Source organism: Cervus elaphus, chromosome X (genome assembly GCF_910594005.1).
Source record: "Cervus elaphus chromosome X, mCerEla1.1, whole genome shotgun sequence".
NCBI lineage: Eukaryota > Metazoa > Chordata > Mammalia > Artiodactyla > Cervidae > Cervus > Cervus elaphus.
The window spans coordinates 179,112,264-179,173,211 of NC_057848.1; the positions used below are offsets into that span (position 1 = coordinate 179,112,264).

The window sequence follows — 60,948 nt, forward strand, 5'->3', positions numbered from 1 at the left end:
GATGAGTGTCCTCCAAGGCGCCCGGACTCTGCCTGTGGTCTGGGGTGGGCTGCAGGTGACCGAGTCACTCGGCATCTCCCCCCGCACCCTGCAGCGACTTCCTCCCCCGGGGAAGGAAACCTCTCTAATTCCCGCTGTTCCAGGAACCACGACGGTGCTCAGCCGTGTCTGCGGGAAGCCAAGCTCAGGCGGCAGCCAGAAAACACCACCCGATCCCTTTCAGGCTGAGCAAACTCCGGGCGACACCAGCGTGCGTACAGAAGGACCAGGCAGATGGGCCACGTGTCCCAAGACACCCTCACGACTGTCTTACGGTCGGAGATGCAGAGAACCTCTCAAGGAACCGAATGAAAAAGATCACTAGGGACCTCCCTAGCTATGGGTCCTGCAGTTAGGACTCTGAGCTTCCAACGCAGGGGGTGTGTGTTCGATTCCTGGTTGGGGAGGTAAGATTCTACAAGCCTTGAAGCTTGGCCGGGGGCGCGGGGGACAAATCCAACACTACACAGGGGACCGTGAAGGGCAATGCAAGTGCAAGAAGGGGAATGTTCTTAGTCACTCAGCCGTGTCCGACTCTTTATAACCCCGTGGACTGTAGTCCGCCAGGCTCCTCTGTCCATGGGATTCTCCAGGCAAGAATACCAGAGTGGGTCACCATGCCCTCCTCCAGGGGATCTTCCCCACCCAGGGATCGATTGAACCCAGGTCTCCCCCATTGCAGGTGGATTCTTTACCATCGGAGCCACACGGGACACCCATCTGGTCTGAAATCTTTCCTGATCGTCCCAGGATCAGCATCCCAGTACCCCCTCCAACCTTTTCCTCAACTCCTCAAACGCACAAACGTTGGCACGTCCAGACCTTGGTGCTAACTACATGCCTCTTTTTTCTCCCCTAGGATCCAAGTGCCCCGAGCTCTGAAATGGCAACTGTTTGTATGTTTCAATGGACATGAGTTTGAGTAGGCTCCGGGAGTTGGTGATGGACAGGGAGGCCTGGCGTGCTGCAGCTCATGAGGTCGCACAGTCAGAGACGACTGAGCGACTGAATTGAACTGAACTTGTATGCATCAACCCAGGTCACGAGCCCACGGTGGTTAAGGTGACCCACATCCGGAGGCTGTTTCTCAAAGGCAGAGCCCCCCAGAGCCGGGGAGCTTGGTCAGTCCACCCCGGATGGGCTTCACCCAAAACAACTCTGATGTCCGCATTTTACGGGAAGTTCTGGCCGCTGACAAAGCGAGAGGGTCTCGCCCGTGCTAGATAAAAGGTGTCAACACTCTCTCCTGCTTCACGAGGAGAACTTTCGGGAGGGGACTTTCCACGTGTATTAAGGCCCTCATCGCAGGTGAAGTGTGCACGTTCACCCAAATAAAATATGTATCACGTGCTGCTTGGAGGAGAGTGTGGTCGATGGAATCGTCTCTCCCCACCCCCAAAGCGTTAGGCTGAAGTGCTAGCCTGAAACTTCAGAACGGGACCTTCTCTGGAAATGAGGTCTCTGCAGGTGTGATGGAGTGCAGGGTCTGAGATGAGGGTCCTTCTGGATGGGGCTGGCCCTAAACCCAGGGACAGGGTCCTTATAAGACACAGAAGAGGAGAGACACGGACACAGAGGAGAAGCCACGTGGAGACGGAGGCAGAGACGGGAGGGAGGCGGCCACCAGCCCAGGGACGGACACCCGGAGCCCCCAGAAGCTGGAAGAGGTGGGAAGGAGCCTCCCCTGGAGACTCTGGACGGAGCTCGGCCCTGGGACCCCTTGACCTCAGACGTTTGGTCTCCTGGGGGAGGGTGGATGTCTGTGGTTTTAAAACCACCAGATCTGTGGCCACTTATAACAACTTACTGTAACTTTCTATAATATAGTTCTTCCCGAGGACTCAACAGGTAAAGAATCTGCCTGCAATGGAGGAGACATGGGAGACCCAGGTTCAATCCCTGGGTCGGGAAGATCCCCTGGAGGGGGAAACGGCAACCCACTCCAGTGTTCTTGCCTGGAGGATCTAACGAACCGAGGAGCCTGGTGGGCCACAGTCCGTGGGGTCGCAAAGAGTCAGACACGACTGAGCACACAGCACATTATAACAAGGCCAGGAAGCCAATTCACGGGGCAAAGAAAACTAATCACGCGTGTTACTCCCCTTACGCACGAAGCAACAAATGCAACATTAAATTTCAGGGACACACCTGTCCTGACAAACAGGACACTTATTTATACACGCTTTGACCGTCTGCCATGCAAAAGCAAACAGGTCCGCTCCTACAGGGTCACAGAATATTTTAACCTCTATTCAACGCCAAATATAAGTAGTAAAAAAATAATTTTAGCAGGTCTTGAAGAAGCAGAACACAGACTATAAAGCCCCAGATGAACTCTGAGCACCGTGTTCACCAGCCTCAAAGCATTGTTAGGGCTTCCCTCGTGGGTAGGTACTTGATTGTTGCTGCTGGTCAGGTGCTGACTTGCGTCCGACTCTTTGTGACCCCATGGACTGCAGCACGCCAGGCCTCCCTGTCCATCACCATCTCCCCGGAGCTTGCTCGAACTCACATCCATCGAGTTGGTGATGCCATCCAACCATCTCATCCTCTGCCGTCCCCTTCTCCTCCCGCCTTCAATCTTTCCCAGCATCAGGGTCTTTTCCAAGGAGGCAGCTCTCCGCATCAGGTGGCCAGAGTATTGGAGTTTCAGCTTCAGCATCAGTCCTTCCAATGAATATTCAGGACTGATTTCCTTTAGGATGGACTGGTTGGATCTCCTTGCAGTCCAAGGGACTCTCAAGGACACGGTATGGAGATTAAAACTATGGAGATTTTAAAACTAGGAAGAAAACTGCCATATGACCCAGCAATCCCACTACTGGGCATATACCTTGAGGAAACCAGACGTGAAAGAGACACGTGCACCCCAGTGTTCATCGCAGCACTGTTTATAATAGCCAGGACATGGAAGCAACCTAGATGCCCATCAGCAGACGAATGGATAAGGAAGCTGTGGTACATATACACCATGGAATATTACTCAGCCGTTAAAAAGAATGCATTTGAGTCCGTCATAGTGAGGTGGATGAAACTGGAGCCTGTTATACAGAGTGAAGTAAGTCAGAAAGAGAAAGACAAATACTATACATTAACACATATAAATGGAATTTAGAAAGACGGTAACAACGACCCTATGTGCAGGGCAGCAAGGCAGACACAGATGTAAAGAACAGACTTTTGGACTCAGCGGGAGAAGGCGAGGGCGGGATGGTTTGAGAGAGTAGCGTTGAGACATGGACGTTACCACAGGCAAAAGACATGACCCGTGCAAGCTTGAAGCCTGAGGCGGGGCACTCGAGGCTGGAGCTCTGGGACCACGCGCCGAGATGGGGTGGGGAGGGAGCTGGGAAGGGGGTTAAAGAACGAAGCCGACATGTGTACCTACGAGCGGTTCATGCTGATCTACCGCAGAAATCATCACGATATTGTAAAGTATCTACTAAGAGAAACGTCTTCTCCAGCAGCACAATTCAAAAGCATCCCAGCATTGCCATATCTTAACCACCTAATCCATCAATAAATTTCAGCTGTTCGTGGCAAGCCAGCACGCAGGGCGGACCACCCTCTCTCCAAAGACCCAGAACGGAAATTAGTCTCAGAAGCGCACCCGCCCCTGACCTCATACACACATTCCCGGAAGCCACGAGCTCAGGTCTGCACAGAACCTCCGTCGAAGCAGGTATGGCCCCTCACTCATTTTCCTTCTGATTTTTACAAACTCCCAAAACCTGGGTCGGAGGTAACAGCTTCTCCTTTTTTCAAATAATGTGCCTCCGCTTCTCCGTATATAAATAACCCTGCTTATTCAGGAGGTAAAAATAGCAGCCAAGAGTGGATGGTTCAAACAGACGTGGAGAAAGGGGAAGGAAATGCAATGGTGCAGGCTACGAAGGTTACAAATGGGGGAGGAAAAAAATCTGAAAAGGCACATGTGGGTGCTCGGTCAGTTCAGTCGTGTCTGACTCTCTGCAACCCCATAGACTGTGGCCACACCAGGCTCCTCTGTCCGTGGGATTCTCCAGGCAAGAATACTGCAGTGGGTTGCCATTTCCTGCTCCCCCAGGGGGATCTTCCCGACCCAGGGATCGAACCCAGGTCTCCTGCATTGCAGGCAAATTCTTCACCATCTAACTCCAAGCACAGCATAGCATATACTCCTGAAAAAAATTTTAAATTCAGACTTTATCTAATTCAGTCATGTGGAATACCTCTTTGTATGACCACCTGGAATAAATGAGGTGTCTCAGTAGTTGTAAATATATATATATATATATATATATATATATATATATATAGATTCCATTTATTGAAATAAATGGTAAAGTTGTTTTGGCGGGGAAAATGTGTTTAGCACACACAGGTTCCCTATACTTATAGACAGACCGCAGAGTTAGGTTCCAGACAATACAAAGACAGCAGTGTAGTCAGGAATAAAGACACGGATAGAGGGCTATCGTCACGGACACTCACGGACGCACACGCAATCCCTCAGACTGCAGCATGCCAAGCTGCACTCTAAATAGCCGCTATACAACCGCAGAAGTAAGTACATCTATTCACACACCGCTCCAGTCTTCAGGCAGAACAGCGGGGAAATTATTAGAAGCCATAAGTCAGACATGAGCAGACAGGAAGCCAATTCCAACCCCGCATCTCCGGCAAAACGAGTGGCCCCAGGCACCAGCTCCAGGCATCTGTCTTCCGTAACTGCATCAGCTTGGCATTCAATTCCAGCCACGCACAGGCGGCACTCGGGGGTTCCAGGACGCAACACCCGGGACGAACGCTCCTGTCCCCGGCCAGACTCAGCAGTCAGCCCTGCTCCCTCCAAGAGCAGCCACGCCTGGCCGGTCCGCCACACACGGCTCAGCGTTTCCAAGTGTGCGCTCTGTCGGACGAGGCCAAGACGCTTCAACTAGCACCATCCAAACCCAGGCAGCGTACTAAAAAGCAGAGACATCACTTGTCTGACAAAGGTCCGTCCAGTCACACCTATAATTTTTCCAGTGGTCATGTGTGCATGTGAGAGTCAGACCATAAAGAAAGCTGAGCGCTGAAGAATTGGTGCTTTTGAACTGTGGTGTTGGAGGAGACTCTTGATGGTTTCGGGCGGAGAGTGAAGGGACCGAAGCGTGGGGAAATGACAGCCCTGGGATGGAGCCCCTCGGGGGTGTGATCACAGAGGCTACAATTCGGGAGGAGGCATATACGTCAACACAAACACCACGATTATTAATAGCTGGCTGGACTTGTCTGGCCGTGCAGTGGTGGAGAAGCCACCTGCCAACGCAGGACACCCAGGCTCGATCTCTGCAGGGAGATTCCCCAGATCGTTGGAGCCACAAAGCCCGTGGACCACAGCTACTGACCCCGGGCTCCAGAGCCCGGGGGTCACAACGACTGACCCCACATGCCACAGTTACTGAAGCCCGTGTGCCGTGGGGCGGCTCTGCAGCCAGAGATCAGAGGCTCACCAGTGGAGAGCAGAACGTGGATAAAACCGAAAGAACGGAATAGCCCCTGCTCGTTGCAACTACAGAAAAGCCACATGGCAACAAAGATCTAGCACAACCCGAAATAAATAATAGATTAAATTTTGCTTCAAAAATAACAATTGAAGTTTTGCCTGGCTTCTGCTAATAAAACGCATCTAACAGGACTTCCCCAGCAGTCTAGCGGTTAAGAATCCAACTGCCGATAAGGGGGACGCGGGTCTGATCTCTGGTCCGGAAAGATCCCACATACCACACACGCTATGTCACCATGAAAAACATGAACATAAAATGTCTGCTTTCGTGCAAAGTGAAGTGAGTCAGACAGAGAAGGACAAAGATCGTATTATAGTCTATTGCTCACATGTAGAACCTAAACGATAACACAAATGAATTTGCAAAACAGGCAAGACGTGGAAAGAATGTAAGTGTCCATCCACAGAGGAAAGGATACAGAAGATGTCGTAAATATACACAATAGAATATGACTTGCCCTAAAAGGAGTGAGATACAGCCATTGGCAGCCACCTGGATGGACCTACAGATTGTCATGGGTTTCCCTGGTGGCTCAGATGCTAAAGAATGTGCCTGCAATGCAGCAGACCTAGGTTCGATCCCTGGGTCAGGAAGATCCCCTGGAGGAGGGCATGGCCACTTGTTGCCACAGGTGAGGGGTGGGAGTGGAACAAAACGGGTAAAGAGGGTCAGAGGCACAGACTTCCAGATGACAGAGAGCATGGTGATGGCAGTTAATGTCACTATGTTTATTGTATACCAGAAAGTTGCTAAAAGAGTAGATATTAAACGTCCTCGTGACAGACTTCTTGGACTCTATGCTGCAAAATAGACCAGCAATTCTTTTCTGTCTTTTCAAAATTAAAATTTGAGATGGGTGCCTATCCATCTACTTCCGTGTGTACGAGTGTCCTGGGTCGGCCAAAACAAACAATGCCAAATGGGATCATGACTTAAAACCACACACATCCACCCTCCCTGAGTCCTGGGGACCAGATGTCTGAGGTCAAGGGGTCCCAGGGCTGAGCTCCGTCCAGAGGCTCCAGGGGAGGGTCCTTCCTGCCTCTTCCAGCTTCTGCGGGCTCCAGGCGTCCGTCTCTGGGCTGGTGGCCGCCTCCCTCCCATCTTTGCCTCCATCTCCACGTGGCTTCTCCTCTGTGTCCCTGTCTCTCCTCTTCTGTGTCTTATAAGGACCCTCTCCCTGGATTTAGGGCCACCTCCCATCCAGGAGGAACCTCATCTCAGACTCTTCACTCCATCACAGGAAGGAAGCAAAATAGAATGGATTGGCATCAAATGAAAATAAGGATAATGAAAGAAAGTAAGATGAAACGCAAAGTGACCATCCGTGGGCATAAACCTGGCATCCCTCAACGGGGCAGGAAAACAAGAAAAGCGTAGAATAGATAGACAACAAGGGGGGAAAAGAAGAAGAAAAGGCAAGAAAGAAGCATGAGCGATGCCATCTCTTTATTGCAGGATTTGCGTCGTGAAGGGGGTCACACACACTGCCGGGATCACTTCCTGGCCAAGATGGTGTCGTAGGTGCCCCCGGTCCTCCGGCACCGCACGTCTCGGAAGCCGGCGGGGCCCAGGAGCGCGCGGTACTGGGCGGGGGTCCGCTCGCGGCCCTCCGTCTGCACCAGCATATTCAGCGAGTACAGCACCGTGGTCAGGGGGCCCCGCCCGTCCGCGTCCAGGAGGCTCTCGATGACCAGGATGCCGCCACCTGCCGCGGGGAGGGTGAGGGGTTGAGCGAGGGTCAGCCCAGATCCAGGACCCACTGTCCACTCTCTCCTCACCCAGCTTCCTGCCCAGCACCCCCGCCTCTCAGGTTAGCACACAGCTCCGGGCATGTCCCACCTTCCCCCGCGGGACAGACCCTGACCTGGGACCCCCTGCAGGGCAGACCCTGACCTGGGACCCCCCTGCAGGACAGACCCTGACCTGGGACCTCCCGCAGGACAGACCCTGACCTGGGACCTCCCGCAGGACAGACCCTGACCTGGGACCTCCCGCAGGACAGACCCTGACCTAGGACCTCCTACAGGACAGTCCCTAATCTAGGACCCCCCTGCAGACAGACCCTAATCCAGAACTTCCTATAGGACAGACCCTGACCTAGGACCTCCCACAGGACAGACCCTAACCTAGGACCTCCTTCAGGACAGACCCTGACCTAGGACCTCCTACAGGACAGACCCTAATCTAGGACCCCCCTGCAGACAGACCCTAATCCAGAACTTCCCATAGGACAGACCCTGACCTAGGACCTCCCAGGGAACAGACCCTGACCTAGAACCTCCCGCAAGGTAGACCCTGACCTAGGACTCCCCTGCAGGACAGACCCTGACCTAGGACCCCCCTGCAGGACAGATCCTAATCCAGAACTTCCCATGGGACAGACCCTGACCTCGGACCTCCTGCAGGACAGACCCTAACCTAGGACCTCCTTCAGGACAGACCCTGACCTAGAATCCCCCGCAGGGCAGACCCTGACCTGAGACCTCCCTCAGGACAGACCCTAACCTAGGACCTCCCGCAGGACAGACCCTGACCTAGGACCCCCCTGCAGACAGACCCTAATCCAGAACTTCCCATAGGACAGACCCTGACCTAGGACCTCCCGCAGGACAGACCCTAACCTAGGACCTCCCGCAGGACAGACCCTGACCTAGAATCCCCCGCAGGGCAGACCCTGACCTGAGACCTCCCGCAGGACAGACCCTGACCTAGGACCTCCTTCAGGACAGACCCTGACCTAGAATCCCCCACAGGGCAGACCCTGACCTAGGACCCCCCTGCAGGACAGACCCTGACCTAGGACCTCCTACAAGACAGACCCTAATCCAGAGCTTCCCATAGGACAGACCCTGACCTAGGACCTCCCGCAGGACAGACCCTAACCTAGGACCTCCTTCAGGATAGACCCTGACCTAGAATCCCCCACAGGGCAGACCCTGACCTGGGACCTCCCGCAGGACAGACCCTGACCTAGAATCCCCCACAGGGCAGACCCTGACCTAGGACCCCCCTGCAGGACAGACCCTGACCTAGGACCTCCTACAGGACAGACCCTAATCCAGAGCTTCCCATAGGACAGACCCTGACCTAGGACCTCCCGCAGGACAGACCCTAACCTAGGACCTCCTTCAGGATAGACCCTGACCTAGAATCCCCCACAGGGCAGACCCTGACCTGGGACCTCCCACAGGACAGACCCTGACCTAGGACTCCCCCGCGGGACAGACCCTGACCTAGGACCTCCCACGGGACAGCCCCTGACCTAGGACCTCCCACGGGACAGACCCTGACCTCAGACCCCACCTGCAGGACAGACCCTGACCTAGGACCCCCTGCGGGACAGACCCTGACCTCAGACCCCCCCTGTAGGCAGACCCTGACCTAGGACCCCCCGTGGGACAGACCCTGATCTCAGACCCCACCTGCAGGACAGACCCTGACCTAGGACCCCCTGTGGGACAGACCCTGACCTCAGACCCCACCTGCAGGACAGACCCTGACCTAGGACCCCCTGTGGGACAGACCCTGACCTAGGATCTCCCATGGGGCAGCCCCTGACCTCAGACCCCCCCACCCCCGCAGGACAGACCCTGACCTAGGACCCCCCGTGGGACAAACCCTGACCTAGGACCTCCCACGGGACAGCCCCTGACCTCAGACCCCCCTGCAGGACAGACCCTGACCTAGGACCCCCTGCGGGACAGACCCTGACCTAGGATCTCCCATGGGGCAGCCCCTGACCTCAGACCGCCCCCCCCCCCCCGCAGGACAGACCCTGACCTAGGACCCCCCGTGGGACAAACCCTGACCTAGGACCTCCCACGGGACAGCCCCTGACCTCAGACCCCCCCTGTAGGCAGACCCTGACCTAGGACACACAGCCATCATCCCATTTCCTTCCAGTGCCAGAGGCCACCGTGGCCGGTAGGTGCTGGACAGTACACACGAGTAAGCAGGGCTGTGTATACACACACTGTCCGCCCCTCCTGGCTACATGGGGTGTAACCAGGTGAGCGCTCAGTCACTTCAGTCGTGTCTGACTCTTTCCAACCCCGTGGACTGTAGCCCCGCCAGGCTCCTTACGTCCAGAGGCCTCTCCAGCCAAGAACACTGGAGAGGCTTGCCCTGAAAGGACAGGGTCCTTATGAGAAACAGGAGAGGAGACAAACGAGACAGAGGAGAAATCACGTGAAGATGGAGGCAGTGAGGGGAGGGAGGCGGGGAAAAGAACCAGCCAACCTCAAAAGGCATCATTCGGAACGCAGACCCGGGAAACGACACGTGACTGTTCTTTCTCACTTTCTAACTTCATCGCTCAGAAACAAATCCACAGAACGATGTGTCACGTCATTTTCTCTGAAAGCTCAAAGGTGAGTGTGCCAATCAAGGGATGGAAGTAAACTTTATACACGTTCTGACCTGTTTTATTCCGTACCCGATTCTCAGACCAAATGCCACGTCCTAAGCCATTTTTTCCTGGCTTCCTTGAAGAGTCACCGAGTCTTAGGTCCTTTCTGAACAATGGATCTCGTGGCTAGGAATGCCCACATTCCCTCCCCCAGACATCAGAGTAAGATCCGGGCATTATTGGTAGTAATTTGCAACGATGCAGACACAGTAGGGCTGATCATCAGTGGGAGGCTCATGGGGAGAGGCTGAGATGGGACCTCCGAGCACCGAGAACATGAGGAAAAGAGCTTTGCCTCCAGTTCTGGGGCGTTCTCCTAGCTGTGCTGGCTAGGGACGAGAGCCATCTGTAAGGTCGTGTTTGTACCACGCACGTGACATCTGAGTGTGTTAATACATATTCATGCACATATATAAACAGATGCAAACACACGTAATACACACATACATACACACACGTACCCATACATACGTGGGCGTCCCTAACAGCTCAGTTAGTAAAGAATCCGCCTGCAATGCAGGAGACCCGAGTTCGATTTCCTGGGTTGGGAAGATCCCCTGGAGAAGGGATAGGCTACCCACTCCAGTATTCTTGGGCTTTCCTGGTGGCTCAGCTGGTAAAGAATCTGCCTGCAATGCGGGAGACCTGGGTTCGATCCCTGGGTCGGGAAGATCCCCTGGAGAAGGGAAAGGCTACCCACTCCAGTGTTCTGACCTGGAGAATTCCATGGACTGTATAGTTCATGGGGTTGCAAAGAGTCAGACACGACTGAGCAATTTTCACGTCCCATAATGTAACTATATACACAAATGTAATATAGTGTTACTGTAAATATATAGTATTTTAATATTTAAAATTTTTGCATTTTAACATTTTTCATAATATTTATTTTTAAGAATATCCAAAAATAACACAAATTACATAAATACTATTTTATATTCTTGACATACATTTATTCATTTATTGTTTAAAAATAAATGAGTCATACATAAAGTTTAAATGCAAATGTAACATGCTTTATGTGTTATAATGTGCATGTTCAGTCACTCAGTCATGTCTGACTCTCTGCAACCCCATGGACTGTAGCCCGCCAGGCTGCTCTGTCCATGGGACTCTCCAGGCAAGAATACTGGAGTGGGTTGCCATTTCCTTCTCCAGGGCACCTTCCCAACCCAGGGATCAAATCTGCATCTCCTAGGGATTTGTGTATATATATGTCCACAGGCTCCAATCCTTTGGCCACCTGATGCAAAGAGCTGACTCACTGGAAAAGACCCTGATGCTGGGAAAGATTGAAAGCAGGATGAGAAGGGGACGACAGAGGATGGTATGCTTGGATGGCATCACCGACTCGATGGACATGCGTTCGAGCAAGCTCCGGGAGTTGGTGATGAACAGTGGAGGCCTGGCGTTCTGCAGTCCACGGGGTCGCAAAGAGTCAGACACGACTGAGCGACTGAGCTGAAAACAGAGAAAGTGAACCAGAGCCCACACAGCATCACCTCCAGGGAAAACTCATAGTTTCTGTGACCTTGGAGATGCTGAGCCATGCACATTCTAAACAGAAAAACTGCAGGCCAGCCACTACCCTGCTCGGCAACTTTTCAATATTTTTTTTCTTCTTTTAATTAATTTTGTATGGACGTACAGCTGCTTTACAATGTTGCATTAGTTTCTGCCATACAGCAAAGGGAATCAGCTGTCTGTGGCTGTGTGCTGAGTCACTTGAGGGCTGTGTGCTGAGTCACTTGAGTGCTGTGTGCAGAGTCGGTTGAGTGATGTGTACTGAGTTGCTCGAGTGCTGTGTGCTGAGTCACTTGAGTGCTGTGTGTTGAGTCGCTTAGGTGATGTGTGCTGAGTCACTTGAGTCATGTCTGACTCTGTGCAACCCCATGGACTGTAGCCTGCCAGGCTTTCCTGTCCATGGGATTCTCCAGGCTATGGATACATATATATCCATTCCTTGGCAAATTTCCTGTTTGTACTAGCCTTGCTTTTTTTTCCTTTCAAATGATATCTCGTATGGACTGGAACAAGGCAAACAAATAATAATAATGATGATATTAGGGTCCAATGAGGGACTTCCCTAGTGGCCCACTGGCTAAGACTCTGTGCTCTCAAAGCAGGGGGCCCGGGTTCCATGCCTGGTCAGGGAACTAGATCCTGCTTGCCACACCTAACAGTCTGCAAGCCACAAAAAAAGATCCCATATCCCACAACGAAGATGGAAGATCTCCAGTGCTGTGGCTAAGGCCCAGCACAGCTAAAGAAATGAATCAGTAAAAGTAAATTTAAAGGACCAAGGTTTCAAACGTCCCTCTACACAAAGTCAAAAAAAAAAAAAAAAAACTCAGGTTACTGTCAAGTAACATCACTATGCATTAAAACATAAATAAAGTTTTGCTCAATATACTTTCAAGAGATCCCCCACAGAAGGGGTCTAGACACAAATATCCATGAACAACTTCACATTTGAAAATGACACTATAATACAAGAACTGCAATTTTGGGGGGGGGGGGGAAATGGAAGAGAGTGGTGAAAAAGAGACGATATTAGTGAGCCCGTGATGTGGTGATGTCTGGAAAAGGCAGGCAGCCTCCAGAGGTCGGCCGGAACTCCGACCTCCTCACACACGGAGGCGTGTCTATGTCCATGTGATGGGGTTTCCGAACCCTCGTCGCATCGAGACGCCTGTGACTCCGCCCTAAGCTGACCCCCAGGCCCAGCACCCAGCATCCCCACCACCTACCTGTCCTGCAGGCCTGATAGAGTCTCTCCAGCAGGTGGGAACACTTGGCATCGGTCCAGTCATGCAAGACCCTGGCCAGGATATACAGGTCCGCCTCCGGGAGGGGGTCTTTGAAGAAATCCCCTGCAACACGGGGGCGGGGGGGGGGGGCCTCCTGTCAGCCTGCCTGTCAATTCGTGAAGACACCTACACCCAGCGTGGCCAGGTCACTTGTCCACACAGACCTGTCCCCAGGTAATCCCAGCCACTGACCTCCCGACCTCGCTCAGAACAGAAGACATCTCCGTGATGATGAGACGATTATGAATGATGGGACATTTCTTTTGGGGCCCCTTTCTGCATCAGCTCTGGACAACGGTTTCATTTTCACTTGATTTCAGAAAGTCTCGTGTAAATAGCATCCTTACAGCAGTGGTCCCCAACCTTCCTGGGCTTCCTGGGTGGCTCAGATGGTCAAGAATCCGCCTGCCAATGCCGGAGACCAGGGTTCAATCCCTGGTTTGGGAAGATCCCCTGGAGGAGGGCATGGCAACCCACTCCAGTCTTCTTGCCTGGAGAATCCCACGGACAGAGGAGCCTGGTGGGCTATAGTCCATGGGGTCCCAAAGACTTGTACGGCTGAGTGACTAACACTTTTTCATGACCATGTAGTTTTCCCAACTTCCAAAGCCTGCTTCTTTTTCTTCTCTTTTTCTTAAACCAGTGGGACCTGTACTGTCTTTCCTGCTTTCTTTTTTCTTTTTCTCTTTTTCTTTCTTCTTTTTTCCCTTTCTCAGCCTTCCCTCCCCCACCCCTTTCTTTCTTTCTAGCACTGGGTCTTGCTGCATGCTGGATCTTAGCTCCTGGACCAGGGGTGGAACCAGGGCTCCCTGGGGGTGGAACCAGGGCTCCCTGCTTTGGACGCTCACAGCCTTAGCCACTGGGCCACCAGGGCAGTTGTGTCTACACAACGGAGGTACCGGGTGTCTGCAGGTCGGACCTTGGTGCCTAAGTGACGGCCCGCAGCTGGGAGGCGTGCCCCACATTTCCAAGGCAGCCACTAGTCCCTGGCAGCGGTCCGCAAAGTTGCCGTGGTTTCTGAGCCTTGGGACGTCTGAGAAGCCTCTGTCTTCTCCGTCGGTAACTGTCCCCTCACCTTGCCTCCAACCCACGTCCCTGATTGCCACTCGTACCTGAGCTGGTTGCAAATACCTACGTGAGTTTCCTGGGATGGCCGTAAGAAAGGCCCACAGACCGGGACATCCACCTTCCTCACAGCCCTGGGGACCAGACGTCTGAGGTCAAGGGGCCCCAGGGCTGAGTCCCTGCAGAGGCTCCAGGGGAGGGTCCTTCCCGCCCCCTCCAGCTTCTGGGGGCTCCAGGCGTCCATCCCTGGGCTAGTGGCCGCCTCCCTCCCGTCTCCGCCTCCGTCTCCACGCGGCTTCTCCTCTGGGTCCGTGTCTCTCCTCTTCTGTGTCTTATAAGGACCCTGTCACTGGGTTGAGGGCCACCCCCATCCAGGAGGACCTCATCTCAGACCCTTCACTCCATCACATCTGCAGAGACCTTATTTCCTAAAGTCCTGTTTACAAACTCTGGGTGAGGAGACACATTGAACCCAGTGCAACAGTCGGGAAAGACTTAACCGCAAGAAAACAATACCCTCCCACATTTTCCCATCCATCCTGCGTCACAGCTCTAGGTTTAAATGCCTGTGTGCTCATTCCTGTCGGACTCTTTTGCGACCCCGTGGACTGTAGCCCACCAGGCTCCTCTGTCCACGCGGATTCTCCAGGCAAGAATACTGGAGTGGGTTGCCATTTCTTTCTCCAGGGGATCTTCCTGACCCGGGGATTGAACCTGCGTCTCTTGCATCTTCTGCACTGGCAGGCGGATTCTTTACCACTAAGCCCCCTGGAAGCTCCATTTTAAGGGGGTGCATTTGGACGATCCAGGAAGCCACGCTGAGCGCCCACTGTTGCCATCTCCCCAGCCCGCCAGGACCCATCTGTTTCCCCGTGGACACAGACGGTGTTCCAGACACCCACCTTCATGGAAGCTGATCCGCTCGTCCTCCGAGGCTGAGAAATGTGTCCTCGCCATCTGCACCACTCCTGGGATGTCGAACACGATGACCCGACATCCCGGGTACAGAGACACGCACGCCTGGGCCAGAGCCCCAGAACCGCCTGCAGGAGGACACGGACTGTGACCCGAGCGGTACCCGCAGCCTGGTCTCCATGGTTACAGGCTCACCCACAAAGCCCTGCATCTAAGGCATCTTCCCGGCTGGACCAACCCACACGCCAACCTTCCACGTAGACTCTGACCTGACGGCTTCCCCTCGTGCCAGGCTGTCTGTCCTCCCAAGGACAGACAACAGCCAGGCAGACAAAGCCCCTGGGCAGATGCTACAGAAGACATGCCCATGTCTCCCTACGGGAAACATTTCGGGGGACACCTGGGTGAGAAATGGGGATCTCCCTCCAGATGCCAGCAGCATGAACATCCCACAGTCAGGGAATCTGCTTTTATCAAATCACCTCAACCTAAAGGCCCGTCGACAGAGGGATGGATAGAGAAGATGTGGTACACATATACAGCGGAATATTACGAAGCCATGAAAAAGAACAAAACGCCATTTGCAGCAGTGTGGATGGAGCTAGAGATGATCGTACCAAGTGAAGTTCATCAGACAGAGAAAGACAAATACCACGTGATGTCCCTCATACGTGGAACCCAAAATGTGATACAAATGAACTCGTGCAGAAAGCAGAAATAGCCCCTCAGATGCGGGACACAAACAGACAGCTACCTAAAGGGGAAAGAGGGGAGGGAGAAATGAGGAGGCTGGGACGGACATGGACACGCTCCTAGAAACCACACTGATGCTTGAGAAGTTTCCACTCTACAGCACAAGGAATTCTACTCAATATAGTGTGCGTGCATGCTAAGTCACGTCAGTCGTGTCTGACTCTCTGGGATCCCATGGACTGTAGCCCGCCAGGCTCCTCTGTCCGTGGGATCCTCCAGGCAAGAACACTGGAGTGGGTTGCCATGTCCTCCTCCAGGGGATCTTCCCCACCCAGGGATTGAACCCAGGTATCCTGCATCGCAGGCAGATTCCTTACCATCTCAGCCACTGGGGAAGCGTTACGGTCTACAAACACAGTTCCAAACACAGCCCCAAGGTCCGGGGCGGATACTCACCCCCGAGATCGCAGATGACCCGGAAGGGGGACAGGTCGAAGGCGGCCAGCACCCTCGCCCCCTCCAGCCTCCACACGTCCTGCAGGCCCTGCATGAACTGCAGCCTTTCGCCCTCGGACCTGGAACACGACGAGATGGGCCCGTGAGAACCGTGCGGAGTCTGGTGGGGGTCACCCTGAGCAACGCCCCGGGGGGGGGGGGGGCCTGAGCTGAGCAAAGACCCGGGTCCTCCACCCACCGGGGGGGAGTCCCAGGCCACCGGGTCAGCTGTGCAACGCGGGAGGCGGGGGGCGGGAGGCGGGAGGCGGGAGGCGGGGGGGTGTCCACACAGGCTGGGGAGGGGCTGGCATGACGGGGATTCAGGGAGGTGGAGATGGGTGTGGGGGGGCTGGGTCCCGGGAGGAGCGGGGAGGAGGCTCTCGGGAGGCGACAGAGCTAAAGAGGAGCCCAGGACGCTGCAGGGTGGGCGGGGAGCGGGCCGGTGAGGGTCTCCTGGGGGCCGCCTCTCTGCTCTCACCCTCCGCGGAGGCTGCTCTGTGGTTTTGCAGTCAGAGGGGAGGTAGGGAGGCACGGAAGGGTGTATGGGGCGCAAAGCAGGCCCCAGGTCTCGGGACCCTCAGCAGCGACTACCGTTCCCCCTTAATCCTTTGTGCATCTGCCGCCCCACCCTGGGAGCAGCCCCCACACACTGCAGACAGTCATGAAGCCATCAGCGTCGTCTGGCACGCCGTCACCAAGTCACCAGCACGGGCTGACCCCTCTGACGTCACACATCATCTGACGAATCACCCACCGCTCCCGCTAGAGCTGCCTGCCAAGCCCCAAGCTGGTCTCTTTCCACAGCCCCGCTCCACCTCCAAAAGTGGAAAGGATTTCCTCGCTCATTCCCGACAGATCAAACGAGTGCCTAACTTTTCCACTGGAACACTACTCAGCCAAGAAAAAGAACGGATCAATGCCATTGATAACAGCATGGATGGACTGAGTGATGATCATACTAAGGAAAGGAAGCCAGAGAGGGAAAGACAGATATTATACCACCAAGTATGTTCTAGAAACATATGCAAAGCAACAATTTTACCAATACAAACACACTCACAAACTTCAAAACCGTTAGTGGCTCAGTCCTGTCTGCATCTTTGCGACCCCCATGGACTGTAGCCCACCAGGCTCCTCTGTCCACGGGATTCTGCAGGCAAGAATGCTGGGGTGGGTTTCCATTCCCACCTCCAGGGGATCTTCCCCACCCAGGGACTGAACACAGATCTCTAGCATTGCAGATGGATTCTTTATGGTCTGACCCACCAGGGAAGACCTAAACTTTGAAAATCAACTTATGATTATAAAAAAAAAAATTTTTTTTTTTCATGTTAGGAACAAGGGGAAAATTGAGTTGGCTAATAACAAATTACAGCCTGGGCAAGCGTGCTCAAGCGATTCAGTCGTGTCCGAGTCTTTGTGACCCTATGGACCGTTGCCCACCAGGCTGCTCTATCCATGGGATTTTCCCCGGCATGAATCTGTATTAAACAGATGATGGACACGGACCTATTGAACAGCGGGGGGCAGTCTAGTGAACACACAGTAAATCACCTTATATGGGAAGAGGAACCAAGAAAAGAATATACACACGTCTGTGTCTCACTGAACCAAATTCCTGTAGCCCTGAAACAAATACAACACCGATCGTGAACTCTATTCCAATATAAAGAAACTTAAAGAACAAACGGGGGAAAAAAGGAAAAAGCATCGCATGGAGTAATGCCGCCACCCTGTGGCCATCTTTGGTAATTGCCACTATCAAAGCTGAGTTAACGGGCACGTAATATTCCCAAGGTCTGCGGGGCTGGAAGGAAAGAACCACTGCCCTCCTAGAGGTCTCCTAGGGGTGGCCCGCCAACAAGAAGTCAAAATCGGACAGGTGATCACGAAGCCGATGTCAACAGGTACCTTTCACTTGCACTCAGTAAAAAAAAAAAAAAAAAAAAAAGTCACATGAAATGATCTCAACACAGTCAAATATTAGGGAAGGGAACAACATACTGGTTCCAAATAGGAAAAGGAGGACGTCAAGGCTGTATATGGTCACCCTGCTTATTTAACTTATATGCAGAGTACATCATGAGAAACGCTGGGCTGGAGGAAGCACAAACTGGAATCAAGATTGCCGGGAGAAATATCAATAATCTCAGAAATGCAGACGACACCACCCTTATGGCAGAAAGTGAAGAGGAACTAAAGAGCCTCTTGATGAAAGTGAAAGAGGAGAGTGAAAAAGTTGGTTTAAAGCTCAACATTCAGAAAACTAAGATCATGGCAACCGGTCCCATCACTTCATGGCAAATAGATGGGGAAAGAGTGGCTGACTTTATTTTTGTAGGCTCCAAAATCAGTGCAGATGGTGATTACAGCATTGAAATTAAAAGACGCTTACTCCTTGGAAGGAAAGTTACGACCAACCTAGACAGCATGTTAAAAAGCAGAGACATTACTTTGCCAACAAAGATTCATTTAGGCAAGGCTGTGGTGTTTCCAGTGGTCATGTATGGATGTGAGAGTTGGACCATACAGAAAGCTGAGTGCCGAAGAATTGATGCTTTTGAACTGTGGTGTTGGAAAAGACTCTTGACAGTCCCTTGAACTGCAAGGAGATCCAACCAGTCCATCCTAGAGGAGATCAATCCTGGGTGTTCATTGGAAGGACTGATGTTGAACCTGAAACTCAAATATTTTGGCCACCTCATGCAAAGAGCTGACTAATTTGAAAAGACCCTGATGCTGGGAAAGATTGGAGGCAGGAGGAGAAGGGGACGACAGAGGATGAGATGGTTGGATGGCATCACTGGCTCAATGGACATGAGTTTGGGTAGACTCTGGGAGTTGGTGATGGACAGTGAGGCCTGGTGTGCTGCGGTCCATGGGGTCGCAAAGAGTCAGACACAACTGAGCAACTGACCTGAACTGATGGCCCAGCAATGTCCCTTCGAGGCATATACCTGGAGAAAATGATAATTTGAAAAGATACATGCACTTTGATGATCATAGCAACACCACTCACAATATTCAAGACGTGGGAGCAACCTAGCTCTCTATCGAGAGAGGAACAGATAAAGAAGACGTGGTACATATACACCGTGGAACATGACTCAGCCATAAAAGGAGAAAGAAATCAGGCGTACCTAGTAGCCCTGAACCACTTTCCTGGGATGAAGAACGCGCAGCCCCAGGAATTATCAGCGAGAGGCAAACCAGACTTCAGCGGGGAATCGCTCGGCACCGGTCAGAACGGCCCGGGTCAACAACTCCACAAACATTCAGTGCTGAAGAGTCTGTGGAGGGAACGGACTTCTCCTCCTAACCCCCTGGGCATGTGAATGGTGACAGCCAGTAAGGACGCAGTGTGGGTGTTCCTCAAACAATTTAAAAAAGAGACAGAAGGAAATTGGAACATTCCGCAGCACCACACACAAAAGGAATCTGCAAATAGTGTAAGACCTAGATGTAAGGCCAGGTGCTGTGAAATTCTTGGGGGAAAGACAGGCGGGACACATTCTGACATCCACCCCTTAGAACAACGGGGCTTCCCTGGTAACTCAGTTCGTAAAGAATCTGCCTGCAATGCAGGAGACCCCGGTTTGATCCCTGGGTTTCGGAAGATCCCCTGGAGAAGGGACAGGCTACCCACTCCAGGATTCTCAGGCTTCCCTTGTGGCTCAGCTGGTAAAGAATCCACCTGCCATGCAGGAGACCCTGGTTCGATCCCTGGGTCAGGAAGATCCCCTGGAGAAGGGACAGGCAACCAACTCCAGTATTCTGGCCTGGAGAATTCCATGGACTGTATAGTTGCAAACAGTCAGACACGACTGAGCGACTCTCACTTAGAATAATGAAAAATAAACTGGAAATGAAAAGAGGACCTAATTAACCTTAAAAGCATTTCCACAGACAGGACATCCTCAAGGAAAGAGAAAGCCCTAAAATTGGGGGTGGGGGGGAATCATTTTCAAACGAAGATACCTGCCAGAAATTCATCCCCAAAATGTACAAACAGCTCCTGCACCTCAATGTCAAAAACACAAACAACCCGTGAAAGAAAAAAGAAAAAGGGCCAAAGATGGAAATGCATATTTCTTCCAAGAAAGTATAGAGGTTGCGATAGATTCATGAAAAGTGCTCAGCAGCAGGAATTATAAGAGAGAGGCAAATCAAATTCCAGTGAGGTATCACCTCCCGCGTCTGAGAATGGCCATGGTCAAACCCGCCGCACACAGCCAACGCCGCAGACGCGGTGGAAGAGCAGGGGACCCTCCTCCTGGGATGCAGGCAATCCACAGAGGCGCCGGGCGCCGCGGAGGACAGCTTCGGGGCGCCTGAGACAATGACAGCCAGAGCGAAATGAGAACACTCCCCAAGACCGTAGGCAAGGATGCACTTCAGAAAAGACCGAGATCGGAATCAGAGGACGAAGACTGGGAACTTCTGGAGGAAAATACAGGCAGGACCAGCCTTGCCATCCACTCAGAGTAACGACATTTACACCAAAAGTAAGAAAACAGGATCTAGTTCACCGCCGAAGAATTTGCACAGCACGGGAAATCCGACATGCAAAGACGATGCTCAGAATCGCAAAGAATCTTTGCAAACCAAGATACCCACGGAGAACTCATGTCCGAAACACAGAAGCAGCTTGGGGGGCTCCGTGTCAAACACACACACACACACAAAAAAAAAAACAAGAAATAAAGGGGAAATAGACTGGAACGGGTATGTCTTCAGAGAAGGCAGAGAGATTGCATTAGGGACATGAAAACGTGCTAAGCATCACTGCTTATTAGAGGGAGGCCACTTAAAAGTCCGGTGAGGTATCTTAGCACCGTATACCATGCCCATCTTGTGAGAATGGGCATCTCACAAAAACTCCAAAAGTAAATGCTAGACAGGATGTGGAGGGGAGAGCACCTTCCCGCACTGCTGCTGGGAATGGGAAACGGTCCGTGCAGGAGGGGGAAGAGCATGAGGGTCCTTTAGAAAACTAGACATAGAAGCGTCTTAGGACACGTCACCCCGATCACAGGCACAGAGCCAGAGAAACCCCAGGGTTTTCAAAACACACGTACACTCAGGAGATTACAGCCGCGCCAGGAAAATAACCAGGACACGGAAACGGCCCGACTGTTCGGGACAGGTGAGCGGGTCAAGAAGGTGGGCCACACAGACACCATGAACCATTAACTCAGCCGTGAACGAGCAGGAGAGAATGCCATGTCCAGTCTGAGAGAAGGAAGCAGAGATGATCAGACCTAGAGAAGCAAGGGAGACAGGGCGAAGTGAGTATCATAGGAGACCACTTGTGGCTGGAATCTAAAAATGGATACAAATGAAATGCTTCACCCAATAGAGACAGAGGTTGGAACAGAGAAAAGAAACTTATGTTTATAAAGGCAAAAAAAAAGTTCGTGATGAGGGATCCATCAAGAGTTGGCTATTAACACACAGATTTGTGCATGCTGAGTGGCTCAGCCACGTCTGACTCTTTGCGGTCCCATGGACTGTAGCCCACCAGGCTCCTCTGTCCGTGGGATTCTCAAGGCAAGGATACTGGAGTGGGTTGCCATGCCTTCCTCCAGGGCATCTTCCCACCCCGGGGATCGAACCCTCGTCTCCTGCTTTGCAGGCAGATTCTTTATCCACCGAGCCACCAGATTAATATAATTAAACACATGATCAAACATGACCTCCTGAATAGCAAGACAGCATCTACTGAACATAGTCTAATCACCTACACGGGGTGGGGGTGGAGGGTGGGAAAGAAGAGATAAACACCTATGTATAATGAAACAACATCAGCAAATGAAGTGTTGTCCGATGTAAACTAGCATTTCTACTACAAACAAAACAGGAAAAAAGTTTATGGAGAAATGCTGAGACCTCGTGGCTGGGTTTTGTAATGACAAATATAAAAGCTGTGTTTACTGTCTTTAAATTGAAGGCAGGAGAAGAAGGGGACGACAGAGGATGAGATGGTTGGATGGCATCACCAACTCCATGGACATGAGTTTGAATAAGCTCCGGGAGATGGTGAAGGGCAGGAAAGCCTGGTGTGCTGCAGTCCATGGGGTCGCAAAGAGTCGGACACGACTGGGCAAGTTTCACCTCACAACCCTCTTGAACAATCGTAAGATGCTCATTTGGATCCACCACACAGACAATGAAAAATGAACCAAAAATAAGAAAAAAGCATGCGGGCACAGACCTTAAAAGCATTTTCACAACTAACAATATCCAAAAGATAGAGAAAGAGACTCTCAGAATGGGGAAAAAAAATTGCTTTTCTAACCAAGATACCCACAAGAAATTCACCTCCAATTGCTACAGATAACTCACACATCTCTATATCAAAACCACACACACACACAAAAAAAAATCAGATAAAAAAGGTCCAAAGATAAAAATACATATTCCTTTCAAGAAGGCATACACAGTGCCATTCCGCTCACGAGAAGTCGCTCAGCATCACTAATTATTAGGGCGAAGCTACGCAAAGACAATGAGGTATTTCCTCACACCGATCAGCATGACCATCATCGAGAGGTCCTACCAAGAATAAGTGCTAACAAAGGGTGGAGGGAAAAAAGGGAATCCTCCTGCACTTTTGCTAGGGGACTAAATCAGGGCAGAAACCATGGAAAACAGCATGAAGCCTCCTTAGAGCACTAGCCATGCAGAAGACATATGATCCAGTAGCCCCACTTCTGGGCTTCGATCCAGAGAAAAATCACAATTCGAAATGACACGTGCATCCCTGTCTTTAGGACAGCGTGATTTACAACGGCCGCAAAACTGAATCGACCAAACCATCCGCCGATGGGAAGATGAAGACAGAGTGGGGTCCACCTCTCCCCTGGAACACGACTCAGCCACGCAGCAGGACGGAATAAGGCCGATGAGAGCGGCATCCATCGGCCGAGTGATCGTCACACGCGGGGACTGCAGGAACTCAGAGACAGGAAAACAAACGTCCGGAGGTGTAAGCGGCACCTGGATTCTAGATATTCATGAGGATGGACTAATTACACACCGGAGACAGACTCTGAAATGGAGGAAAGTTATCTATAAGTGTCACACACACACACACACACACACACAAGCTGTAATGGGGATGGGGTGATTCAAGAGTTTGGAATGTACATATTCCAGTTCCTATATATGATGTGATGATCAAAAACACATACTGAATACCACAGGGAACTCTGCTGAACAGACGCTAATTACCTAGATGGGAAAATGAGCCTGAGACAGAAGAGACAAATGTCTGTGTATAAACCAATCAAGTTCCCGTACCCCCGAAACTAATGCAACACGGGGAGTCAGCTCTGCTCCACTGTAAGATACGGGCTTCCCTGGCGGTTCAGATGGTAGAGAATCTGCCTGCAATGCGGGAGACCCACAAGGTTCCATCCCGGAGTCAGGAAGACCCCAGAAGACCCGGGTTCCATCCCTGGGTCGGGAAGATCCCCTAGAGAAGTGAATGGCAACTCACTCCGGTATCCTTGCCTGGAGAACCCCATGGACGGAGGAGCCTGACGGGCTGCAGTCCACGGGGTCGCAGAGAGTCGGACACCACTTAGCGACTAACACTTTCACTTTCCAGTGTAAAGTAGCAATGAATACAAGAAAAGAAAAACCAAGGAGTGAGGCATGAGGAAGCGCCTTGTGGCCGTTTTCGCCAACAGTGACCTTAAAAGCTGTGTTGGGCACTTAATCAAGATCTTCAGGGCTGTCAGTAAACAACCACTGCTTTCCAGAATTCCCCTCGGGGTGGTCAGCAAACAAGAGTTCAAAACCAGGGTGGAGATGCACGAAGCCAAGTTTAAGAGGGACCTGTACCTCACACGCTTTCAGAAAAAATCACATGAAATGATGTCAAAAAGGCTAAATGTTAGGAAAATGGGTGTAGCAAGTCCTACCAGGAAGCACCTCACACCGACGAGAAGGACCGCTGTCAGAAACCCTCAGACATTAACCGCTGGAGAGGCTGTGGAGGAAAGGGAACCCTTCTCTTCCGAAGCTGGAAGTGTAAATCGGTGACAGCTACTCTGGATGGATGTGAGTTTGACCATAAAGAGAGCTGAGCACCAAAGAACTGATGCTTTTGAACTGTGGTGTTGGAGAAGACTCCAGAGAGTTCCTCGGACAGCACGGAGATCCAACCAGTCCATCCTAAAGGAAATCAGTCCTGAATATTCATTGGAAGGACTGATGCTGAAGCTGAAGTTCTGAAACTTTGGTCACCTGATGTGAAGAAATGACTCATTGGAAAAGACCCTGATGCTGGGAAAGATTGAAGGCAGGAGGAGAAGGGGGCGACAGAGGATGAGACGGTTGGATGGCATCACCGACTCGATGGACATGAGTTTGAGCAAATTCCGGGAGTTGGTGATGGACAGGGAGGCCTGGCGTGCTGCGGTTCATGGGGTCACAAAGAGTCGGACACGACCGAGCGATTGAGCTGAACTGTGTATATTAGTATAATGAACAGTCAACAAAAAGAAGAAAACAAGACCTCATCTACCTGAAGAGCATTTGCACAGCAGAGAAAACCCTAAATGAAACAAACAGACAGTGTTCAGACAGGGGAAAAGTATTTGCAAAGAAAGACAGTTACAAGAAATTCAACTCCAAAACTTATAAAGGGCTCATGCATCTCAATATGACCAACACAGACAACCCAAGAAGAAGAAGAAAAAAAAAGATGCCAAAGATCAAAATGGATATTTCATCCAAGAGGGCATACAGGTTGGCATCAGACACGTGAAAAGATGGTCAGCATCAGTAATTACTAGAGAGAGGCAACTCAAAAGTGCAATGAGGCATCCCCTCGAACAGGTCAGGATGGCCTTCTGCAGTAAGATCTACGAAGACTAAAGTGCCGCAAAGGGCGGAGGAAAAGCGAAATCCTCCTGCGCTCTTGGTGGGGAGCTAAACCGGTGCAGGAAATGTGGAAAACAGCGTGGAGCTTCCTCACAAAACGTAAGCATCCAGAAACCGTACGATCCAGCAACCTCACTTCTGGGCTCAGATCCGGAAAGAAGTCATATTTCAAAATAACACGTGCCGTCCTGTTTTTGGGGGGGCAGCACAATCCACAATGGCCAAGACACGGAATCCGCTGAAACGTCCAGCGATGGGAAAATGAAGGCAGATTGGTGGGGAGACCTCCAGACAGGAATACGGCTCACCCACGGAGCAGAGCGGAATAACGCCGCTACCAACAGCATGGATGGGCCGGCCGAATACTGTACGAAGTGACGGGAGTCAGAGAAACACAGATGCTATAGAACCATGATGGGGGGAGCCTAGGTATTCACGTGAATGAGCTGATTTACACAACACGGCCAGACTCTGAAAGTGAGTAAAGCAACTTATAGTGTGAAAGGTGCTCAGCTGTGTCCGACTCTTTGTGACCCCGTGGGCTCTGCAGTCCGTGGGATTCTCCAGGCCAGAACACTGGAGTGGGTAGCCTGTCCCTTCTCCGGGGGATCTTCCCCACCCAGGGATCAAACTCAGGTCTCCCGCATGGCAGGCAGATTCTTTACCAGCTGAGCCTCCAGGGAAGCCCAAGAATCCTGGAGTGGGTAGCCTATCCCTTCTCCAGCGGATCTTCCCAATCCAGGAATAGAACTGGGGTCTCCTGGATGGCAGGCAGCTTCTTTACCAGCTAAGCTACCAGTGAAGCCCAAAGGAACTTAAGACTATCAAAAAAATAAATGTATGGGAAAGTGAGAAATGAAGGGTTAGGAATTAACATATACACGCTCATATACATGAAATAGATGATCAAAAAGTCCATGCTGAATTGCACAGGGAAGTCGGCTGAGCATGATGTAATTACCTCTCTGAGAAAAAGAGCCCAAAGAAGAATAAACCTCTATGTGTAACTGAATCAAACTCCCGAATACCTGAAAAAAAAAAAAAAAAAAAAACCACCACGTGGAAAATCAATTCTACTCTAATACAAAGTAACAATGAAAAGACCAAAAAAAAAAAAAAAAAACAGGCGGACATGGAGAAATGCTGCCACCTCGTGCCCGAGCTTGGAACAACAACCTAAAGACTGAGCCGAAGGGCCCGTGACCGTCCCCAGGTCCGCTCCGCTCTAAGTATGAAAGAGCTGCCCTCCGAGAAGTCTTCTGGGGGTGGTCAGCGGAAAGAATTCAACACTGGGCAGAGATGCACGAATCCAAGGCCAAGAGGTACCTTTAGCTCACACCCTGTTAAGAAAGTCAGAGGAAAAGATGTCAGCATCACTAACTATTTTCAATGTTAGTAGCTCACGCATGTCCGACTCTCTGCAACCCCGTGGGCTGTAGCCCACCAGGCTCCTCTGTCCATGGGATTCTCCAGGCAAGAATCCTGGAGTGGGTGACCATGCCCTCCACCAGGGGATCTTCCCCACCCAGGGATCGAACCCAGGTCTCCTGCATTGCAAGCTGGTTCCTTACCATCTGAACCACCAGAAAATTTGCTGAATATTAGGGAAATGCAAGTCAAACCTACAGCAGGTATCATCTCGCACCAGTCAGAACTGCCACTATCGAAAACTCTACAAACATTAAATGTTGGCGAGCTCGTGGAGAGAAAGGAGCCCGCTGCAGTTTTGGTGGGAATGTATACTTGTCCAGGCATTATGGAAAACGGTATGGAATGTTCTTAAAAAAAACTACAAATAGAGCTATCTTACGGTCCTGTGATCCCACTGCTGGGGCATACACCCGGATAAAACCATAATTAGAAAAGACACGTGCACCCCAGGGTTCATCTCAATACTATTCACAATAGCAAAGACATGGACACCATCTCAATGCCCATCAACAGAGATTCGAATGGAGAAAGAAGATACGGTACATACATAGGGTGGAATATTAGTCAGCTGGAACAAAATGAAATAATGTGTATATTTGCACAACTGAATCCCTTTACTGTAGAGCGGAACATAATGTAACATTGTAAATCAACACTACTGCCGTAACATTTCAAGCAACCTAGATGCCCATCGACAGACAAATGGATAAAGAATTTGTGGTACATATATATAGAATGGAATATTACTCAGCCATGAAAAGGAGTGCCTTTGAGTCCGTTCTAATGAGGTGGATGGACCTGGAGCCTGCTACACAGAGGAAAGCAAGTCAGAAAAACAAATATGTATACTGACACATACACATGGAATCTAGAAAGACGGTACTCATGAACGGAATCTAGAAAGACGGTACTCATGAACGTGTTTGCAGGGCGTCAGTGGAGATACAGACTTACGGACCCCGGGAGGCAGTGAGAAGGAGGAGGTGGGAGGTGTGGAGAGAGTAATATGGAAACATACGTCACCATACGTGACGCAGACAGCCGATGGGAATTTGCGGGATGACTCAGAAAGCTCAGACCGGGGCTCTGGGACAACCTTGAGGGGTGGGATGGGGAGGGAGGTGGGAGGGAGTTTCAGGAGGGAGGGGATGTGGGTAAACCGATGGCTGATTCATGCCGATGTCTGGCAGAAACCCACACAATACTGCAAAGTGGTTATCGTTCAATGAAAAACACACAAATTTAATCATAAAACATGACGCCAAGCAGGACGCTATCCGGGTGGGTGGGCGGCGTGACCTGTAGATGGCAGAGAAGAGCTCCTCGGACGGGATCCCAAAGGCTTTCAGATACTGGTTCCTCCCTTCCCTGAAAACAAGGAGGAGACCGTCACTCGGGCCCTGAGACTCCACTGCACACCGTTAACTCACCCTTGTGCTCACAGACCTTGCCCTGGCACCACCGGTGGCATCAGCCGGAAATGAGTAACCCAAGACTACTCAGGAATCGTTTTCTAGTTTGCGGTTCCATTCAGTTCAGTCGCTCTCTCATATCCGACACTGTGCGACCCCATGGACCGCAGCATGCCAGGCCTCCCTGTCCATCACCAACTCCCGGAGCTTGCTTAAACTCATGTCCACAGAGTCGGTGATGCCATCCAACCATCTCATCCTCTGTCGCCCCCTTCTCCTCCCGCCTTCAATCTTTCCCAGCATCAGGGGCTTTTCCAAGGAGTCAGGTGTTTGCATCAGGTGGCCAAAGGATTGGAGTTTCAGCTTCGGCATCAGTCCTTCCAGTGAATATTCCCTTTATTTCTATTATTATTCCATCAGCTCCACCTCACATCATCAGGCATTAGAGCTGGGAGTTTGGAGACCCGCGCTATAAGAAGCCTAACATGGTGACTCCTGGGACGCCCTGAAACCAGCCCGCAGGCAGCCCTGGGGACCCAGGGATGTGACCGACACCCACCTGACCGCCTCGGCCAGGTGGCCCCAGCAGACGTACGTGGTCCTGCCCGTGTACATTAGCATGTCCCGCTGGGACCTGGGGCTGCCTCTGACCAGGTAGGTGCTGGCGAGCTCCGTGTTTGCATACACAGCTGAAAACAAATAGATCGGAGGGGAAAAATAAAAAAAAACGTTAGACACCCAGGCGTCGTCAAGATGCCAACAGCGATTCTGGCAACATCCTGATGGAAACATGATTCTCGCCTGGGACTGTCGGAACCGCGACAGCTGAAGCCTCATCCCGAAGGACCGGCCGACCTGTGGTGCAGTGGCTTCCCACCCTGCCTGCTGCCTTCCGCTTTTGTAAATCCCACGGAAAGATCTGATGTGGCAAATGGAAAGGCTCAGTGAGCCCCAGTGTCGTTCGACCCCTCAGTCGCCTCTGACTCTTTGCGACCCCGTGGACTACATGTAATACAGGTCCATGGGACTCCAATCCTTCGGCCACCTGATGTGAAGAACTGACACTTTGAAAAAGACCTGATGCTGGGAAAGATTGAAGGCGGGAGGAGAAGGGGACGACAGAGGAGGAGATAGTTGGAAGGCATCACCGACTCGATGGACTTGAATTTGAGTAAACTCTGGGAGTTGGTGATGGACAGGGAGGCCTGGCCTGCTGCAGTCCTGTGGGATCGCAAAGAGTCGGACACGACTGAGCGACTGCACCGAACTGAATCCACTCACTGTTTCTGCACAATCTGTACCTGCCGAATGCTTGCGGGGGCTCCAAGGGGTTCCCAGGGAGACAGAGCTGCAGCAGGCGGTCCTGTAACCTGGTCTCTGAGCCGAGCATCCCAGTGTCTCCGGGCCGGCAGGGTAGCCCGCATGCTGACGTGCCTACCCGAGGGTCTGCAGGGGCAGCCGGCGCCTCCCGCCCCCAGGACCTTCCCCTTGAACGTCCGCCATCCTCCACACGTGTGTCCTGGCCTGACCGCAGCCCACGCGGGGGGTTCAAGGTCAGCATTGCCAGTGCAGGGGCGGGGACGGGGCTGCAAAGCTTACTCATGGGGGTGTGACTGCTTGATTCCCAAGCCCCCAGCCATCTGAGCACCGTCAACCCCCAAACAATGTCCCCCTGTTCAAGTTTACACACCCTCGCTGTTTGCACCCGGTAAATCCAGCGGGGACGCAAGTCCTTGCTTCAAGAAGAAAGCCCATCACCCGACCCTACCATTGCCCGCCCACCCACTCCTGTTCTGTCAGGCAGTGGTCCCTACACTTTGCAATTTCACGGACTCTCAAGATTCTAAAAAAATCTGAGTGACTGAGATAGGACTTACAATTTTAAATTTTGCAAAGAAAGGGCATTAAAAGTAAAAACTGGCAAGGAACATCTTCCATAAGAGAAAAGCAGCTTCAACACCAAAACAAGAATGTGATCCTAACACAAAGGGCGACCCTTGAAATGAAGCACCTGAGCATGATGGGAAAATTACTCCCATGTAACTTTTTGCTCACATTTCTGTCTTGTTCCTTGGATATTTCATCAGGGTTTCAGTGCAAACACCAGCCAGTGGAAGCCTCCTGATCCACAGTCAGCAAATGACAACCCAACTTTGGTAACAGGTTTCGGCCATCTGTTTTTGTCAATAAAGCTTTATTGGAACCTTGTTCCATCACTTGCTCTGCTAAAAAGCTTTATTGTAACTCTGTTTCACCACCTGTCTGGTCTATAAAGCTTTATTGAAACCCTGTTCCAACCACCTGTCTATCAATAAATCTTTATTGGAACCCTGTCTACCACCTCTCTGGTGAACAAGGCTTTATTGGAACAGTGTTCCACCACCTGTTTTGTTAATAAACCTTTATCAGAACCCTGTTCCACCACCTGTCTGGCCAATAAAGCTTTACTGGAACCCTGTTTCTCCGCCTGTTTTGCCAATTAAGCTTTATTCAAACTCTGTTCCACCACCTGTCTGATCAATAAAGCTTTATTGGAACGCTGTTGCATCCTTTGCCTGATCAATAAAGTTTTATTGGAACCCCATTCCAAACCTGTCTGGTCAAGAAAGCTTTATTGGAACCATGTTCCAACACCTGTTTGGTCAATAAAGCTTTATTGGAACCCTGTCCCACCACCTGTTTGGCCAATGAAGCTTTACTGGAACCCTGTTCCACATGTTTGGTCAATAAAGTTTTTTTGGAACCCTGTTCCACCACCTGTGTTGACAATAAAGCTTTACTGGAAGCGTGTTCCAGCATCTGTATGGTCAATAAAGCTTTCCTTGAACCTTATTCCACCACCTGTCTGGCTAATAAAGCTTTATTGGAACCATGTTCTACCACCTGCCTGGCCAATAAAGCTTTACTAGAACCCTGTTCCACCACCTGTTTGATCAATAAAGCTTTCTTGGAACCCTGTTCCACCACCTGTTTGGTCAATAAAGCTTTATTAGGATTCATCCCTGCCCACCTGTCTGCCTCCAGCAGCTCTGATGCTCCCAAGGCGGAGATGGTGTCATCTGCAGAGACCCCGTGGCCGGGCCACCAGGCTGAGAAGACTTACTCTGTGGCTCTTTCCAGGACAAAAAAAAAAAAAAGGCAGAAAACTGTGCTGAGGGTGCACCCTGAAAATGCCTTCTTCCAAAGAGCCAGGGCGCTTACCTTTCCCTCCGCTCACGTCCGCTTGCAGCAGCTTCAGGGACACACAGGCGTCCAGCAGCAGCTCTGTCCCCCGGGGGCTGGCGCCCAGCCGTGCAGACACTGCCGCTGAGTCCAGGGGCTCCGGGGCCGCGGCCAGGAGCTCAAACACCCCCAGCTCACAGGCAGCAAAGAGGACCTCGGGGCAATGACAGAAGCCAGGGTCAGCTTTAGTTCTCAGAAGACTCACACTCTCAGGAGGGCGAGTCAGACAGAGGAGGAGAGATATCACACGACATCCCTCATATGTGGGGTCTGTAAAGAAATGACACAGAAGAACTTACAGAACACAGAGAGACTCACAAACTTAGAAGATGAACTTATGGTTGGCGGGGGAAAGGATGGTCAGGGAGTCTGGGATGGACATGCTGCTGTGTTTAACACGGAGAACCAGCAAGGACCTGCTGGACAGCACAGGGAATTCTGCTCAATACTCTGTGATAACCTGATGGTCACCAGGGGGAAGGATGGGGGAAGGGACAGTCAGGGAGTCTGGGATGGACATGGACACACGGCTGTGTTTAACATGGAGAACCAGCAAGGACCTGCTGGACAGCACAGGGAACTCTGCTCAATACTCTGTGATAACCTGATGGTCACCAGGGGGAAGGATGGGGGAAGGGACAGTCAGGGAGTCTGGGATGGACATGGACACACGGCTGTGTTTAACATGGAGAACCAGCAAGGACCTGCTGGACAGCACGGGGAACTCTGCTCAATGTCACGTGGCAGCCTGGATGGGAGGGGAGTTTGGGGGAGAAAGGATGCATGTGTGTGTATAGTTGAGTCCCTTTTGCTGCCCATCTGAACACTGTTAATCGGCTATACCCCAATATAAAATTAACTGTTTACATTAAAAAGACTGTATCCATTCCTATTAAGACTGTACTAACTCTTATTCTGTTAAGATTGTATCTACTCTTCTTAAGGTTCTATTAGTTGTTATCCTTAATAGGTCGCTCAAAGTCTTACTATGTTAAGATTGTATTAAGCTTTATCCTCTTAAGATGGTATCAGCTCTTGCAGTGAGCTTCATACTAACTCTAATTATATTAAGTTATAATCTCTCTTGTTCTATTGAGACGTCATGAACAGTCCATTAGGAGTGCATTCAGATACTTTTTCTATTAGGATTTTATTAACTCTCCTTGCACGAAGGTTGTATTCAGTCGTATTCTATTAACATGGAATCAGTTCTCACCCTGTTAAAGTTGCGCTGATTCTTGTTCTGTGGAGTTGGCATGATCTCTTACTCTGCTGTAATTGCGCAAGCTCCTGTATTCAGGTTTTATTTACTCTTTGTTCAAGGCTTTCCACGGACAAGCACACCTGGGGCTTCCCTGGTGTCTCAGACAGTGAAGGATCTGCCTGACAAAGCAGGAGACCTGGGTTTGATCCCTGGGTTGGGAAGATCCCCTGGAGGAGGAAATGGCAACCCACTCCAGCATTCTTGCCTGGAGAATCCCATGGACAGAGGGGCCTGGCGGGCTGCAGTCCATGGGGTCACAGAGTCAGACGCGACTGAGTGACTAACACTTACCTGCTATGATTGTGTAAGCCCCGGTATTCGGGTTTCATTCACTCTCTACGTATGAAGATTTTATGAACTCTTATTCTGTGTGATTGTAGTACATTTTCCTGCCTTAACATTGGGTGCACTCTTATTCTATTGAGCTATTATAAACTCTCACCCCATTTAGATTGCATTCAGGTTTTCTTCTATTCATATTTTATTAGCTCTCCTCGTACGAAGGTTGTATTCAGCCATATTCTATTAAGATGGTATCTGCTCTGAGTCTGCCAATGTCGTATCAACTCTTCTTCTGTAAGGCTGTAGTATGTTTTATTCTCTGAAAGCTGGGTGCGCTCTCTTTCTATCGAGATTTTTATCAATGGTCCCATTGAGCTTGTGTTACGTTTTATCCGACTAACATGGCATTGGCATTTCCACTGAGGTTGTATTAACTCTTATTATAGGAAAGTTGCAATCCCTCTTGTCCGAGTGAGATGTTTTGAACTCAGTCTACTAAGGTTGTATTCAGATTTTATTCTATTGAGTTTTTTAATTATTTTTATTTATTTATTCATTAGTCTCCACCAGCTCTTAGTCGTGGTATGTGGGGTTGAACCCCGACTAGGGGTTGAACCCGGGGCCCCTGGGTTGGGAACGCAGAGTCTCAGGCACTGGGCCCCCAGGGACGTCCTTCTATTGAGTTTTATTCAGTCTCTCATTTTACTCATGTTGTATTTACTTTTATTCTCTTCACACTGGATTCACTCTTGTTCTATTGAAATATTTAAAGTTAATTTTACAGGAGTACAGTGGCTTTACAACGTTGTGTTAGTTTTTCCTGGACAGCAAAGGGAATCAGCTGTCATTTATACATATATCCCCTCTTTTTTTGGATTTCCTTCCAGTGTAGGTCACCACAAAACCCAGAGTTCCCTGAGCTTTACAGTCGGTTCTCATTAGGCATCTGTTTTATACACACGATCAACAGTGTATATGTCTCAATCGCAGTCTCCCAACCCATCCGAGATTTTATTAAGTCTGCTGTTCTGCTCAAATTCTATTAAGTTTTATTCTCAACGTTGGATTCACCTTTTGTTCTATTGAGATGCTATTTATGAATACTCGGTTTATATTGTTTTATTCTAGTAAGATGGCATGAACCCTTGTTTCACTAACAGTGAAAAAAGTGTTAGTCACTCAGTCATGTCTGACTCTCTGTGACCCCAGGGACTGCAGCCCACCAGGCTCCTCTGTCCGTGGGATTCTCCAGGCAAGAATACTGGAGTGGGTGGCCATTTCCTCCTCCAGGGGATCTGCCCGACCCAGGGATGGAACCTGGACCTCCTGCATTGCAGGCAGATCCTTCACCAAATGAACCACCAGGGAAGCCCCTACAAATGTCATTCTGAGACGCCACTCCACGAGGGTCAACACATCCCTAGAAGAGCCCCAGGACCTGATGGCCAAGCTTCTGCCCGTGGACACGCCCAGAGTTCCAGCACACTCTTGCAACCCCCGGAGGAGACCCCGTCCTCACTCAGCACTGAGTCCCTGTCGTCCTCCTCACCTCCCGGGAACAGAACCCCGGCCTGTGGAGCCTCTTCCTACCTGGGAGACCATGAAGCCATTGGCGTATTCCTTCAGGAGACGATAGCCCTCACCCCTCTGGGAACACATCTTCCTTCCCTGCCAGTCTGGCTTGGAGGGACCTCGGCTCTCTTAGCTTTGGGCTTCACCAGTCCGTGAGCAGCCTGGGCGGATGGCCAGGGCGTCACTGCTGACCCCACAAGCTGGATGCCAGGGAACGAGCCCAAGACGGATCATTCAAGGAGATTCTGTCAGCCTGGTGACGGGGATGAGAGAGCTTACAGGGGACCCCTGGGGCTTTTGTTCACTCCTTCTGTCTCTCATGAGCACACAGCCCAAAAATCGCCTGTCACCCCTAGCCCCCGTCCCACGCTTGTACCATCAGCGGTGCAACTGGTCCCAAACCCATGTGCCCACTAATCACTAGGGATGATGACTCACTCTCTGGGCCCTTCATATGGGGTGTGGAGGTGGGGGGAGGCATTTATTAATTGTCTCGGGTGCAGCTGTAACAAATGACCACAGACTGTGGGATTAAAACCACAGACATCCATCCTCCCCAAGTCCCAGGGACCAGACGTCTGTGGTCAGGGTGTCCCAGGGCTGGGCTCCCTGCAGAGTCTCCGAGGAGGGTCCTTCCCTGGGCCGGTGTCTGCCTCCCTCCCGTCTCTGCCTCCGTCTCCACATGGCTTCTCCTCTGTGTCCGTGTCTCTCCTCTTCTGTGTCTTATGAGGACCCTGTCCTTGAGTTTAGGGCCACCCCCATCCAGGAGGAACCTCATCTCAGACCCTTCAGTCCATCACGTCTGCAGAGAACTTTTGTCCAAACAAGGTCAGGTTCTCAGGTTCTGGGGGTGAGGACGTGAGCTGTTTGGGGAGCCGTGATTCAATCTTGTACACCGGCGTGGTCAATGCATCCCCGTCTATCAGGGTGATCAGTTATTTCCAGCAGCGGCATTTCAATCGCCAGGGACCGTGGTGAGCCCCGCTGCTGGCGGAGGAAGCGCAGAACCTGCCCTGAGCTGGTGTCCAGCTGTGGGCCGCCCCAGCCGCCCTGGGCATACACTCTCTCCTTCCCAGCCATCCCTGACGCTCAGCTTCATAGACTCAGAGCCCAGATGGGCGCTTCAGCTTCCACCCCCCCCCCCCCCCACTGCAGGGGCTCCCTGCCCTCTTCCACCCTGAACCCCAGCAAGCAGGACCTCGGTGTCCGCTGACCACGCCATACCTCATGCCCTGTTTCTGGGGACGCCCTGCTGGATTAGGGGCTGGGGGAAAGCTCCAACTATGAACCAACGCTCTGTCTCAGAGAGGTCCTCTTTGCTTCGTGGCTGGGCAGGCGAGGGTTCCAATAAAGCTTTATTGACCAAAAAAAAAAAAAAAGGTGGTGGAACAGATACCAATAAAGCTTTATAGACCAGACAGGTGTTGGAACAAGTTTCCAATAAAGCTTTATTGACAAAAAAAAAGGTAGTGGAACAGGGTTTCAATAAAGGTTTATTGACCAAAAAAGGTGGTGGAACAGATACCATTAAAGCTTTATTGACAAAAAAGGTGCTGGAACAGATACCAATAAAGCTTTATTGACCAGACATGTGTTGGAACAAGGTTCCAATAAAGCTTTATTGACAAAACAGGTGGTAGACAGGGTTCCAATAAAGGTATATTGTCAGAAAGCCTAAAGGGGAAGGTGGCGGGGGACCCTCCGGAGGGACCCACAGGAGGACAGAGCGACTGGCCCATTGAGTGCATTTGCTTAGTTAAACCGCCAGCAGCCCTTTCTCAGCCAGATCTCCTGAGGCTGTGGAATCAATCCCAGGTCTTCACTTAAGGCGATTAGTTTAGTGATGAGATGGAGGGTTGAAGAGGATCAGCTCCGCCCTGAGAATGAACCGTGAAATTCAAGGTCAGACCTTGGATTCACTCTTCCAGGAGCAGAAAGTGTTAAGTGACCAGGGTTTCTTCGCCTCCTTAATCAACAGAAACTCATCAGGGACGACAGAGGATGAAATGGTTGGGTGGCATCACCAACTCTATGGACATGAGTTTGAGCAAGCTCCGGGAGCTGGTGATGGACAGGGAGGCCTGGCGTGCTGCAGTCCATGGGGTCGCAAAGAGTCGGACACGACTGAGCCACTGAACTGAACTGAACAGATCAGAGGCCAGACGAGTAATTCTGCAAAGAACTGACTCCTTGGAAAAGACCCTGATGCTGGGAAAGATTGAGGGCGGGAGGAGAAGGGGATGACAGAGGATGAGATGGTTGGATGGCATCACCGACTTGATGGACATGACTTTGAGCAAGCTCCAGGAGTTGGTAATGGACAGGGAGGCCTGGCGTGCTGCAGTCCATGGGGTCGCAAAGAGTCAGACACAACTGGCAGGTGAACAACAACTAGGGAAGGATGGGGGTCGGATCCATGGGCTCAGAGCCTCTGACTATTTGACCATCAGCACATCTCATTCTCCAGATGGACGGTCACCCTCCTGGTGGCCACAGTCTCTGACCTCAGGACCCACGATGGGACTTGAAGGAACAGGATGTTTATCTGCCCGAATCCTCAACCTTGATGGCGAGTGCGCGTTGCCGGGGGAGGGGCCATTCAGAGACCTGCCCCTGGGCCAGCTTGGATCCCCTGAATCCGGAAATCAGGTTTTTGGCTTCTAAAACACTCCAGGTCTGATGTGTAAAAATCAGAGATTCAACACGAGCTAGTCACTGGGTGGCTCGGTCAATAAAGTGTCCACTTTATCCTGTCAGTGCAGGAGACCCAAGTTCGATCCCTGGGGCGGGAAGATCCCCTGGAGAAGGAAATGGCTACCCACTCCAGTGTTCTTGCCTGGAGAATCACATGGACAGAGGAGTCAGGCCGGTGACAGTCCATGGGGTCACAGAGAGTCAAACGTGACTTACGGACTAAACCACCAGTCATTACATGAGAAATGGTTGCACAATTCCAAAATACACATTAAGAAGAAATTTTTTTTAAGGCACTTCACTGGCAGTGCAGTTTCCACTACAGAGGGCACAGGTTGAATCCCTGGTCGGGGAATTAAGAACCCACTTACTGCAGGAGGCCACAACATAGGAAAAAATAACAATAAAACAAAAACATCTAACATCTCTGAAACTGGGATGTTGCTCTGGGTTGAAGACTGTTCCCCTAAAATTCCTGGGTCTCTGCAGATGTGATGGAGTGAAGGGTCTGAGATGAGGTCCTCCTGGATGGGGGTGGCCCTAAACCCAAGGACAGAGTCTTTATAAGACACAGAAGAGGAGAGACAGGGACACAGAGGAGAAGCCACGTGGAGACGGAGGCAGAGACGGTAGGGAGGCGGCCACCAGCCCAGGGACGGACGCCTGGAGCCCCCAGAAGCTGGAAGAGGCGGGAAGGACCCTCCCCTGGAGCCTCTGCAGGGAGCTCAGCCCTGGGACCCCTTGACCGCAGACATCTGGTTTCCTTTTCGCAAGAGTGCCCTCAGTTCCTCGGGTTAACTTTGAAGAAACTCCACATTCCTACTTCCTACCGCAGGGGCCCTGCAGGGAATCAACGTGTGGATTTTTAAGTAACATTTATTTATTTGACTGCACTGGGTCTTAGTTGTGGCCTGTGGACTCTTCGATCTTAGGGGGAGCATGAGTGTTTCTTAGTTTCCCCAATGGTTCAGCTAGTGAAAAAAAAAAAAAAAAAAATCTGCCTGCAATGCCGGAGACCCAGGAGACGAGGTTCGATCCCTGGATTAGGAAGATCCCCTGGAGGAGGAAACGGCAACCCACTGCAGTGCATGTGTTAGTCCCTCAGTAATGTCCGACTCTTTGAACACGGGTCTCCTGCGTGGCAGGCAGATTCTTCACCATCTCAGCTACAGGGGAACATCCCCATGGACAGAGGAGCCTGGAGGGCTACAGGGCCTGGGGTCACCAAAGAGTCGGACATGCCTGGGCAGAATCACGCACGACGAGTGTTTCCTATTTAAGCCCCCAGCTCGTGGCCATTTGTCACACACACCCCAGAAAACCCCTACGGATTTCTTACTGAAGGGGGGAACAGACAGAAGAGGCGCCACCTTGAGAGCAGGACTCCATCTCAGGTGGGAACGTGGACTTTGACCTCTATGCCCAATATCTATGTAAACGATACCAACCGGAAAACCAGGGCCCCCCCCTCCACCATGGAAGAGCCCCAGGATTTGTACCTAGACTCTCCGTCGCCTCAAAGAAGACCCTAATTATCTGTGTAAGTGCATAGAATCACACATTCTATTCTGCTTGTTGGGGTATGACCACAGGCCTACTGATAATTGTCCACTGTTAACCACCTAGGCGTAAGGCATATGAATCTCGGGTTAACTTTGATTGTATCTTTCTTTTTCCTTTGTTCAGACTCCTTTCAGGGAATTTGGGGAGGTGGGTTTGGGCATGTACACTTAGGGTATATAAGATTTTCACAAAAACTGGTCGGGGTCCTCGGCTACGAGGAGACTCTGCCTTGGGCCCGCCGGTGTAATGAACTGCACTCCACTATCTGCATTGTCCGTCTGAGTGAGTGTTTTCCCGGAACGCGTGGCTACATTACGAGTAACTGGAGGTCATAGAGCGCTGGGGGACTGGTGGATGGCGGGGTTCATCTCTTAGAGGGGGAACCCGCAACTCTTCTGTCTTGCAGCGGGGGTTTGATGGTAAGGAGGTGCTGAGCGGGCGTGAGGAAGATGGTATCGTCTGATCCTGGGATGGGGGGACGTGGGGGGGACCTGGGGGCGCGAGGGCGGGGTCCACACCATCCTGTCTTTTCCCCTTGGCCTGAGAGGGCGGGGCTGCCCGATGTCTGGGGATTACAAGAAGACTCTTGAGAGTCCCTTGGACTGCAAGGAGATCCAACCAGTCCATCCGAAAGGAAATGAGGCCTAAGTGTTCATTGGAAAGACTGATGCTGAAGCTGAAACTCCAATCCTTTGCCCGCCCACCTGATGCGAAGAACCAACTCATTGGAAAAGAGCCTGATGCTGGGAAAGATTGAAGGCGGGAGTAGAAGGGGATGACAGAGGATGAGATGGCTGGATGGCATCACCGACTCGATGGACATGAGTTTGAGTAAATTCTGGGAGTTGATGGACAGGGAGGCCTGGCGTGCTGCGGTCCATGGGGTCGCAAAGAGTCGGACACGACTGAGCGACTGAACGGAAACCTTGACAAAGTCCGAAGCGCCCAGGGAAATCCTTATAACCGAGCAGGATCCCAAGGCGCCTTTGCAGGGAGAGACCCCCTTCCCCACGCCCTCGGATTCACTTCCTCCCTAAAGTTCTTGGCTAACAGTTTCTGATGCACACTTCCGGAATTGTTTTGCAGACACCGAACACCACCACTAGGTGGCTGAAATTAAGCACCCCAGGAGCAAGGAGCCCTCAGACTGGTGCCTGAGGACTGACGCTGTGGACCTTCCACCCCCGTGACCCCGGGCTGTGACCTTGTCTCACTGCACCAGCTGATCCCAGACATTCAGACGGCCCCTCCGGCAGCACGTTGGCCTTTTAAAGAAGTTTGCCTGAAACCCTTCTGGAGGACTTTGCCCTTTTTGAGCACCCGCCCACACCTGTCCAGCACCTGCTGTGATAAAGCTGCCCCTCTCCTTCACCACCACCCACGGTCAGGAGGTTGGCTTCTAACTCTGTGCAGGTGAGTGGACCCGAGTTTTGTACAGTCATTAGACCAAGTGATCCTCCAGAGCCCAGGGAAAGGAGAAGTCAAAAGTGGAAGCCAAAACACCCTCCTTACTTTTTTATTCAAGTAAAATAATCAATGTTGAGTGAAGAATCAAAGCAATCCATCCAAAAGGAAATCAACCCTGAATATTCACTGGAAAGACTAATTCGGAAGGTGAAACTCCAATCCTTTGGCCGCCTGATGTGAAGAACTGACTCATTGGAAAAGAACCCGATGCTGGGAAAGATTGAAGGCGGGAGGAGAAGGGGACGACAGAGGATGAGATGGCTGGATGGCATCACTGACTCGAAGGACATGGGTTTGAGTAAACTCCAGGAGTTGGTGATGGACAGGGAGGCCTGGCGTGCTGCAGTCCATGGGGTCGCAAAGAGCGAGTGAGCAACAACAAAAATGCAGATACCGTATAACTGTTTTAAGTGAACTGGCAGGATCTCAGGCCTTTCACAGTGCTGGGGAGACATCACGTCTATCACATCACATTCCCAACCCCACCAAGGAGACCTTGTCCCCATTAAAAGTCACTCCTCATCCTCTCCCTCCCGTCCTTGGCACCACGAACCCACTTCCTGTCGCTGTGGATTTGCCTGTTCTGGACGTTTACTGTCAACGGAGTCACACTAGTGTCTGACTTCTGCGTCTGCCTGTCTCACTAGGCATCGTGTGTTCAGGGTTCACCCACGTTGTAGCCTGTCGGAGCTTCACTCCTTTTCTTGGCTGCATCATATTCCACTGTGTGCATGGACCCCATGCTGTTTATCCATCTGTCCACCCAGCCACTTATCCCCCCATCCACCTATCCATCAACCCAGCCATCCATCCATCAACCTAGACATCCATCCATTTATCAACTCACCCAGCCATCCATTCACCTATCCATCCATCCACCCACTTTTCCGTGCATCCACCCATTTATGTCCATCCACCCACCTACTTATCCATCCATCCACCCACCCACTTATCCACGCATCCACCCACTTATGTCCATCCACCCACCCACTTACCCATCCATCCACCCACTTACCCATCCATCCATCCATTTATCCACTCACTCACCCATCCACCCACCCACCAACTATCCATCCATCCATGCACCTGGGTAATTTCCATACTTATGGCCGTTGTAAACATCGCTGTTATGAAAATTGCTGTCCACGTCTTTCCCAGACAACTCTTTTCATGTCTTTCGGGTGTATGTGTAGCAGTGGGACAAGTCGGTCCCACGGAATTTCTATGTTTGACTTTTCAAGCGTTTTGCGACCCCATGGAAGGTAGGGTCTGTCCGTGGAACTCTCCAGGGAACAGTCCGGCGGTGGGTTGCCATTTCCTTCTCCATGTCTGACTTATTTTGAGAAGCTGCTCACCTGTCTCCCGCGGCAGCTGCCCGGGTCTTCCCACCAGCAGAGCCAAAGCAGCCAATTTCTCCACCTTCCTGTCAGCACTTTCCCCTTGTATTACCATCAGCGAGGATAGTGGTAAGTACTGTTGCTATCCCCGTGTTTTCTTCTTTAAGGGAGTAACATTTTTCGTTTCTTTTCAGCCTGGAGACTGCACCGTGGGATGATGCAGCTTGCTGCCCTAAAGCAAGAGGGGACGCGGTTGGCTGCTCTGAGGCATCACCTGGGGTCGGTTACCTGCGGCTCCCGTGCCGTCTCAGAGCAGGTGAGGGGGCCCTAGAAACAAGAGCACACTCCTCAGGCTCCCGGACGCTGCACATCCAAGATCCTGGCGGGGGCATATTCAGCGTCTGCTGAGGGCTCTTCCTGGTTCTCAGAGGCTGTCTTCTCGCTGTGTCCCCCCGTGGTGGGAGGGATGAGGGAGCTCCCTGCGGAGTCTTCTATGAAGATGGGCACGGGGGCTCCACCCTCATAACCTGTCACCTCCCAAACGCCTCCCCGGCTCATGACGCCATCACCCTGGGTGGGGTTCCAAGGACCCACTGTTGGTGTCAAAGTTCTCTCATGTTAAAGTCCCACAGTTCCATCTCCTGCATCCGTGGTTCTGCATCACCCGGTTCAACCAAGCTTAGATGGTAAATACCGTTCTCAGGCAAGGCTGGTGGAATCTGCGGATGGCGGACGTGTGCAGAGTTCCGACTGCAAGAAGGCAAAGTGGTTCTCTGCATGCGTGCGTGCTCAGGCGTGTTTGACTCTCTGTGACCTCACGGGCTGTAGCTCACCAGGCTCATCTGTTCATGGGATTCTCCAGGCAAGAATAGTGGAGTGGGTTGCTATTTCCTCCCCCGGGGACTCTCCCCGACCCAGGAATAGAAGCTGAATCTCCCGGGGCTACTGCATTGCAGGCGGACTCTTTACCGCTGAGTCACCCGGAGAGTTACTGGTTGTCTGAGGAGGCTATACAAACAGCTCAGGAAGGAAGGGAAGTGAAAGGCGAGGGGGAAAGGGAAAGATATACCAACTGAATGCAGAGTTCCAGAGAGCAGCAGAGAGAGAGAAGAAAGCCTCCTTAAGTGAACAATGCAGAGAAATAAGGAAAACAACAGGATGGGAAAGACTAGACATTTCTTCAAGAAACTGGTGCCATCAAGGGAACACTTCATGCAAGGATGGGCATGAAAAAGCACAGAAAACGGTAACGGCTTAACAGAAGCATAATAGATGAAGGAGAGTTGCAAGAATACACAGAAGAACTGTACAAAAAAAGACATTAATGACCCAGATAACTATGATGGTGTGGTCACTCACCTAGAGCCGGACAGCATGGAGTGTGAAACCAAGTGGGCCTTAGGAAGCATCACTACGAACAAAGCTAGTGGAGGTGATGGAGTTCCAGTTGAGCTATTTCAAATCCTGAAAGATGATGTTGTCAAAGTGCTGCACTCAACATGGCAACCAACTTGGAAAACTCAGGAGTGGCCACAGGACTGGAAAAGGTCAGTTTTCATTCCAATCCCAAAGGAGGACAATGCTCAAGAATGCTCAAACTACCATACAATTTTACTCATTTGACATGCCAGCGAGAATTATGCTGAAAATCCTTCAAGCCAGGCTTCAGCAGTAACTGAACCGAGAACTTCCAGAGGCTCAAGCTGGGTTTAGAATAGGCAGAGGAACCAGAGATCAAATTGCCAAAAATCGCTGGATTACAGAAATAGCAAGGGAATTCCAGAAAAACGTTTACCTCTACACTTCACTGACTATGCTAAAGCCTTTGACTGTGTGGATCATAATAAACAGTGCAAAATTCAAGAGATGGGAATACCAGACCACCTGACCTGCCTCCTGAGAAACCTGTATGCAGGTCAGGAAGCAACAGTTAGAACTGGATATGGAACAACAGACTGGTTCCAAATAGGAAAGGTGTACGTCAGGGCTGTATATTGTCACCCTGCTTATTTAACTTCTATGCAGAGGACATCATGCGAAATGCTGGGCTGGACGAAGCACACAATGGAATCCAGACTGCCGGGAGAAATATCAACCACCTCAAATATGCAGATGACACCACTCTAATAGCAGAAACTGTAGAGGAACTAAAGACTCTCTTGATGAGGGTGAAAGTCGGGAGTGAAAAAACCGGCATGAAACTCAACATTCAGAAAACTAAGATCATGACACCCGGTCCTGTTACTTCATGGCAAATAGCAGGGGAAAAAGTGGAAGCAGTAACAGGTGGGCTCCCAAATCACACCGATGGGACTGCAGCCAGAAATAAATTAATTTTCTCCTAGGAAGAAAAGCTTTGACAAACCTAGACAGCCTATTAAAAAACAGAGACATCACTTTGCCGATAAAAGGCCAATAGAGTCAAAGCTGTGGTTTCTCCAGCAGTCATATACGGGTGTGAGAGTTGGACCATGAAGAAAGTTGAGCGCCAAAGAATTGGTGCTTTCAAACTGTTGTGTTGGAGAAGACTCTTGAGAGTCCCCTGGACTTCGAGGAGATCCAACCAGTCCATCCTGAAGGAAATCAGTCCTGAATATTCACTGGAAGGACTGAAGCTGAAGCTCCACTACTTGGGCAGCCTGATTCAAAGAGCCAACTCATTGGAAAAGACAGTGATTCTGGGAAAGATGGAAGGCAGGAGGAGAAGGGGACGACACAGGATGAGATGGTTGGATGGCCTCACAGATCAATGGACATGGGTCTGAGCCAGTCCTGGGAGACAGTGAGCGTGCACAAGTCCATGGGTTGGCAAAGAGATAGACACGAGTTAGTGACTCAGTCTCCCCTCTCTCAGAACCAGGGTCCCTGCAGGGGCACCAGCACCTATCTACTACCTCGAGGTTAGAAAAGAACCACTTTCTTTCCACTGTTTTTTTCAAGATGGCACTGTAGCTTTAAAACAAAAATTGCTTCTGTGAACTCACTAAACAGTGTCTCAGACAGCAAAGAATCTCCCAGCCAATGTAGGAGACCAGGGCTTAATTTTTGGGTTGGGAAGGTCCCCTGGAGGAGGAAATGGCAACCCACTCCAGTATTCTTGCCTGGAGAATGTCACGGACAGAGGAGCCTGGTGGGCTACGGTCCACAGGGTTGCAAAGAGTAGGACACGACTGAGTGATTAACACTTTCACTTGCAAACAAATCAAATGCCTCTCGGGACCCATGCTGTCCTCCACAGAGTTATTTCAGCACAGTAACAGCATGTGAAATGAACAAATGACCAAGTGATCGCAAACATGCTAGATTATGCTCAACTAGCGACACAGCCTAAAGAACTTGAAAACAAAACAAAAAACCCCACGTAAGGGAGACATGAGTTCATTGGAAAAAAGATTTTATTTTACCATAAAAATGCAAACTGGAATAAACACCCTCTCCCCTAAGGTGGACGTTACAGCTATTTTTAAGTATTTCTGAGCTTCCCTTGGAGAAGCCAACAATTATAAAATTTAACAAGTTTGCAGCCTTAAATCTGAAACGTTCCAAGTAAAAATAATTTAGCAAAACGGCTTCTTAAAAAAACCACACAGGCTAACCTTGACTAGAAACGAAAGCTAATTTTAAACCAACCTGCTTTTTTGTTTGTTTTATGCTGAATAACTTGAATTTGTAAAAAGTGAATGTTTGGGATCCCTGTGTACCACTTGACACTTTTTCTCATGTATGTTGGATGACTTGAACTTGTAGAAAGTGTGTTTGGGACCCTTCTGTATCCCTTCCGCACCAGCCCACGCCCCTAAAGAATTTCCGTGTTTCTGAGCACGCAGCTTCCTCTCCGGTAACTTAAACGCTTTACTAGACACTTGCCTTTGGCATCCCACCCAAACTTCACTCCCGATACATTAACCCTACAGAAAAGGGGGAAAAACGAAACAAAAAAACAGAAAAAAACAAAAAAACAAACCAAAGACCTCCAGCGAGAGACTTCGTGTTCGTAATGCCCGGTGGGGCCGCGGCTGCCGGACTGGAACCCGCTATGTCCCGTCACCGCGGCCTGGCTCCGCTCCCGTGAGGTCAGGACACGGTGTCTCCCTGCGGGTGGCCCGACGCCGCGCCGCGGGTCTGGGTGCGCCTGGCTGGCTCTCCGATGCTCAAGGCTCGCAGCCCCCTGCGCTTCTCCTGATCCAGGAGGACCAGCGACATTAAAGCGACTGGATCAAGTTTGAGAAGAAACCAAAGCTTGTGATCACGAGGTAAACGCAATAGGGCCGCGGCCTGGATCAAAGTCTGGACGAAAAGCCGGGAGCCGTGCGTTCCTCACTGGGATGCTCCCTGGAGACACCGGAAAGCCTGGGGCCGGGCGTTCCTCGACGGGACACTCCGGGCGCAGGCGGCACGGCCGGTCTCTGGGAAGGCGGCCCCGGCGCGCGCGGCCTGCATTACCTATTCCAGGCGCTGCGGTGGCGGCCGGCGGAGCCCGAGCGTGGCCTGTCGTCGCCCCGCCGGTGGCGGCTGCGCTTCCGGCTGGAGCTGGCCCTGCGGTCCCGCTCGCGGCCGCGGCTCTGGCTCTTCTCCCGCCGGCCCCGCCGCTCCCGGCTGCGGCTGCGGGACTTGCGGGAGCGGCCGCGCTCCTCGGGGCTAACGCTGCGGCCTTGGTGCGAGCGCTTGCGGTGCGCCCGCCGCTCCTTGCGCGGCCTGCCGTCCTCGCGGCTGCCCGCCCGCCGCCGCGGCGCGCTGCGCTCGCGCTTGTGCCTGTGCTCGCTGTCGCCGCCGTCGTCCCGGCCCACCCCGCTGCCGGCCCGGCCCCCGCCCCCGCTGGGCTCCCGGTTGCACTTGTCTTGCTCAGAGCGCACGTCCTTCCGGGGCGCGCTCGGCTCGCAGGCGGCGGGCGCAGCCTTGGGCTGCTGGGTGTTGTCCGGGATGCAGGCCAGCACGGCGGGGCACCTCTTCTCCGAGGGGCCGTCGTCAGGGCCTCGAGGGTCCTGCCCCTCCTTGCCCGGGGCCGCCTCCTCCTGGGCAGCGGCGGGGGCGGCGGCAACGCTCCCGTTCAGGTTCTGGGGGGCGGCCGGCCGCGGCGCGGGCTCCCGGTCGCGGGACGCGGCGCCGGCTGAGGCCGACACAGTGTGCAGGATGTCCAGCACTGGCCGCAGCAGGTCGGCGGGGGAGGCGGTGCCCGGCTCGGCGGCGGCGGCGCCGGCGCGCGGCTCGTCCGCCTTCTTGCTGAGTAGCAGGCTGAGCAGGCGCGCGCGCAGCTCGCGCTCCCGACGCTGCAGGCCCAGCGCGCGCTCCTTCTCCTCCTCCACGCGCCGCAGCTCGGCCTCCTGCAGCCGCCGCCGCTCCTCCAGCTGCTGCAGCCGCAGGCTCTCCTCTCTGTGCTCCTGCTCGTGCAGCTTCGCGGCCTGCGGGACAGAGGGGGGCGGCGGCGCCTGAGCCAGGCTGAGCGCGGGCGGGCGCTCCGAGGACGGCCCAGCTGGAGCACTGCCCGCCGGGTCCGACCACACCGGGGATCCTGCAACCGTCAGCCAGGAGCAAGTCCCCGGGCAAGGGCGGCTATTGGGGGCCAGGCCCCTCCGGGTGGCACGCTTGGAGGCCACGAACGTCAGCCGGGACCCCTGGCAAAGCTCCTCGGCACCACCCTGGGGAGGGGCACCTACCGGGGGCCAGGCCCCTCAGGGTGGCACATTTGGAGGCAACGATCGTCAGCCAGGAACAAGTCCGGCGAAGCTCCTCTGCACAACCGGGGTGGGGGAGGGGGGGACGCCTCTCAGGCAGCCCGGGCCCCTCCAAATGGGACGCTCGCAGACCACGCTCGTCAGCCAGAAAGCAGAACAGTAAAGCTCCTGGGCACAGCCCTCGAGAAGGGCGCCCTTCTCCGGCAGCCCAGGGCCCTCCCAATGGCACGCTCGGAGGCCACGATCGTCAGCCAGGAGCAAGCCCGGCAAACCCCCTTGGCACAGCCCTGGGTGGGGGGAGCCTCGAGGGCGGCCCGGGCCCTCCGGTGCACGCTCCCTGCCACGTGGGCCCCAGATTATGGCCCGGGCAGCTGACGTCCCGCGTGGGTGTGGGAGGCGCGGAGGCCCAGTCTGATCAGGGTCTTCAGTGTTCACCACACAACAAGAACACACGGCCATAGGTCTCGGCACGCACCCCACTCTCCTTCCCGCAGACTAGTCACAACTGTAACCAGACGTCAGGTGAGGATCGCCCTGCGCCTGCCTGACCTGCCCGGGCTCCACGCGCGCTACCCGCATGGAGCGGCAGGGACCCGCTTGCTTCGCGGCGGTGGGGGCGGGCGCACGGCCCGGCTCCGAGGACCGCGCCAAGTCTGGGCTCCGCCCCGTCCTCCCAGGCTGTCAGGGACGCCTGGCCTGAGGGATACTGGCAACGTGGCCACAGCGTGGGGAGAATCGCGGAGCCCGGCCACCCTGAGGCTGTGGGGCCAGCCATCCGGGCGCGGGAACCCGGACCCACAGCGCTGCCGCTTCCTCACGGCACAGCCCAGGCCCGGGGCGACACGGGGTGCTGCAACCACGGTCCCCCGCGACGAAAGCCACCCCGGGGCTTGAGCCAGGCGCCAGCGAGAACCGGAGTGTCTGCGAAGGCCAGGCCTCCCTCGGGACGGGGCGTCTCAAGGGCTGAGCCTCCCTGAGTACCCGGGCATCCACAAGGGTATGGCATCTCTATGGGTTGGCAGCCCCCCATGGGCGGGTCTTCCCCCAGGGTAGAGCATCCCTATAGGCTGGCAGCCCCCTGTGGGCGGGGCTTCCCCAAAGGCTGGCAGCCTCTGTGGGCGGGGCATCCCATAGGCTGTCAGTCTCTGTGGACGGGGCTTCTCCGTGGGTGGGGCACCCCTAGAGGCTAGCAGCCCCTGTGGGCGGGGCTTCCCCAGGTGGGGCATCCCTACAGGCTGGCAGCCCCTGTGGGCGGGGCTTCCCCATGGGTGGGGCACCCCTATAGGCTGGCAGCCCCTGTGGGCGGGTCATTCCCCATGGGTGGGGCACCCCATAGGCTGGCAGCCCCCCTGTGGGCGGGGCCTCCCCATGAATGGGGCACCCCATAGGCTGGCAGCCCCTGTGGGCGGGGCTTCCCCCATGGGTGGGGCACCCCATAGGCTGGCAGCCCCTGTGGGCGGGGCTTCCCCATGGGTGGGGCACCCCATAGGCTGGCAGGCCCTGTGGGCGGGGCTTCCCGGGGCGGAGCTTCCCAAGGGCGGGGCGTCCCGTACCTTGGCGCGGCTCAGCAGCTCGGCCACTAGCCGGATGGACTGCAGGTTGCGCTGTGCCAGCAGCAGCTTGCGCTCCTCCAGCCGGATCCTCTCCTGCAGCTTGCGCTGCTCCTCCGCCTGCAGCTTCTCCAGCTTCTTCTGGCTGCGCCGCAGCTCGCGGTCCCGCTGCTTCTGCTCGCGCCGCCGCAACTTCTCCTCGCGCTTCCGCTCGCGCTCCTGCTCCTCCAGCTCCTTCTGCTTCCTGCGAGGGGGCGGGACACGCGGGCTCCGTGAGGGCCAAGGGGCCGTCCAGCAAGGCGGCCTGGGCCGGCGATCGCGGCGCTCAGCTCCTTAGCGCTCTGTCCGCGCAGACATGTCAGCCGTGGCCGAGGACCCCAGGAGCGCGGGGCGCAGAGGGCGAGGCTTCTCCACCCCGTGTTTCCAGGGACAGCCTGGCTAAACTCGACCCCAGCCCAGGCACCTGAACAAACGCAGGGACAGGCGGACGCCTGGGAAGTGGAGTTTTCCAGCAGATCACCTGCTCCTGCAGGGACCACAGCAGACGAACCGGGAGTGGCGCAGGGAGGAGGCCCTCCAACACTGGCACCACACTGGCACAGCCAGGACGCTGGACAAGGCCTACGCCCACTGCACAAGAGACCCCCGCCCCGGGCTTCCCCACCCTGAGCCCCCAGCCCCAGAGCTGGAGGGGAGCAGGAATGCACCCAGTGGCAGGAAGGCTCCAGAAGCACCCAGCTACTGGAAGCCCCCGAGAGGACGCACTGCACGAGCTTTCGTGAGGACTTGCAGAAAAGGCACACGCTCAGTGACACACGGCCCAACTGGCTTGCTCTGGGGAGGGGGGTGTCCCCCGATGGAGGAGCCCCCACAGCACACACCGTCTGTGGAAACCCGTGAAGTCACCACGTAGACACCACCTGCGGACGGTGGGGGTTCCGTAAATACCCGCGCTGTGCTGGCCAGTCCAGACCCAACAGCACCCTTTACACACACAGTAATGAGGACCCCAGCACGACTGGGAGGGATCCAGACCTCCAGGGGCAGGAAAACCAATGAGTGTGTCCTCACGGACGACTCGAACCACCTCAGATTTAACCTTCAGGTCAGCAGCAGGGCAGGCACGGCGGAGAGGCACACGGCACGGGGACACCAAGGCCAGGAAGGAGACCCGGCAGAAGAGCCAGGTCAGCAGAGAAACAGCATGGACAAGGAGGCCGGAGGACCCAAGCCCCAGTCGTGGAGGTCAGGCCATGCAGGGAAGCGAGGCAGCTCGCAAGGACTCTGGCATCCAGCAGGCCACACACCGGAAGGTCTCCCGCACCAGGGATTGGTCAGGAGCTGCCGCTCAGGGGCCCTGAGTGCCCAGGGCCCTCACCTGTCCAGCTAAGGGCCCAGGACCAGGAACATAAATGTTGCAGGCCACGCTGTACATCATTAGCAGCGAAGGACCCAAACTCACTTGCCCCTGACGAAGGACAGCCGCCCAGGCTCCCGGGCCAGCCCGCGGGCTAACAGTGAGGCCAACTGGGCTTGGACACACAGCCCTGCACACCCGTGGGCCTCCCGGGCGCCCGCAGGCCGTTTCATCCCAGGCAAGCCCTGCCCAGCCTCCTTGGCCACATTGGAGGTACCGCCCCGCGGGCTATGAGCTGGAGTCCCCACCAGGACACCCCTTGCTGCCTGAACTCAAAGGCCACCCTCAGAGCGGTTTTCCCGATGTTCATGTGAAGGTGGAGGGAAGCGCATGTCCCGAGACACTAGAAAGGCTGTGGGGTAACCTCTGTGACGCCCAGCTCAGGGGCGGCGGACATGGTCGATCGTGGCAGAGAGGACGAGGCCTGCCTGGGACCAGGACCTGTGGTCCGCATCCCGCAACACTCCCCAGTTCTGCCTGCGGTGGGCACGCCGACCCCCGGGGCCTCGTCCAGTGTGAGGTCCTAACGGCTCCCCTCACGCGGGCCGCCACCAGGACGCGGCCGGGACACCCCGCCCTCTCCAGGCGTCTGTCCCCTCTGCAGCCACGGCCTCGCTCCAGGCTCCTCCCGTGCATACCCTCGCCGGCTGCCTGCACGGAGGCCGGCAGCATCGCCGGCACCTGCCGCCCTGGAACTGGGTTCAGGGGGCAGAGAGGGGAAGCGCTGACCCCAGAGACAGGCCCGAATCTGCGTTAGTCATCATCGGAACCAAACGGGAACCGCACAGAGGCCCCGAGGCCAGAGCGACACCAAGTCAGGTCAGCCCAGACACACACACAGGCGGGGAGGAATGAACCCCGGACCACGCTCGCCTGAGACTCGACGGTCTGTGGACACACGAGAGAAACCTCGCCCATCACCCACACACACAGACAAGTGCGGGGAAGAAACGTCCAAGTGCAGGAGTCACGATGGAGCACCAAGAACTGCTCCCTTTCCAAAACCCAGCCCACCACGCTGGTCAGCTCGCCTGGAGAGCTCACAACGCGCTGTGCTGGGTCCCCTCAGTCCTGTCCCACTCTCTGGGGCACCGCAGACTGCACCCACCAGGCTCCCCTGGCCATGGGATTCTCCAGGTAAGAATACTGGAGTGACTGCCTTTCCCATCTCCAGGGGGTCTTCCCAACCCAGAGATCAGGCCTGAATTCTCTTAAGTTTACTGCACTGGCCGGCAGGCAGGCTCTTTACCACTAGTGCCAGAACACAAAAGTGGAAACAAGCGTCAGTGACCCAAGACGCCTGAATCTCAGTTACTTTACAGGGCTCCTAAACGTCTCTTATTGGGAAAAGCCGGCAACGCCCCCACATCCCTACTTCACTTTTAAAGCAGCTTCAACCTGAACGCAAAAAACCTGCAACATGGACAAAAATCCCATGTCCGTGTCAGCAGGGTCGTGCACGGCGCCCAGGGAGGCTCAGCGGGAAGGCCGGGTCCCTGGCAGCGCGGGGCCGGGCCGCAGAGTCCGAGGGGACACGCGCGCACGCGCACCGAAGCCCGTGGACGCACGCGCACCGAAGCCCGCGGACGCACACGCACTGAGGCCCGCGGAGCCCAGCCGCGGCAGCACGCACCTCTCCTCCGCCCTCTGCCGCTCCTCCGCCTCCTTCTCTCGCCGTTTCTGCTCCTCCCGCTGCTGCTCCAGCTCCTGAAGCTTCTGCCTCTCGAGCTGCCGCTTCTTGATGGAGGCGTCACTCAGGTGTTTGGTGGAATCGAAAGAGACCTTCGGAGGCAGGGCGGGGCAGGGTCAGAACGAGTTTGCACCATCCTGCGCGTGCAGACGGCCCCGCGCCCACCAGGCGAATTGCCTCAGGCTCACCGCAGACAGCAGGCCCCCAAACCCCCAAACGCCCTGGACCGGAGGGACGTTGGGGCTGGGGGTGGGGGAGGCTCGAAAGGAGCGCTCAGGACCCCACCCCTTCCGGGAGGGCCCCTTCTGCGGGAAACATGAGCGCGTCGAGAGGCCAGCCCTGCCTGCCCCGGTGCCTGCCAGAGCGTGGCCCCTTCCCCTTCCTGCAGCGGGGCACCCCCGACTCCATGGCCAGCTGCTTTCACCACCCAGCTCCCGGGCCCAGCTCGCAGCCCCGAGGGGCCCCACTCCTCCACCAGGCTGGCATGGAAAGCCAGCACCAGCCAGAGTCCGCGGCCATGATGCTACAAACCGCCGTCTCATTTCAAGGCGGGCTGGGGGTCGCCTGGCCAGGGCTGCGAGAGAGTGCCCCCTTCTCCCCACGTTTCCTGAGACACAGACTCTGCGCCCGCGGCATGGGGGCCCCAGGCAGCCCTCCCCGTGTCCGAGGCCCTTCGGGGCGCAGCCCGCCGCCCCCTCCTCCGGACTCCCCCGCACCTTGATGTTGCAGGCCACGGCCTTGCCGTCCTCGCCCTTGAACATGAGCTTCATGCCGCGCAGCGCGCTCATGGCCTGGATGAAGCCGGCGTACTCGCGGTACTGCACGTAGGCCTCGAAGTTGAGGTGGCCGCCGAAGCTGAAGGTGTGGAAGTTGCGGCCCGTCATCTCCTCGCGGTAGGGGTCCAGCATGGGGATGTCCACGTTGCGGATCTCACCGAAGCGCTCGAACACGCGCACCAGCACCTCCTCGCTCGGCTTCTCCGAGCCCGACTCCTTCAGCGAGAACCACTTGCAGGGCAGCCCCTCCAGGTGGATGGTGTCCGGCCGCTCGCCCGGCAGCGTCTCGTTCATGTCCTTGGCATCGCGGAAGAAGGAGTCCCAGTCGTGGCGCGTGGGGAAGTCGACCTTGAACTCGGCGGCACGCACCTTGAGGATGTCGGAGAAGCCGCTCAGCTTGATGGTCTTGCCGTCCAGGCAGGCCAGGAAGGACTTGACGAGGCTCTTGTTCTCCACCTCGCCCTCGAAGCGGATGAAGTCCATGGTGCTCTTGGAGATGCGCAGCGTGGAGAACTGGTGGTGCTGCACCATGCCCTTCAGCCGCTCCATCACCTCCCAGTTGGAGATGGACTTGCCCGGCTGCTTCAGCTGCGGCAGCGCCACGCTGATGGTCATCTTCGTGATGGGCTTCAGGTACAGGCCGTAGGGCGGGCACAGCTCCACCGCCTCAGACGTGTCGTGCACGATGGTGGCCGCGGCCATAGCCGGGACCTCGGGCCTGAAACACAAGACGCGCACGCTGCGTCTTCACGGCCAGCCGCGTGTCCTGCCCCCAGGCTGGCCAGCACGCGGCACGGGGCAGGGAGGCCCGTCTGCCCTCAGCCTGCCTGACCCTGGCCACTGCCTCAGGGAAGGCCCCTCAGGGTTAGTCGCTCAGTTGTGTCAGACTCTCTGCCACCCTGTGGACCGTAACCCACCAGCCTCCTCTGTCTGTGAAATTCTCCGGAATACTGCAGTGGGCTGCTGTTCCCTTCTCCAGTGGGGGGGTCTTCCCAACCCAGGGATCGAAGCTGGGTGCCCTGCATTGCAGGCAGATATGCTTTGCTGTCTGAACCACCAGGGAAGCCCCAGCCCCGGAGATGTGGGCCCTTTTAATCAGATTACACAAATACAGGGAAAAAAACTGGGTTTGCAAAACTTTTAGGTACACTTGCCTGCCCCAAGCCTCCTTCAGCACTGAGCTGCCCCCAATACCCGGAGGCAGCTCCACCAGGGTTGGGGTGGCGGGAGCCCAGATGGGTGGGGTCCCTGCCCTTGGGGTGTGGGGGACAGGCCACCTCCACTGGAGGCTGCAGATGCCTCACTGGGGAAGGGACAGCCCCCACAAGCACCTGGGAAGGTCTGTGCAGGAGGAAGCCCGCAGAAACAGGAAGCAACTTTCAGGCTGAGAAAACGGCTGAGGACCGTTGACTTCAATATCTCCACCGTGGGCAGAAGCACCTTCTCTGTGCCCAGATAAAACCATCAAAGCAGCGGGGCCTCTCGGAAGCCGCGGACGGGGAGCTAACTGCACTCTCCTCCTCCTCAACCAGCTTCTCCCTACCGGTCGGACCGGTGCCTACTTCCGCAAAGCAGGGCCAGCCAGACCTGACCCACGGACACCAAACAGTAACAGAGGTGGCCTTGGGCTGTGTGCCCGCCCACCAGATGGCTCTGAGCTTCCTACCCGGACCCGGGTTCAACCCTGGGTCAGGAGGATCCCCTGGAGGAGGGCATGGCAACCCACTCCAGTATTCTTGCCTGGAGAATCCCACCGACAGAAGAGCCTGGTGGGCTACAGTCCATGGGGTCACAAAGAGACACGACTGAGCGACTAAGCACACACACCCCCCCAGACCTGAGAGAAGCCACAGGGACTAGGGTGGAGGGGTCCCAGCTAGAGGGAAGAGCCACCTGTCCGAGTCTGGGGCACCCTGAGGGGGCTCAGCCTGGGCTGGCAGTGGCGACAGCCCCCCTCCACCCGCAGAAAACCTCGAAGACCTCAGAGAGAGCTTGAGTCAGAGACTCCGGAAGCCCACTGCCTACCAGGAACCCTGGAGATTCCCATTTCCCCTGGTCGCCCAGTTGCCCCTGCACCCTGGGGACGACCTCCAGCCCCCCTTCGCTGCACTGCACCACCCACCCCCCGCTGCCAACACACCCCAGGCAGCCCCTACACGATCCCCATCGCATTCACCCTCTAAATACTCACCCCACCGCCCCATCTCCCACCTTCTCTCTCCCCAGCCGCCCCCTGTGGCCCCGGTAACCCCCTCCAACCTCCAGTAACCCCTAGCTTCACCCCCCACCCCGGTACAGCCTGCTTACCTGCGACCCTGGTGGACTCCCATTCGCCTGCACGGGCCCTGTCCACCAACCCCCGCCACCCCCCCACCCACGCAGCTCACTGGTGACCTCACCTCCTCTGCTCAATCGGCTTTGTCCCCTCCCCCGCCCCCCGCCCCCTCCAGGAGACCCCCGCTCTCAACACCCCCGGGAGATCCCCGCAGACCCCGGCTGTCCGTCACTCCCAAGCCCCTCAAAGGCTTTCGACCCCCGAAGCCCGCGCCCCCAAGTCCCCAGGCGCCCACCCCCAAGTCCGCAGACGCAGGAGACCCGCGCTCCGGCCGACCCCCAGGCCCCTCGCCCCCAGGTCCACAGGCCCACGAGACCCGCGCCCCGGCAGCCCCCGGTTCTCCGTCACCCCCAGGCCCCTCAAAGGCTTTCGACCCCTGAAGTCCCCGTCGCCAAGTTCGCAGGCCCACGAGGCCCCTGCCCCGGTCGCCCCGGGAGACCTCCGCAGACCTTGGCCCTGGGCACTCCGTCACCCCCAGGCCCCTCAAAGGGTTTCGACCCCCAAAGCCCGCGCCCCCAAGTCCCCAGGCTCCCCGCCCACAAGTCCGCAGGCCCACGAGACCCCCGCCACCCCCCGCCCCCAGCTCTCCGTCACCCCCAGGCCCGCAGGCCCACGAGACACCCGCCCTGCCCGCCTCGGGAGACCCCCCGCAGCCCTCGGCCCCCAGCTCTCCGTCACCCCCAGGCCTCCCGTTCCCAGACCCCTCAAAGGCTCTCGACTCCAGAAGCCCGCAGGCCCACGAGACCCGCGCCCCGGCCGCCCGCCCCGCGGGTCCGCTCTCCCCGGCCCCCCGCCCCCGGCAGACCCCGGCCCCCCGACACCCCGGGATCTCCCGCGCCCGGCGGACGGGGCCCCGTCCACGTACCAGGCCGCCGCCGCCCCGGCCCCAGCGCTCCCGCGGGCCCCCGACGACGCCGGCAGGCCCGGCCTCCCCGCCCGGCGCCGCCGCCGCCGCCGCCACCGTCCGCCGGAGGCGCCCCAGACGCGACCCGCTGCCGCCGCCTCTGCCACCGCCGCCCGCCCCTGTGACGCATTTCCGCTTCCGCCGCTCGGGCCCGCGGAAGCTGGCCGCGCGGCGGGTCCAGGTTTCTCCTCCTGGCCATGGCCCCGCCCCCGGGAGGCGGGACTTCCGGGGCGGCGGTGGGTGGGGCTGGCCGGCCCGGCCTTTGCGGTGCGCGTGCGCGAGCTCGCCGCGCCCTTCCCCCACCCCGCCCCGCCCCGCCCCCGCCCCCAACCCTGCTGCCTGTTTTCAGGTCCAGGAAGAGGCCCCACCTGGGGCCGCAGGGTGAAGGCGCCAGACTCGGGACTCAGGCCGGCTGTTTGCAGTACACTGCTGTTAACAGTTATGCGTCGTGCATGAGATATAACATCACTTCATTATGAACTATGATAAATACATATTTATTAACTACTGATTTTATTCCTTATAAGTATGGTTTGCTCGTATGACCTTGTTATATTATGCTATAATGTAACATACATATCATGTAACGGGGCTTCCCTCCTGGCTCCATTGATGAGGAGTCCGCCTGCAATGCAGGAGACCTCGGATGGATTCCTGGGTGGGAAAGATCCCCTGGAGAAGGGATGGGTTACCCTCTCCTGTATTCTTGGGCTTCTCTGGGGGCTCAGCTGGGAAAGAATCCGCCTGCAATGCCGGAGACCTGGGTTCAATCCCTGGGTTGGAAAGATGCCCTGGAGAAGGCCATGGATACCCACTCCAGTATTCTGCCCTGGAGAATTCCATGGAGTATAGGTGTCGCAAAGAGTCAGACACAACTGAGCAACTTTCACTTCCCGTGATGTAACTACACATACTTATGTAATATAGTGCTAGTGTAAATATCTAGTGTTTTAATATTGAACATTTTTACATTTTAACATTTATTTCAGGCTTGTTTTTAAGGATATCTGAAAATAGCACAAATTGCCTAATTATTATTTTATATTTTTGTTATACATCTATGTATTTTATTATTTTAAATTGCTTAATATATAAAATATAAATATATAATATACTTTATGTGTTATATATGTGTGTGCTCAGCCGCTCAGTTGTGTCTGACTCTTTGCGACCCCATAGACTGTAGCCTGACAGGCCCCTCTGTCCATGGGATTCACCAGGCAAGAATACTGGAGTGGGCTGCCATGCCCTCCTCCAGAGGATCTTCCTGACGCAGGGGTGAAACCTGTGTCTCTTGTGTCTCCTGCATTGGCAGGTGGTTTCTTTACCACTATGCCACCTGGGAAGCCGGTGTTATATATAACCCATTTCAAAAATAATGAACTTTTGCGTAACTTTACATGTAATATATATCTTATGTGTAATAATACATTTGGGTCATTTTATGGTATAAATAAAATGACTTCCCTCATAACTCAGTCGGTAAAGAATCTTCCTGCAGTGCAGGAGACCCGGGTTCAATTCCTGGGTCAGAAAGATCCCCTGGAGAAGGAAACGGCAACCCACTGCTCAGTCATGTCCGGCCCTTTGCGGCCCTTTGGACTGTAACCCCACCGGGCTCCTCTGTTCCTGAGATTTTTCAGGCAAAAATATATCCCTGGGGACCAGTTAAATTTGGAAACTGCCAATTACCAAGCAAAGCGAATTAAGACATGAGATACTCACTTCTTTGGGACCAGCAAGACTCAAGGACGATTGCAATAATCTGGGAAATATTCAAAGAAAGTCCTTTTACATTTTTCAGCAAAATATCCCTCCATGGAATGTTCCCCAGAAACACAAAAACAAAGTCCCCAGTGACCTGTAGCCTTAATCCTCTGTTGAGGAGTGATAAATGCCAGGTATGTAAATCTCACTCTCATTGAGCATGACGGGGAATGGGAATAGGATTCACTGTTACTTCCAGGGTGATATTGCAAAGCTGAAGGAATTATACAATTGAAATTAAAGTCTATCATCTGTAGATCAAGCTAATGAAATGAGAAGTTATTCTTGGTGGGCCTGCCCTAATCAGGTGTCGGGGTCCAAACTACTTGAAACAGCAGAAATACAGCCTGGTTGCCTTCGAGGAAGCCAATTGCCTGGTGGAAAAAGAAGCCATTTGGCAGGGATGGGCATGTGGCTTCGGAGTGGTGAAGGTATTGATGCTGTCAAGCTAATGAAATGAGAGAGTAGTCTAGGTGGGCCTGACCTAATCAGGTGTCGGGGTCAGCAAGCTTTGAAATGGCAGAAACACAGCCTGGTTGCCTTCGAGGAAGCAAAGTGAAAAGAGACCTCTTGCCAGGTATTGGCAGGTGGCTTCTGGGTGATGAGGTTTTCTTAATGCTCCAATACAAGAAACTGAAATTCTTCCAACAATCACCGAGCTTGGAAGAGAGACCCACATCCCCAAGGAGAGACCCCCCCACCCCCAGCAGCCCTGGTTATTAGCTTGATCTCAGGCTTGTGAGCCCTTGAGGAGAAGACCCTGTTAGGAATGTGTGCTTGGATTTCAACTTAGGGAAACTGGGGGATGACAAATGTCTGTTGTTTAAAAGCTTCTAAGTCTGAAGTCATTTATTACACAGCCATACATGATGAATACATCTAGAATAAGCATATGGACATTAAGTGATCAGTAACCACAGCAAGACACTAAGATCATGGCATCTAGCCTCATCACTTCACGGTGAATAGATGGGGAAAAGTGGAAACAGTGACAGGTTTTATTTTCTTGCGCTCCATAATCAATGCAGACTGGGATTGCAGCCATGAAATTAAAACACATTTACTCCTTGGAAGTAAAGTTATGACAAACCTAGACAGCATATTAAAAAGCAAAGACATCACTTTACCAACAAAGGCCTGTATTCAAAGCTAGTCACGTATGGATGTGAGAGTTGAACCATAAAGAAGGTTGAACACCGAAGAATTGATGCTGGCGAACTATCTTGAGAGTCCCTTGGACAGCAAGGAGATCAAACCAGTCCATCTTAAAGGAAATCAACCCTGAATATTCATTGGAAGGACTGAAGCTGAAGCTCCAATATTTTAGCCACCTGATGCGAAGAGCCAAGTCATTGGAAGAGACCCTGATGCTGTGAAAGATTGAAGGCAGGAGGAGAAGGGGGCGACAGAGGATGAGATGGTTGGATGGCATCACCGACTCAATGGACATGAATCTGAGCACACTCTGGGAGTTGGTGAAGGACAGGGAGGCCTGGCGTGATGCAGTCCATGGGGTCGCAGAGACTTGGGCACGATTTAGCGACTGAACAACAACCAATCACAGTAAATCATGCCTCTCCACCCCATGCAGACAATGATTTACATTCTGTGCTTAAATCTTATCACTCGATTCGTTTCCGAGGGCTGCTGTAAGCTGCTACCCCAAGGAGAACAGAAAGGTACGCCCTCGCTGTTCTGGAGACCAGAAGTCTGAAATCAAGGCGTGGGTGCATTTTGGTTCCTTCCGAGTGCTCCCAGGAAGGATCTGCTCCAGGTCTGTCCGCAGGCTTTGTGCAGTTTGCTGGTTATCTCCGGTGTCCCTTTGAAACGGAGCAACAATCTATGGTCCTTGTCCCCCATGTCCTCTGCCTGCCTTCTGTCTGTATAAAATAAAATAAGCTTTAGCCGAAGAATAAGTTTAATCAGAGAAGTAAGAACATGCAGAACCACCCAAAATCAGTCAAGCAAGACTAAATTATAATAGTTGACTCATTAAGCATAGTCAAGTACCTTTCATTCCTCCTGAAGGGCTATAGGGAAGTCAGAAACGGCAGCCCACTCCAGTACTCTTGCCTGGAAAAATCCCATGGACAGAGGAGCCTGGTGGGCTACAGTCCATGGGGGTCGCAAAGAGCCGGACACGACTTAACGACTGAGCACGCACGCAAGAGCTGTCGAAGCTCTGAGCCACGTCCCGTGAGCTGCCCTGTGGATACTGACGCCCCTACCAGGAGGAGAGGTGAGCAACGTGAGGGCCAGGCTGTAGCCTTGACATCAGCTGCCGCAGATCTGAGAACTGGCCTCGAGGAATGGGAACAAACTGACCCTGGACCTGAAGATTAATTGTACCTAAAACAACCAAGATGGTGCTGGTCGGACCACTGATGACTGATCTGAGGATGACCAATCTGAGGATGACTGATCTGAGGATGGCCGTCAGAGCAGACTGTGCTGTTTCTACACGTAGCCCCCATCCAACATCTGTCTGCCTCTGTGGATGGATCTGTTCATCCATCCATTCATCTACCCATCTGTCCAAACATCTGTTGACTCATCCATCCACTCAACCAGCAATCCATCCATCCATCTGTCCATCCACCTCTCCATCCATCCACTCATCCAACAACCCACCCATCCACTCAATTCATCCATCCATCCATCCATCCACCCAGCCATCCATTCATCTATCCATCCATCCATCTATTCATCCATCTATTTATCCATCCATCATCCATCCATCCAACCACCCATCTGTCTATCTGTACACCCATCCATCTATCTGTCATCCATTCATCTATCTACCCATCCATCTCTCTATCCATTCATCCCTCCATCCATCCATCTCTCTACCCATCCATCCCTCCATCCATCCATCCACCCATCTATCTATCCATGATCCATCCACCCATTTATCCATCATACATCTATCCACCCATCCATCTGTCCATCTATCCATCCATCCATCTATCCATCATCCACCCATCCATCTACCCATTATACATCCACCCCCCATCCATCTGTCCATCTATACACCTTTCCATTTATCCATCCATCATCCGTCTGTTCATCTATCCACCCATCCATCTATACATCTATCCATCCATCTATCTACCCGTCCATCTATCCATCTATCCATCATCCACCTATCCATCTATCTATTATACATCTACCCCCATCCATCTGTCCATCTATCCACCCATCCATCTATCCATTCATCCATCTATCTACCCATCCATCTATCCATCAATCCATCCATCATCCATCCATCTATACACCCATCCATCTACCCATCCATCCATCCAATCATTCATTCATGCATCCAACCATCCATTAGTCTGACTATCCATCCATCCACCTACCCATCTGTGTCCATGCATCCATCCATCTGGGAATCTGTATGTGCACCCAGTCACCCACCTCTCCATCTGCCCATCGGGCCACCCCTCTGTCCATCCACCTCACAGATCCATGCCTCTCGAGACTGTTGTTTTTGTTTCACTCACTAAGTCACGTCCAACTCTTTGTGACTCCATGGACTGTAGCCCAACAGGCTCCTCTGTCCATGGGATTCTCCAGGCAAGAATACTGGAGTGTGTGGGCATGCCTTCCTCCAGGGGATCTTCCCCACCCAGGGATTGAACCTGTGTCTCCCGCATTGTGGGTGGACTCTCTACCACTCAGCCACCAGGAAATCTCAAAACTTTAGTCAGAACCACTCCTTTCCACCAGGTGGCGCATGCAC

The 60,948-nt window shown here is 53.7% G+C and overlaps 2 protein-coding genes across 2 annotated transcripts; both read right to left on the bottom strand.

Moving 5' to 3' along the window:
* Window positions 1-6,285: 6,285 nt before the first annotated feature.
* On the bottom strand, window positions 6,286-34,243 carry ASMT (acetylserotonin O-methyltransferase). Its single transcript, XM_043897034.1, has 8 exons — window positions 34,053-34,243; window positions 30,896-31,070; window positions 28,254-28,383; window positions 27,582-27,650; window positions 15,921-16,039; window positions 14,759-14,899; window positions 12,732-12,854; window positions 6,286-7,278 (listed from the first exon to the last, which is right to left on the bottom strand). The coding sequence occupies exons 1-8, from the start codon at window positions 34,119-34,121 to the stop codon at window positions 7,067-7,069; spliced, it is 1,038 nt and encodes a 345-aa protein (XP_043752969.1). The 5' UTR covers window positions 34,122-34,243; the 3' UTR covers window positions 6,286-7,066.
* A 10,229-nt stretch (window positions 34,244-44,472) lies between these two features.
* AKAP17A (A-kinase anchoring protein 17A) lies at window positions 44,473-55,582 on the bottom strand. The gene is made up of 5 exons (XM_043896737.1): window positions 55,401-55,582; window positions 52,141-52,918; window positions 51,368-51,516; window positions 48,321-48,561; window positions 44,473-46,494 (listed from the first exon to the last, which is right to left on the bottom strand). The coding sequence occupies exons 2-5, from the start codon at window positions 52,900-52,902 to the stop codon at window positions 45,535-45,537; spliced, it is 2,112 nt and encodes a 703-aa protein (XP_043752672.1). The 5' UTR covers window positions 52,903-52,918; window positions 55,401-55,582; the 3' UTR covers window positions 44,473-45,534.
* Window positions 55,583-60,948: the final 5,366 nt, after the last annotated feature.

What these genes read in the sequence shown, in the direction of transcription:
- ASMT (XM_043897034.1), bottom strand. Translation starts at nt 34,121, where the DNA reads ATGTGTTCCCAGAGGGGTGAGGGCTATCGTCTCCTGAAGGAATACGCC. An exon ending in GGTCATCTGCGATCTCGGGG is followed by an intron (nt 14,900 to 15,920) that starts GTGAGTATCCGC and finishes GTCCTCCTGCAG; the next exon opens with GCGGTTCTGGGGCTCTGGCC. An exon ending in CTATCAGGCCTGCAGGACAG is followed by an intron (nt 7,279 to 12,731) that starts GTAGGTGGTGGG and finishes TCCCCGCGGCAG; the next exon opens with GTGGCGGCATCCTGGTCATC.
- AKAP17A (XM_043896737.1), bottom strand. Translation starts at nt 52,902, where the DNA reads ATGGCCGCGGCCACCATCGTGCACGACACGTCTGAGGCGGTGGAGCTG. An exon ending in CGGCAGAGGGCGGAGGAGAG is followed by an intron (nt 48,562 to 51,367) that starts GTGCGTGCTGCC and finishes GCCCCCTCGCAG; the next exon opens with GAAGCAGAAGGAGCTGGAGG. An exon ending in AGCTGCTGAGCCGCGCCAAG is followed by an intron (nt 46,495 to 48,320) that starts GTACGGGACGCC and finishes TCTGTCCCGCAG; the next exon opens with GCCGCGAAGCTGCACGAGCA.